This window comes from Cucumis sativus, chromosome 2, assembly GCF_000004075.3.
Source record: "Cucumis sativus cultivar 9930 chromosome 2, Cucumber_9930_V3, whole genome shotgun sequence".
Taxonomy (NCBI): domain Eukaryota; kingdom Viridiplantae; phylum Streptophyta; class Magnoliopsida; order Cucurbitales; family Cucurbitaceae; genus Cucumis; species Cucumis sativus.
This window is the reverse complement of record NC_026656.2, coordinates 7,776,423-7,838,781: the sequence shown is the minus strand read 5'-3', so window position 1 is coordinate 7,838,781 and position 62,359 is coordinate 7,776,423. Positions and strand designations below refer to the sequence as shown.

The window sequence follows — 62,359 nt, the reverse complement described above, 5'->3', positions numbered from 1 at the left end:
TGATAAAAATTACAAAAGTTAAAAGTCTAATATATCAGCCTTCAATTTATGATCGTCCTTCAATTGTTATACTTCATTTTAGGTTGATACACCTAACGAAATATATCAATGCAGTAGTCTATTGACGATATTCTGAATATCAAGTACCTTAGTTAAGTGATAACTTTGAGCACATACTATTAAGATATATACTTCATTTTAATTATATCACTTAGTTAATTAAGTGATTTGCGTACCTTTAAAAAACTATCAAATGTATGTGTTATAACGTTTATTAGAATTGAACAACAGCCGTATGAAATGGTAGTAGTTAAAGTACTCAAGACTATGATACTAACTAGTTAGGTAATTCTCATAATGCACTAATAATATACTTGAAATTTTATATTTAATGAGCATTAATGTATTGTGGATGTAGTAGTGATATATTTGAAATAAATTAAAACAATAATAACAAAACAAACCATGAAAATGGTTAACGTTGATTGAGATTGGGAATGATGGGATTGAGCCAACATAAGTTTAATAGCTTAATTGATATCACATCTTTCTTAAAAGGTCTTTTTTTTAAGGATTGGATCGAATCTCTCATGCGAAAGAATCTCTTACGCGCTGCGAAAGAGCGTAATGACTTTTGTTTTGATTCTTTGAAAGATGTAAAGTACATAACCACAAGAAAAGTTACGGACATCACACGGTGTAAAAGGTTAAGATGATTACGAATAAATTGAAGCGAAGAATGCCTCCAATGGGTCTGCCTTGCGATGTCTCTTTAGGAAGAAGATATTTGAATTGAACACTTCTAAAAATAGCAAAATAAATTAAAATATTTATAAGCTATAACAAAATTTTGGATTTTATCATTGATAGTTTTCTATCATTATAACATATCAACGACTATCACTAGTGATAGAATTTGCTATAAGTTGTAAGTGTTTTATAAAATTTACTATTTTTTAAAATTCCTCTATTTGGAAATCATATTCAAATAGTTTATTTCTTTACTAACGTATCATTTTAATAGGAAATTTATTCGTATTGATATAATCTATAGTTTTAATATAAACCATATTTATATTAATTTAATATTTAAATCACATTCAATTGCATTAACTCTAGTATAACATTTAGCTTTTGAAGGGATGAGAGTCTTTACCCAATAGAATAAATTTTATAGAGCCAAAACTCAATTTTAATTAGAAAATTGAAATATACATACATACAGAAAAGGTTAATTTTCATAAATGTAATAAAAAAACATAAAAATACTTACAACATATATAACAAAAAGGAAAAATCCATGAAGTCGGTACAATATTTTTATAATTTTCATATAATTATCAACACAATCATTTACCATGGTCAACATGATCGTTTAAATTTAAAGTCTTTTTGTCCATCGTTTAAAAGGATCTACACGCTCATGTTGATATGATCTAAACTTACTTACTATAATCAACACGAACGATTAGATTTAAAGCTTTTTTTCCATTATTTAAAAAAAAAAAAACTACACGATCATGTGGGTAAGATCTAAACAATTGTTTATCTTAGTCAACACGATCGCTTAGCATGGTTAACATGATTGTTTAGATTTGAAGACATTTTTCCTATCGTTTAAAAAGAACTACATGATAGTGGGAATATGATCTAAACGATCGTTTACCATAATCAACATGATCATTTAAAATTGAAACATTTTTTTTCCATTATTAAAAAGAGCTACACGATCATTTACCATGACATAAACAATCGCAGATCATTCGTTTAAACTATAGTACACGATCTTTTTGAAGAATATTACCCATGGTTGCGTGTGACCAATTAATCGAGTGTTAACTGAGGTATTTTTAGTATTTTTCATTATGGACTTGTGGATTTTTTCCGTTTTTAAAATTGTTATATAAAGTATAAATATTTTATCGATTTATTATATTTAAAAAAAACCTCTTGACAAAACACATAAAGAATTTATTTGTGAATTCTAAGATAAACATGCTTCTAAGAAAAATTTAGTAGAAGAAATCTTATGGAGGTTGAAGTCTCTAAATCTATAATATGTGTTTTTGGGAGTCATGAACTTCAACATCATCCATCGAAGAGCTATATGTTCTCTAAGTTGTGTGGTTTGGTTTGAATGAACCAAACTTGAATTTGAGATATTTTAGGGAGACGAGATGGAGAGAAAAACAAAGAAGAGTTTTTAGAACAAGACTTTTTTTATTATAGTTTTATCGAATCTAATTGATTCTTTTTCAAGACTTTCTTGTACACATCGTTTAGATTTGGTACACTAATCATTTAGATTTGGCTATCCAATATTCCAATAATTTTTTTCATGATCTTTTAGATTTGACACACAATCTTGAACAACCAAAGGTGTTAATGGACCTACAGAGTATTAGAAGCTATAACGATTTGAAATTAATTAACTGAACTCACTAACCACATTAATCGATATTCATTAACTGTGTACATTCTACTAAAGACTAGCAACTGAACTCTTCTCGTTGTAAATATTTTTTTGCATCCACAATTGTAGACCAATAACAAGTTAGTTCTTCACAAGTGTTTGTAACACCAGCTAGGTAAAATTATCGTTTTACCCTCAAGTTATTTCTTAGTCTTTAAATATTAGTGTTCTCAAGTTATTTCTTAGTCTTTAAATTTTAGTGTTCCTCTAATGAATAACTTGTTTATGATCCAATCAATAAACATAAACTCTTCTCGTGCTATAGAGAGGGAATGACCTTTTGTTCAAGTCCTAAAGACACTATTTAATGGAACACTCATCTACTTTCCCTAAAGTCGGAAATGAGTAAATTCTATCTTGTGTGATTATTCTCCTAACATCTTACTTGGGTTTGCCCTAAAAATAGTAGGCTTATTTAGTCGACAATTTGATAGTTTTTACCTGTACAAATCAAAGTAATACATCATAAATATAAGTTCATAATGCAATGAGGATTAAGATTAAATTGTCTAAGTCATCCTACTGAAATAGAAACTTAACTAGTTAATGAAGTTACATCTAGTGGTTACTATTTCGTGGTTCAGTCTTATGCAAAATCATTGTACGTGAAATATTTGACTTACGTGTTATCAAGACAAACACATTGGAGCATTATGTGTCACACCCTAATCCGCAAGACAACCAAAACGTAGGAAGTAGTGCGGATAGGACGTGATTTAGCTTAAACTTTACAATTGATTTTATCGCTAAGCTTATTTTTAACTCCTTTTAAACTATCAAACTAAACTCAAAACGCAACGATAGTCAATCGGAATCGTAACGATATTGATCCTTGTTCAATCGCTTTCATTAAGAACTCGTCTCTCAATTAATTAGTCGTACTACTCATTTCTTTATGATGCATGTTTGACAAGATTTAAACTCATAAAACCCTTTACTTCTAAAGAAACTTCATACCCCATTTAGTGAAAGTATGTTAGGGATATTACTCTTTCAAATTCTTTCTTAAATAAGTCGAGATTTAAATTTCACTAAACAATAAGAATCATGTCTCAAGATTAAGTCTTTAGAGTGATAACGTTATTTTCCAACCCACTGTATTTAGCTAGTCATGGCTAAAGTAAAAACAATGGATAGAGTAAAGAGATAGAAAGATTCCATGTCTTAATATATATATAAAGTGAGAAGTTCAACAAGTACAATATGAAGATTACAAATGAGTAAACTAAATCTAAGAAAGAAACAAAAACAATAAATCATGTGAAGTGAAGAACCAATGCCTGGGCAACTTTCTTAAGTTGCCAGCAAAGGGTGATGATTGGTAGTGGCCAAACACGATTGAGCTCGCTCAAGTTTGACCAGAAGTAAAGAGGTAGAGTGGCTATCTTCAAGTCTTTTTAGATGAAGTCTCAAGTGTGAGGCCCTGATCTATGAGAAAGGATGTGAACGGTGAATAGACAATGTGAAGAGAAAAGCGTAAGTCTAAGGTTCTATCGCGTAAAGGTAAGTGACGCGATAAGAATAACTGATGTGAGGGAAGCATGCATTGGGTGCCAAAAGCTAGACACTTAGCAGGATACTGCAAGAAGAAGTATCTATACCCAAGAGAATAAGGCGAGGAAGTAAATGTCTTGTCAAGGTGACTTGACAACTCATTGTAGGAAAGAAAACAACGATGATTTTTTCTAGAAGAGAAAAGGGAAGTCAAGCGATTTAAGAGTTTGACTTCCCAAGGAGATAAAATGTGTGTCTCAAGGGAAAGTCCAATTGTCACTGACGGATTAGACTACATGTCGAGTTTGAGTTGACAGCATGGTGCGATGTACTAGTAAGGTGACACGTGTAAAGCGTGGAAGTGATCCTTAGAGGCAAAAGACCACTAGAAATAGGGTTGAAAGCCAAAGGAAAAGGAGAAGTTTTGTTCGGAGGCACTAGATTTTCTTATAAAAGTGAGAAGGAAAAAATTCTGAATGTTGAACAGTCGATCAAAGGAACCATCAGACGAGAATAAAAAGTTAAAATTAAGTCGAGAAGGAAGGAGTTGAGGTTAAGTAACTTTTGTGAGTGATAAGATCTGATTTATAAATGTTCCCTGTGTTTGATTTATATGTATTGTTTAAGATTGATAAATGTGATTTATAAACGTTTCTTATGATTGATATTCTTCTGTAAGTGAGAAAAATTAGACTTAAAAAGTGGTTTCCAAATCGCTATTTGTGATAGCAAATATTTCTTATGCATGAGTTTGATTATGAGTATTCTTTTATGAATGGTTCTGAATAAATGTTTATGAATGATAAATCAGTTTTCAAACATGATTTCTAAACCATTGTTATGGTTAATCTTTTTTATGCTTGCATATAATTATCAAATAATTGTTGAGAAAGGAATACGTTTGTATTCATGATCTTTGTTTTGAAAAAATTTGTTTTATAAACGTGGTGCTGTGAGTATTCTATATAACTCTATGATTATGTTATGAGATATCTTGTATACTGTGATATTCCGTGATAGGAGTAAGTTATGAGCTTATACTCCCGTGTCGTTAGTTTGTGGATTGTGTGTTGTGGTGTGGTCGATCTATTGTAGGACACTGGTGAGGATCCTAGGAAATTCGCATGATGTTGGTTGAGTGTGAATTCTAGGTCTAAACGAGGAAAGAATCCTCAGTCAGGGCAAGCTATGATGTGTTCTTCATGTAGACGCTAGTGGAAATCTCAGGTAACACGTATGACGCTGGTTAACTGTGAATTCCAGGTCTTGGTGAGGGATGAATTCCAAGTTTAAGAAAGTTGGTGATGAGATGTTGGTGGAGTGTGACTCCCAGTCCAGGCTTGGCAAGTGGTGAATCCCAGCCTGGGTTTAAGAAAGTTGAATATGACGGGACGCTGGCAGATATCCCAAGTAACTCATGTGATGTTGGTTGAGTATGAATCTAAGTCTAGGCGAGGGAAGAATCCCAAGTCTCAGTGTTGAACTTGTTGCGAAATGACTTAAGCATACGGTGCTTGTGACGCTTGTTGTGATGACTATTTTGTTGTGGTGGTTTGATGTGTTGTGATTTATATGATGCGATTTGACCTTATTATTTGTGATTTTGTGTGCTTTCCTAAAAAAGTTGTCTCAAACTCGTCACTTACTAAGTCCATTTGACTTATGTTTTAAGTTTTCCCCTCCCTAGGTTGTCAGGCGTTGAAGCTCTGCAAAGGTTGGTTCTGAGGCATTGTAACCTAGTCAAGGAGGGAAGACAGAGTTACTTTATAGTCTTACATGACGTGCTAACGATGACTTCTCATCATACGCCTAAGGAGCTGGTTAGTAAGTAAATTGCTCCTTAGTGCGGATGACCAGACTTCGAAGAAAGGCAAGTGCAATACCCAGATTGGTGAGGCAAAACCTAGTGAGCCAAAGAGCCAAGTTAGGGAGAGGATAACCCTAAATGCGATCCACAAAAAGAAGTAGTTGGACGATCAAAGTGAAGGAGGAAATGACACCTTTAAGCCTCTAAGTATCTGCCACAATGAGCAGCGTTTAGCGACAAAGAGAAAAGAGGAAACCCGGAAGGATGCCCTTGAGTTGGATTGTTGATGACTCGAGGAATAAAGGCGGAGATCAGGGACTAATACTCCTAAGCACTGCTACAGAGAGCAGCATGAGGCGGTGGATGAAGGAAGGTCTGCAGCACCCTGATGGAAGAAGGAAGGAGTGAAAATCAAACTTGGTTTTATTTTAAGCAAAGAAAAGTTCAAGAGTTGAAAATTGTAATTTGTACTCTATAATTGTTAAGTTAATAAGAGAAGAAGTTAAGTTATTTCGCTGTTTTATTGTATTTCCTTGAGTTGTCACCTAAAAGTTGAGGTTAAATTGTCCTTGTAAAAGTGTTATGCAATGAAGCTAAGATGAAAAGTTGTTTTTCCGCTGCAAACGTTGTGAAAATCTCTAAGGTTCAATGGAAGAGCTTTGTGAAGAGACAAGAAGAAGAGTAGTTTCACTTACTAGATGTTCGACGTGCCATCTCGTGGAGAGATACGCAATGGATGTCTAGGCGGCACGCCCTCCACTTGATCGTGTGGTGTGACATTTGGGACGAGGCATGACATCAAGTCTTTCTCCTCTTCTCTTTTAGAAACTTGAATAAATGTTAAATACCATAGAACTATTATAGGTTAGGTTGAGAAAGAATCACTTTTGAAGAGCTTTCAATGTGTCACATTCTTCTTCTTTTCAAACAAATTTATTGCTAGTGTTAAGTGAAGATTAGGTGCACTATTGTTCAAAATTTGGTAGCTATAACACATTTTGTTAACTACATAAATAAACCAGATTTATTTTCTAATTTGTGCCGATCTTAATTGATTAAGATATATAATCGTAATGAAGAGATAAAAAAAAATTTAGGGCACTCAGACATATACAATTATTAAAATAGGTCTTAAACCTTGCAATTATAAACTTAAACTTTTATTTATTGTCATAATTGTTTAAATGAGCCGCACTTTTTTCAATAAATATTTTGTTTGAGTTAGAATTTATTTTATTCTTTTATATAACTAGAAAATTTTTTTATAAATGGATCATTTTTCATAAGACATTTTCAAATATAGTAAAATAAACTAAAATATTTACAAACTATAGCAAAATTTTAGATTCTATCAATGATAGAAAGTGATAAACTTCTATCACTGCGCTGTTTATCAATGCCACTAATAGAAGCATATCCATGACTATCAATATCTATCAATGTCTATTATTGATAAAATTTGAAATTTTACTATATGTAAATATTTTGTTAGATTTATTATTTTTTACAATTTCTCATTTTGATTGTTTTCCACTGCACCAATTTTAAAGATAATTTAACCATTACTACTGTTAAATGTTTATGGGTCCAATTTCTACCTCTTTTGTAAGTTTGATGGTCAAATTTTAACCGTTGTATAAGTTTGTAGGGTTAATTTTTACCATCAAAAGTTTGAGAGTGTAATTACGACCGCTATAATATCATATTGCAAATTGATAATTTTTTTATATTTAATTTCATTGTTTTGTTTTCTTTAAGAAGTAGACTCAAAAAAAGAAAAAAAAGGATAGTTGGTACAAAAAAGAACTTTTGATGAATAGATTTAGGGTGTGTTTGGGGTGGAGATTTAGGGGATTAGGGAAAGGATTTTGTTTGGGCCAAGGGTTTCCATTTTTGAGGATTAGGGTTAAATAACCCTACAAACTATCATACTTCATCTTTTCACAACCGTGCAAATTTTCCTATCATAATATTACATTAATAACTCTTACCCCAAACACATGTTATAATAACACCACAATTATAACATTTGTTTCAAACGCATATTATCATAATATTACAACAAGAATCTTTCCTATATTTCTTCTCCCAAATCCATATTAACATAACACTATCAATAATAACTCTAACTCCAAATACATATTATCATAATCATTTCCTTTCGAAACATACCATTATGGTTTAGATTTGGTCCATATTTGCAGATGAGTTGTTGTAATGAAAGTTTTTTATTTAGGTCAAATAAATTTAATGGGTAAGTGAGATGGAAGGGGCGGGTGAGAGCGAGCGAGCAGATTTTACGCGCATCGCGGAATGGTGAGTGGGGAATTCGAGTGCCTATTTATATGTAAAAAAGTGGAAACACAATCACTTTTTATTTTTAATTAATAATAGATATATATTTTTTTTTAAATAAAGAGATCTTGTTCCTCGTCTTCGTGACAGAGCATTGCCGGAGAAGAGAGCAAGACCGAGACAGAAAGGGCGATATTTTTCACCGATTGCCCTCTCCGTCTCGATCAACCCTTAATAATCACAATACAATTAATCTTCCTTCTTTTTCCGTTGCTTAATCTTTGATTTCTTGTGATGTATTTCCTTCCATTTCTCTTTCCGTTAATCCCCTGTATTTGATGCGACGGTTGAATGCCCGTAAAAGGGACGATTCTAAAATTACCAATATGGATCCGACCAAGCTGCACCTTCGACCCAGCACCAGACCCAATTTGTTCGCCAGGGCCAACTCCAAGAACTCCAAATCCAAATTCTGGGTTTCTCTTGCAGCCCTAATTGCGTTTGTTTTCTTTCTCTTTTCTCTCTTCGTTTTTGCAAGGAATTTAAGGAGCTCTTTGAAGAGAAGGTATGGAATCGTTATTGATGGAGGTAGCACCGGGTCTCGAATCCACGTCTTTGGGTATAGAGTCGAGTCTGGTTATGGGGTTTTTGATTTTGGGGAAGAGGGATTGGCGTCTATGAAGGTGAATCCTGGGCTGTCGGCCTATGCACGAGATCCTGATGGAGCTGGGAAGTCTTTGGTTAAACTATTGGAGTATGCCAAGAGTCGGGTTCCAAGGGATCAATGGGAATTCACTGAAATTCGGTTAATGGCAACAGCTGGGCTAAGATTGCTGGAATTGGATGTACAGAACCGCATACTAGAGTCTTGCCGGCAGGTGCTTCGGTCTTCTGGGTTTAAGTTCCATGATGAATGGGCGTCGGTCATCACAGGTTTCAACTTATCTTCTCCTCCTCTGCACCGTTGTTTGTTGACGCGTTACTGTTTTTTTCCAAGGCATTAAGTAGTAGCTTCTGAATTTGTTTGAAATACATATCTGCTGATGTGATGTAAGTAATGGGTGTTTTAGGCTCTGATGAAGGGACGTATGCGTGGGTTGCGGCTAACTTTGCATTGGGCACTCTTGGAGGCGATCCCCTTGAGACAACTGGAATTATCGAACTTGGTGGGGCTTCAGCTCAGGTTTGCACTGATCTTATTTACTTGTAATCAGATATATTCTATCTGTCTAGGGTCTTTCAGGCCAAGCCTAGAGTATTTTATCGTTCTTTTTCATACAGAGGGAGAAGTCTAACCTATGACTAGCTTTCTTAAAGCGTTAGAACTTCAAAGCTAAGCAGAAATGATATGTTAACGTCTGCACTAAAAGAGGGATGCTGAATTTAGCGGTTCATGTTCATGATTTGACTCTTTTTCGCGGGATAAGGAGTCAAAGAACTACATGATAGGATTTCAACCTAAAATAACGAAATTTATTTACAATTCTATGACCTAATGAAAATTTAGTGGTTCTTAATATGATGATTTGATTAGGCCTAGTCACTTGAATACTTTATATTTTATAATAAAAAGATGGAATGTGGCATCTCCTCCTCCTAAGCTCTTGGGAAGTAAATTACCCAATTTCAAAGTAACATTAAAAGGGGATGTAGAAAAGTTTCTATGTAGTTTTTTTGGCACAAGGAACCTTTATTTAGGCCTTTGGCTAAATGTTAGATGCTCAGGATGGAAGTCCTGAGTCTATCCGTGAAACTGTGATAGTGAAATGTAATCAAACTAAGTCAGTTCGAAAGTAAGTGTAGGAAAAAAGGATTTTTTATGTTAATGCAGAAAGAATTAACTCCATCCTTTGAGATAGCTCTTGAATCAAGGTCTGTCATTTGGATGACTGATACTTTGGAAGACTTACTCATACGTCTCTTAATAAGTTCTCTAGTAAGATTCATTGTGAAAATGGATTCATTTGGAACCCAAAAGTTCGAACAAAAGAGGATGGTTTCGTATGGATATCCAAGATATTTTATTCTCGATTGAAAGAAAATTTAATGAGATGTTTCGTCTCAATGGAGGAAGTTTTTAAACATGTAAACAATGTTAGGAACCAAGGTAGTATGGAATGCCTTTGTCCCATGTTGGTTTGAATGAGATGACCATTGTGATACTTACGTTGCTCGACTCTTCCACCCCAATACTTGGCTTTTGGGGTGTGGTTCTCCAAGGTGCTTAAGTACCTAACAAACAACCTTTTCAATGGTGCAAAGGAAAATAGACGTTGGGCAGAAATTGAAAGAATTCTGAAACGAACTAAATCTTATTTGGAGGAGTTAAATATGCGAGGGTAAAAAATGAAAACAAGGGTTGTCAAGACATTGGGAAAGGAGTTTGGAGAAGAAGGAAGAGTCTCAGTTATTGGCCATAAGAATGTGGGAAGATTCTGTGGGAAAAAATGTTATTAATCGTAGGAGATACTCCCCCAACAATTGGACTAAAATCTATTAGACTTCATGCAATACTTTTCAAAGGGTTTTGATTATTAATCCTTCTAATTTGAACAAGACTATCCTAAAATGTTTGGCCACCTCCCAAGCAATAGAAGACGTTTGTGGGGGTATATTCATTGCAGTGGAAAGTATTATTCAATGCGTATGATAATTGTCACTGATGTAGTAATGTTAAAGGGAACTTGTGTGGTCTTTTAACTGAGCTGAATTTGTGATAAATCAGCATGAAGGTCCTCTCATGATTGTTCGAGTGGTAACTTTTGAAGATCCTTCTTTGCTTGAAGGAAGAAGAATCGATATCCATGGAGGGATTACTAATAGTTTGTTTGAAGCTGCTGGTGTTTCTTTGAAGAACATGAGAAAAAAGAAAGGATGATGTACGATTGATCGAGGCAAGATTTCAAACTTCATTTTATCTATTGAAATCTTAAAAAATGGAAGAGTCACGAAAGAAATCTTTGCTTGATCAAAGAAAAAGAAAAGAATAAAGTAGAAAACCGTAAGTCACCAAGAGAAGAGACTTTTTCTGATAAAGCAAGCAGTCTTGGGCGAAGGCAGTGTTTTTTAAACCTAAAAGCACAACAAAGCACAATAGCCTTCTGGGCATGAGGGCAAGGTGTAAAAAAGTGCTGACTTTTTTTCCTTTTTTCTTTTTTTGTGAGGTGCACTATATATCGAAGTACTACATAAAGAAGAGAAGACAATGTTAACATGGAAATATGAAAAAAGGACCCCAAAGCAAGCACAAGAAATTTTGCATTTAGGCTTAGTAAAATTTACCTTTTTTAGTTATTAAAGAAGAAAAAACCCTAATTATTAATTTCTTAGTTATGAACTTGGAGCTTTACAAAAGGCGGGCCTTATTTTGTAAACCTTGCACCGTAAGCCTAGGCGCTCGGCCGGGAGGACTTTTTAAAACAGTAGGTGAAGGGGAGGGGCCCACAATTGTAAAGCAAATTAACGAGGCTCATGTTATAGAAATTTATTTACCAATTAGAATTACTTTGTAGGATCTATAAGTGCCCCAAAAGATCCAATATTTCTGGATAAATCTCTAGGCTATTCATGGAACGTGAGAAGTAGATGAATTATATGCTTTGGTGTTTGAAAACAATAACACGTTGATCAAGTTGCAACAAGATTTAGTATGATTGGGCAATACCATGACCGACAATTATTGCATGATGAATGTGAAGAAGTAGACCATTATCTGATTATTCAATTGTAAATAGCATTTGTGGAAAGGAGGCAAAATCTAGATGCCATTTTTCTTGCAATTGAATCTATTCATGACCATCTAATCCAAACCAAGGTGAGAAACATTATGAAGATTGACTTCAAGAAGCCATATGATAAGGAGGATCAAAACTTTTTGGCCATATTGTAAAGATAAAAAAGGCTTTGATAGTGGTTGGAGATTGTAGATTGTTGAGGATCCTACATCTAAAAGATAAAGAGACCTTCCTATGTTTATAAAATACATGAATTACTCATTCTCCATTGCTTTTGACATGAAACCTCATGTTTATCTAATATGGCACCAAAGTCCAAGAAGCCCAAATGGATATTAGGTCCAAAATTGGGATCTAATTCATCATCCCCAAGGAGATACTATTTTGAGGGGGCATTTTGAGGATCTGACATTGAAAAGATGACAAGACCTCATGTTGGATACACGGGTTACTCCTCTCGTTGTCAATTGGTTGAAAGATGAAATCTCATGTTTATCTAGTATAGATTAGGGATTGTCTTATAATCTGTTTGTAAGTTGTAAAATGGCGTCCTTAGTTATGAGGACAAGGGTCGTCTTGCTGCATGATGAATAAATGGCCAATAGGTAAAATTTGCAGTTTCCTAATAAAATTTGTTTGGGTCTCTTATTAAAAAAGGGGGTTTATCCTCAAGGAGGTGGTGTGCTGTACAATCTTCCAATAGCAACAAAAATTCCTCTAGAAATGTCAAATTTGCATCTTCATGAAAACCCCTAATTGTTTTCAGATTGTTTCATAATCTGGACTTGTTCTTGACAGCCAAAGGCTAGCAAAAAAAAAAACAAAAAGGACAGGTTTCCAGTTACTTTCTTGCTCTTATAGGTCATATATACTTGTGAAGAAGATAGATCTCAGGATTTTTCTTTTCAGCTTTGTCTTTTTGCTTTTGGTGTTTCTGCTCTTTGCCCTTTTTGTTCATAATTTGCAAGGTGTGGGAAAGAACTGTTCCCTAATTACTAATTGGATTAGATTACACATTTTGAAATTCTTGTTCTTTTTTCCAGATTTATTAGCAGTTTTTGTAAAGTTCTTTTGATTATAAAACGTTTTGAGAAACCAAGAGGTTTTCTCTCTAAGGTTATAGGCCACAAACAACTGTCTTCATAAAATTTAAATTGAACCTAACTCTCCGTCTGGATTCAAGAAAATTGAAGAAATGATTTTGAATCTTGTGATTTGAAATCTGAGAAATGATTTTAAATTAATTACTTTGTTTGAAACGAGAAAGATTTGAAATGAATGTATTTAAAATTCATGTTTGAATGGTAATTGAAAAGGAAATGAAAGTTAAGAATTTACTAATATAGGCCTTTATCTATGAATGTGTTAATTGAAAATTAGAGAATGACAAGGTCAATTGTGTAATTTACTTTTGAGTCCTATGAAATACCTGCGAAATTCAAGCATTTTGGTCAGGGAAGTATTTAAGTAAAAATATGATTTAAAATTATGTCGGATTTTAAAACCATTCTCTTTCCTGCTGTACAAACAATGGAATTCATTTGAAATCCATTATGAGTTGAAATCCCTCAAAATCTCGAGGTTTCAAATAGAGTATAAAAGATAATAATAGTTTTCTGACTTTCTTGTATGGTGTGTGTCAAGAGGTAATAAATACCCAATTTAAGAAGTAGGAATATGATCTCTGCAGCACCAATAAATGTTGGCTGCAGAAGTTAGACAAAGAATATGAAATCTAATTGAATAATGATGAGTGCACAACTAACATTGTTGACCTTGGCCAGAAAATAAAAATGAAAAAGAAAAGAATTTAAAAAGAGGAGGAAAAAAGGGAACAAATTATTGTGTATCAAACTTATGATATAAGAAAAAGGAGAACAGAAAACGAACAAGGTATAGGATTATTATACATATATTCTTTTATATCTATGAGTGTCCAGGCCGCACCTCGACTAATCTCACGGGACAACCCACGTCCCTACAACATTTGGGTGTCAAGGTTACTTTTGTCTTAATGTTTGATTTTCTCCATTTCAGGTTACTTTTGTTTCAAGCGAACCAATACCATCTGAATTCTCACGTACAGTTAAATTTGGCAATATGACATACACTCTTTACTCTCACAGCTTCCTACACTTCGGGCAGGTAATCCTTTTTATGGATCATGAGCTATTCTCTCCTGTAGTTGGGTTGTACTTGTTCATATAAAGTTCGGAATTCATGTTACTATAAAACCCTTCTGGTCCTTGTTATGTAATCAAATTATATTTCATTTTTATTTCAATTATTTTTTCCTTCTCAAAAGAAGAAAAAAGAAACTCATCTCCCTTTCATTTCCTATACACTGCTCTAATGGGATTTTCAGATGTCTGTCCTTTTTTCCTCCTATCCTTTAATTCAACTTCTAGATTAAATTGTTTGCCTACAGCTGATTTTTATAAGTCACCATGGATCATGGATTTCATGCCTTCTATGTACGAACGGCCATAACTGCTGGTAGTCTTATTTGTTTCTTTTTTCTCTCAATAATTACTTTCTTCTTGGTTTCTAGTAGAAGGTCAGGGTTTTTGGAGGTGCGTGCTTATCGATGGCGTTTCTGTGTGGTTCTTGATTAGATCTTTCCAAAGTGCTTTAGCAGCCAATATTTGTACTTTTATCCATCATCATGGCAGAATTGTTTTTTATTTAACAAAACATAAATCTTATGGACGGAGTATGGGGCAAATAACTGTGGGATTTTGAATTCAACAGACCCTTGGGGTTTGAAGAGCACTACCATTATCTTGTATGCACTCTGTTATTAGTCTCATCTTTTGAAAATGGTACTTAAACTACTCTGCAATGTTCATGATGAGCATAAATTCCTTCAACCTTAGCTGTTCCATTGTGATAATACCTCTATGTAATTGGAGGACTTACAAGAGAGAAGCTTGTGGCTTCTGATGAGACTAACTCAAATATCTTCTCAAATGCGGTGTGATATTGCTGCAAACTTTAAGAGTGAGGGGCATTCATTATTATATCCTTGATGGAAATTCGAAGTTTTAGATTGCGATACATTTTCTAAATATAGGTTGTAGGACCACAGGCCTGACTATGACTGTTGACTGCTATGTCTTGGGACCTTTTGCTGTATCTTGCTTGTTGACAAATACCTAATATTTGCTAGCAATTATGGAATTCTACAGTGAATATTCTTTGGGATTTGCCTCACTTAATTGTATGGAAAGCCAGTTTCTTTTATTATTCTTTTTTTTTAATTTTTATTATTATTAGTATTATTTATTTTCTTATGTTTGCCATTTTGTGTTGTATTTTGTTTTTAGGAATAAGAGAATCTTAGGTTTAGATGTTGTGGGATGGGGTGTGGAACTTGGACACTTTGTGCCACACTCTGGATTAATTATTAAATTTTCACTCGACGGGATGGTAATGATTAAAAAGCCACCATGGAGACTTCTAGCTTACTGGTAAACTAGTCCTTTGGCTTCCTCCTCGAGGACAAGGCGAAAATATGGGTGCGCAAGCCTCCATGTTTGGACGGAGGAAGGTTAGGGCATATTTGGGGGACATGGTATGGACTAAAAGGCCATTTGGTCATAATGACAAATTAAAGGTCTGTTAGAAGTTAGGATTATATATGGGTAGTCGTGTAACTGAGAAGCTCAGTAAATGTGTGGTCTAGAGGAAAGAGTCCTCTTGTCTTGAGTGAACCAGGCTTCTCAAATGCAAGAGTAGGTTGAAATGCTTTGTTGTCACAATAGTGTCCGTTCGTTTGTTTTTGAAATTTAAGTGAACTGACCGCACCATTGTCTCCTGCTGACCATCAATCCAGCAACAAACGAGTGGTTCTAGATAATGACAACCACTTTTTAGAGTTTTTAAGTGCTTAAGAAGTTCAGTTATAGAATTGCGACTTTTCCGACTGGTCTGTTTCTAGTTATAGATCTGCCTTTTTAATTTTACTTCTTTTTGTTTTCTCATCTTGAACATGAAGTGCCTTTTCTTTTTCGCCATGTTTCTAGAGTTTCACTTATGTGAACTTTCTTGATTTGTAATGTTTAAAACCCTTCAGAAATGTGATTGGCCTTGCCTTGCAGAACGCTGCTCATGATTCCTTAAGAGAAGGACTTATTACAGGAGAGTTCAACTCAGGAGGTAAATGTGCTGTTTTAGATTGGAAATGACATTTTCAGTTTGTCTATACAGTCGTCTCTGTTTACTGCCAAGTTTGATGTCAGGATCTGGATTGCATGGTACTTTTGTAAGGAACTATAATTTCCATTAAGTAATAACATCTTTGAATTATTTACTTAGTAATTGCGTGATCCTTCATATGTTCTTAGTCTTTGTTGTCAATGTTACCTATCTTTCATATTCTGAAGAACTTCCAAGTCTAAAACCTCAAAAAGTTCCTTCAGAACTTGTAGGTTGTAGTTTAAAAATGATGGTTGGTAAATCACCTGCACACTAGACTGATGGATTTTAATTCTTGAATTTCCAATTTCATTCATCTAGTATATTATGGTTCTATTTGGCCACTTGAATTTTTTCCACCCTCTGATATTTTTTCATGGTTTCTGCCTCCTTTGCCTTCATTTGGTGATTTGCTATCACGCTGAGGGATTGAGAAAAATGGGTTTTCTCTCTTCTTTTTACATAGATCTAAGCAGCCTCATCAAAGGGCAGCTCAAACCCTGCCTAGGTTTGACCCTAACGGCCAAGCCTATCCCAAAGTCAAATCTTGATAGCCTGACCATCTAATCGCCAACCCTTGTGAGGGTTTGTACTTCATATTGTATATTATCAATCAATCAATCACTCTCTCTCTCTCTCTCTCTCTCTCTCTCATTAAGTCAAATCTAAATATTTTTTGAAAATACATTTCTGTACTTTATATCATAGTTTATAGTAATAAGTATAAGAAACTAACAAAAAGTTTCTAAAAGAAAAAGACTTTATAATACATAAATCTTAAAACCATCATGGGTTGACCTAGTGGTATAAAAGGAGAACAATTTTAATAATCAACTAAGAGATTATGAGTACAATATATGGTGGTCATCTACCTAGGAATTAATTTTATACGAGTTTTCTTGAAACCCAAATGTTGTAGGATCATGCTGGTTGACCCTTTAAAAAAAAAACAAAAAAAGTTATAAATCTCATAATATTAACAAAAAATTCCGTTACTTTCAACTTTCAAGAGAAAATTTAATAGAAAATATTAGTCTAATGAGTAATAAATTTTGGTTTAGAAAATTTATAAAATAGTTTATTAAAAATATCGAAATAACTAATTATCTAAATGGTTAATCCAATGAGTTAACCCAATCCAACTCAAGGTTTGATCCAAGGAGCCAAGCTCAGTCCTAGATATTTGGAGGTTGAACCACCTTGGCTCTCACTCTGAGGCTAAAATAGTCATAACCAGTTAGGTCTGAGCCTAAGGTACCCTTTTTGATGTACTTCTTTGGGTTGGGCTGGCGATGATGTGTCTACATTTGATTGGATGCAAAGCATGATAAGTAATTCATTGTGGGCATTCTCAAGTTTTTAGTTCTCTTTCGTCTCTCCCTGTCTGGCAATTGTGTAGTGTTGTGCTGCCTGCCTTTCCTTTCATTTGGGAGTAGGACTATCACTTTTAGGGATTGAAAAAATTCTTTCTTTCTGCATGGAGACTGACGTTCTTTGGGAGATTATTCATTCAAATTTGCTTGTTTCTCTAGTATTATTAAGTTTTCATTCCTATTTGTTCATGCAGCTAAAACTCTTCAAAACGGATTGTCCGTGGATCCTTGTACTCCCAATGGGTACTCTCATATTTTGGAGTCGGAAGCACTATCTCCAGGTTATATGGTGGAAAGGAATAGATATTTATCAACTTTCCATTCTAAGGGAAACTTCTCTGAGTGCAGATCTGTTGCCTTAATGCTGCTGCAAAAAGGAAAAGGTTGTACAAATCTTCATATGGTTAACTTCTTAAAGCCCGTCTGATAGCTGATTTTTCTTTTAGAAATGCATAACACTTTCCTTTTCTTTGTTCCTTTGTTCTGCCCCTGCAGAGAAATGCACCAATAGAAACTGCTCTGTAGGATCCATTTACACCCCAAAACTTAGAGGGAAGTTTTTGGCTACGGAGAATTTCTTCTACACATCAAAAGTATGTTTGTATGTTTGTCTTTCCTTATTACAATTAGTATGTTTCTTAGTCAATGTGCTCTCTACTTTTTTATTCTTTTGCTCTCTGTTCTTCCTGATGAAATATACAGGCACGTGGTCTTATATCATTCATGTTTTATATGGACATTTTTCTTTTCTCTTGTTAGTTCTTTGGTCTTGGATCGAGAGCTTTTCTTTCAGATCTGATGGTGGCTGGAGAGGAGTTCTGTGGTCAGGACTGGTTGAAGTTGAAAGAAAGATACAAGCTACTTGAAGAAGAGGATTTGCTGCGTTATTGCTTCTCATCTGCATATATTGTGGCCCTACTTCATGACAGTCTTGGAATTGAATTAGAGGATCAGAGGTATGCTTCTCGTCTCATACTAGTTATATGCAAGTACATATTAAGCATTCGCAATTAGTCGGTGTTTCTTACCAGTTGAGAGCTTCTTTGTGATTAGCATCACTGCTGCAACTCAAGTACAAAACATTCCTCTCGATTGGGCATTGGGAGCTTTCATCTTGCAAAGCACGGCTGCAATAGAAGCAGAACCAGAGCAGTGGGATTGGATTGTGGCAATCTTCGGCTATGAGTTGCCCTCTAAGTTCTCACTTGTTGCGGTATCAATTCTGTTGTTGTTTATAGCATGGTCTGTATCAAAGTGGAGGAAACCTCAGTTAAAGACGATTTACGATCTAGAGAAGGGACGGTACATAGTGACCCGTGTGACTAAATCCTGATAAAAACTAGCTTACTAGTTAAAATTTCCCTGGATCGTTTGATTGCACAAGGAAAGAACACAACTACACTACACTACATAAAATTATTATACAATTCAGCCTCCATAGTGTCCCATAGACCAATTCTTCAAGTCCAAGATGTTTGATGAGATTGTATATTCTGTGATTTTCATTCACATCTCAAGTAGACGACAACTGTTGTAGAAAAAGCCTCCCTTTTAGCTTAGCAGGAGAACAGGCCGACGTTCCCATTGTCAGTTACATCACCGTTCCCATTCCCATCGCCAGTGCCGGCTTAGGGTGAAATGTGTAGGACTTACATTAGAAAATTTTTTCCTCTAAAATGTATTGACCGATTTTATGATAAAATTAAATGTGCTTCATGTGTCAAGTCTTGGTGTCTGTTAGATGTGTGCATTTTTGTTTAGAGGAAGAGATGATTTCATGGTTTGGAAAGGGCACTCTTATGTTTTTTTAGTACGGCAATTTTTAGAGATGATAAGACCCCTAACATTCAGATAAAGAAGTCGTATCATTTATCGTTGAATTGAAGAAAAAAAAATGGATCTTTTAAGCTAAAAAAATGGATCTTTTAAGCTATATAATTTGTAATTGAAACAGAATGAAACTTTGCCATACTCTTAATTTTAACTTCATTAACGTCAAAGGTTATTGTTGTTTAAATCAATGATAATACATCTCTTTTTTTTTTTCATAGGTAATAATTGATTTAACGTATACAGATTATAATTTGCGCCAACTATGGTTGTTTATTTAATTTGTGAACTTTTTATTAAAAAATAAAGAAGAATACTAATTGGTTTTGAGTTTTAAACAAGGTCATAGACGTCGAACATTGTTTTTCTTTTATTTGGTCAAAAGGTAACATGAAGGAAATTTTTTCGAAAGAAGTTTGCAAAGGAGAAAATAAAGTTGGCCAAAAGACTTGACAAAAATAGAACAATGTGAAAAAATATTTACGTTCTATAGAATAATTTTTTTTAAAAAAAAGTTAACAAATATCTTGTGATTAATCAGTCATGCGTGAAAAATGATTTTGTACCTACTCTAAATAATCTTATACCAAATCTAAACGATCTTAGCACACAATCTTGTACCATTAAACCCAGCCTAAATGTTGTTTTATTCAGTACAAACGATCTTGTACCAAATCTAAACGATCTTGCTATATGATATTGTACTTTTGTATCTAGTATAAATGATCTTGTGCTAAATCTAAACAATTTATTAGTTAGTGGTAGTGGTCTATCTCTGTCTATCTAGAATAGACAACTGGTCGTTTAGATATTGGTATATGATCTATAAATCCCAAACCTTAAGAAACTTGGATCTTCTCAAGAGTTTGAAAGGATTAGTTTTAAGTGAAGGAAGAAAGCTTGAGAAGTGTTATGGTAGGTAGAAAGAAGAAAAGTGATGGTGGAATTGTTTAACAGTTAGAGAGAGGTTAAGTTAAAAAGGAAAATTTTGGCCAAGTCCATGGGTTTGGCGTTTTGGAGTTGATGGGTTGCTAAAGGAGGAAAAAATAACCTCTAAATAGGTTATCTTGGCGTTTTGGATAGGCTACGTGACAAGCAACTTGTGTGTGTGTGGCTGAGCAGGATAAAATAATCTCTAAAGTATGCTTGTTGTTTTGGTCGTGGGCTAGGCAAGAAGGAGGTCATTAGAGGTTAGTTTGGGCGTTTTTGTTGTGGGCTAGGTGAGAAAGAGGTCATTAGAGGTTAGTTTGGCATAGGCATGTGTTTGGAAGCTCGCGACTAGGCCAAGAGAGGTTAGTAAGGCATTTCCAAGGACATAAGGCGTTTTGGTTGAGCGTCTTGAGTAAGGTTAGGCGAGATGATGAAGATGTGGAGTCGGTTAAGTGGATTCTAGGTGTCATGTGCATGCATAGATTAGATTTCGGTTGTAGGAGGTGTCAATAAAGATTCATTCAAGCTTCAGTATAAATAGGTTATTTCATATTGCAATTTCTCCCAAAGTACTCGTGTTTTTGCTAAAGTTGGTCTAAAAAATTCACAAATTGAGTCTATTTTCTAAGTTGGGGCTATCAGACGAATTTGAGAGAGGGAAGTTTGAGTTTGAGTTGAAAGAAAAGAAAAAGATCATTCTTGGGAGAAATCTGAGCAATCTTCACTTCAATGAAGTTACATAACTTTGAGAAGTTTTTGGCTGAAATTTTGAGGTAAGAACGTTAGGTTAATTTCCAGCAAATTTGTAGAAGAAAGTATTTTCATTTCACTTTTGAATTTTAAGATATTATGTTTTAAAATGGAGGTGAGGTTCTAGCTGAAAAAAGTGATTTCTGGGTAGTGTGGGTGGTTGGTCGAATGTCATGAGTTGTTGGGTGAGATGAACATGATTTGTGGTTGAAAAAGGTTAGCGAGGGCAGTGGATCATGCGTCGGATGCACAACCTGCACGCAAGGCAAGCCATGCGCATAGGCGCGTGGCCAGGCAAGCGCACAACAAGCCCTGCGCATGCGCGAAGGCTATGCGAGATGCATTGAACACGTACGAAATGGTCATGCGAGATGCGTGAGGTGCGCGTGGGTAAGGCCCCCTTGCGAGTTTAGCACACAGCTAGCCTGCCCAGGCCACACACGTGCACAACCTCTGCCGCCCACTCCTTGCGCGCTAGCCATGCCAAAAAGAATGTTTTGGGTTGTTTTTGATATTTTGAGAAATTTTAAGCAAAGTTTGATGTTTTTATGATTAAAGAGAATGAAATTGAATTATTTCTCATTATTTCAAGTCAAGAGGATATCATGCAAATTTACAGATCGGGGGTCTAAGCTATTATTCGTAAGTGACAAAATGATTTCTAAATGACTATTCTAATTATAATTTACAAGCTACCATTTAAATATTCTTTGAAATGATTATTAAGCTATACTGATTCTGATATCTTGATATGCAAGTATGCTAATGAAAAATACTTGAGTATGCTTAATTAGAAATGTTCTATCGAAGCAAGTATTTATATATGAGATTTGCAAGCAATGGTTAATTATGAGTAAACATGAGTTTAATAAGAATGGTTTTAAAGAGAAAATGTTAGTATTCTATATATCGAATTCTCGATGTTCAATATGCACAATCAGGGGTATGAGGCTTTGTTGACCACTTCGCCAACTATACCATCAAGTCCTGACAGGATAGTAAGACCAAATGTGCTATTCTATCTTGACTGAGATTATTATGAATAACATGATCAAAGGTACTCTGCTAGTTTGTTCGAGGTATGACAAAATATTAAGACTGAAGGTGCTATGCTATCTAGTCTGAGTTTCCTGGGTATAGGATGTAAAAAGATAAAAGAATATTTAAAAGACAAAAAAAGTTGAGTTTAAAGTTTTTATGCTTTTATTAAGTTATCAATTGATTTATAAAGAAAATTAAAGTATATATATGTTTTAAAGTATGTTTTAAACAAAATCGTCACTCATTGGGCTATTTAGCTCACGTTTTTTTTCCAAATGTTTTTCCACTTTTTAGATAGAGGTTGTGATTCAAAATCTCAACCGTTGTTAGCGAGTTTGCTGTGTAAGGTTATAGATATAGTCTTGTTGTGAAGGGTCAGTTTTTGTGTAATCCTTATCATATACATGTTGAGTTTTATGTCATAAAACTCGTAGATAGTAAATATAATCCATTGATCGTTATTAATAAAGTGTTATTATAATTTCAATAAATGTTATTGATTATATTATTAGTTTTGTCTTAATAACCTAAATCTAATAAACTAACATTATAAGTTGTTTGATGTGTCTTGAATAGTATGTAGAGACATACAAGGATTAATGTTCAAGATACAACTTAAATGATTTATAGTATATGGATAAAATTAGGTATTTTATTCTAGTAACATTATAGATACGACTCACTTTGTATTTGATACAAACGCAATGATTCAACACATTTGTGTAGGTGACATGTGAGTGAGGGTATCCTATGCAATGAGTTTGCATAGGATCGAACCACAAAATAGTAACCACTAATGTAACTCCGTTAACTAGTTAGGTTTATATTTCATTAGGATGACCTATGTAACTTAGTCTTAATAATCTTGAGTGTATTATGAACTCTTATTTACGAGGGATTGTCATTTGATTTGTACCAGTGAGAGTGGAAAAATTTTCAACTCAATATGTTTATCATTTTGGAGACAAGACCGAGTGGGGAGCTGAAAACATAATCACACAAGATGGAATTCACTCATCCCAACTTTAGGGTAAGTAGATGTGAGTTTCCTTAAATGGTGTCTTTGGGACTTGAACAAAGAGCCCTACCCTCTCTATGACATGAGTGGGGTTTCTGTTTAATGGTTGTACCATAAACAAGTTGTTCATTAAAGGAACACTGATATTTAAAGACTAGAAGTAACCTAGGGGTAAAACGGTAATTTGACCTAGATGATGTTACAAACACTTGTGAATGACTAACTAACTATCATTGGTGATTCATGGACACAAAAATATATCTACAGTGAGAAGAGTTTAACTGTGAGTTTTTAGTGGAGTGTACACACATTTAATGAATATATTGATTAATGAGTTTAGCCAATTAATCTCATATCGTTGTAGCTTTTGATATGCAGGTCCATTAGGTCCCCTTTCTAGCTCGTAAAGAGTAATGAGATTTATTTATATCGGTTGTAATTTGAAATTTTCAAATTTGATAATGAGATTTATTTATATCGGTTGTAATTTTAAATGTTCAATTTTATTTTGGAAATAAAGATAATGTATCAATATAATGTATGGTGATACATTATAATATAAAAGTTGATTTGAATTAAACTTTATTATATATAAATTTAATTTTGAATATGATTCAAAATTAATTATGAAAGATAAAATATTTGAAGGAGTTTAAATATCACTACAAGAAATTTGACCTTTAATGTCAGGTTAAAACCAACATTAATGGCCTTTAGTGTCTATGGTAGCGTTATTGAAGGTCTTTAATGTTGTTTTTGCTTTGATGTCGGTTTAAAAGCGACATTAAAGGGCTCATTAATGTCGATTTAAAAACGACATTATAAGTCCTCATTTTTTAATGACATCTTTAATAGTGTTATTAAAGGCTTTTAATGTTTGGTGGACTTTGATGTCATTTAAAACCGACATTAAAAAGGTCAACAATGTCGATTTTTTAGTCCATTTTTACAAATTTATTTTTATTAAATTATTGCATTATTGCCTATTTTTCTATGACGCCAAATAGTTAAAAACATACATTATGTGACCGTGCAGATAAATATTTTTTCTTACGCCAACAAATAAATAAATTTAATATTTTTTTAGATACTATAATATTTCTCTTTTACATATATAGATACAAAATAAGATCTTAATATATTAATTTAATGTGAAATAAATTTATAGTAAATCTGTAGGTTAAAATTTAATATGGATATGGTACACATTAAAAATATATGTTAGGAGCGAAATTTATATTTGAATATGATTCAAATTTGGATTTAATTAAATATAAGATATTTAATTTAGAAATTAATTAATTAAAGAATCAATTAATAGTTTGATTTAATTTGATTTAATTAAATTAAAACTATAGATTATGTGAGAGATATTCATTTAAATTAATTAATTTAATTAATAACTCAAGGTACGTGGGTGGTTTTCGTACGTATTCCAGAATCTCTCGAACTCTCTCTTCTTTACGATGAAGAATAGGGAGGTAAGGTAGGTAAGTGACACAACAATTATGACCATTTTTTTTTAGCATAATGAGAATCCATTCTCTCAAACTCTCTCTAAAAAACTTCCCTTCTCAAATTGGTTTCCACGAACTACCGACCAAAGTTTCATCTCAATGCAAAAGAATGTCTCCAAAAGTGGTGGTGTCTAAAAAAATTAGAGTTTTTAGTAGATATAGAGCCGATAACGAACGTAAGTTCTTCTTCTATATATTTCTTCTCTCTAACTTTTAAGAAGCATGCTTAACCTAGAATTTAGTTTCTTAATTAATTTTGGCAATGTATTTGGTATTTTAAAGATCCAATTAAGTTGAGTTTAAAGGTCCTGTAAAAATAGTCTGCTGTGAAGGGCTTTTATCACTTTAGTACATAGTTTTGCTTAAGGTTAAGATAGTCGATTTCAGTTATAGTTTCTGTTTGATTTAAAAAGAATAGTCTGTAAAATCAACGACCTTTAGTCATGACTTCTTTTAAGGTTATGTAATAAAGTCTGTTTAATGAATGCTTCTCATGTTTTTTCACTTGTTTTAAATTACTCAAGTCATTTAATAGGGCAAGTAATTTAGCGTAGTAAGTTTTAAATTACTCGATGAGTTTTTTTTCGCCCAAAGATTACAATATGGATTCTTACTTTGAAAGAAAGACTTTATCTACTTAAACAAAGAAAAGAAAAAAAAGAAAAAGAAAAAGAAAAGAAAAAGGCTTTATGACGTTAGATAATTCCTTTGATTTGGGATCACATCATAATAAATAAATTTATTTAATTTAGTCATTTGTGACTAAATCAATGATTAAATGTGATTAAATCTGTATTTCAAATATATACTTATTACAATGCTTTAAATTTACATTTATACGTGTCATAAAACAACATAATTTCTTTTTAAAACTTACATCTCCTTTATACATAAGTAAATGATCTTCATCATCTCTCATAATTTTGGCTCAAGATCATGTACCAAATATAAAAGATCTTGGTACACGATCTTGTGAACAATAATAATTTAGACTTTGGGTATACGATCATTCATTGAAATACATGATTTAAAGAGTAAGGAAAAAAGAAATTGTATTTTATGGTACATTAAGATTAGGGTTTAGCAAACACAGCTCAAATTTTCAAATTTTTGTAAATATGAAAAATTCCGTAAGTCATGTTCTATACATTCACGCTCTTAATTAGATGGTAAGAATAACCCAAATAACCCGACAACAACTACCCAACCCATATTTTATGGATTGGGTTGAGTTAGGTTAAAAATTTTGGTTTTTTTTGGGTTGGGTTGGGTCTCGGGTTGGAGGTTGAAAAATTCGGTTCAACCCAAACCCAACTCAAACTCGAATTAATAATAGATATAATATATATATGTGAAATTTATATCTTCTTAGCAATTTATTAATCATGGGTATCTCGTGAAATTAAGACCTAAGATTGAATAACTACGGATTGTCTTTCACTATCGAGACATCTTGTGGGGCAATGTATGTCTAAGATCGAATAAAATAAAGACATTATTTTTTCACTCCGAACCATATTGGTGCCACTAAAGCTCGAAATCCAATAACTAAGGGAAGAATTCTTTCATCCTAGGACATTTCGGTGCAATTAAAACCTGTATTATAATCTACACGATCGTTTAACTTTGAAAGTCGTTGTTTTAAAAGAAAAACAATACAACCCGACAACCCAACTTATTTACACCCATACTCTTAATCTTCCTTCTATGTTCCCATATTTAATTGTCCGAGTTTGCAAAACCTCACCCTTGGCACAAAAATGGGTTGATCTCCACATATCAACCCCCCCTTCCCGAGGGGATTTGGCCCTATATGCAGACAGATCCATTTCCATAGCCAATGAGTTCTTTTATTTTAGATTGAACGAACTTGGTCAAAGTGTAGATAGTTGTCATCTTCTGGCGTTGGGGTTTGACAAGGCAAAGAATCAGGGAGAAAGCTTGAAGAAGGTTAGGAGTATGGGGATGAGTGTATATATTGACATGATCGGAAGCTGACTACAAATTATTGTTCATTGATCTCAAACCTGAATTTCATTAAGACTCTATTAGTAAAGTCTCAATATTGGGTTTTTTTTTTTTTTTTTTTGTCATTTGATATAATTATAAGCAATTTCATCCGTTTGTTTATTTATTTTTCTTTAATTTTGTTTGTTCAGGGGACAGACAGATCATTGGTGTATTAAGTGTATTAAGAGATATTGATAGTAAAAGATTTAGAGGTGGGGAGATTATTGGATGAAAAATTTGTAAAAACAAAAACAAATTATTATTTTATTTTCAAATGCATTTCCAAGTTGATTAACTTTGAGTGTGGAAGTCCCTTCTTATACTCATTGATTCATTTAATAAAAAAGGAGATAGAAAAACGGTGATATGTCCATATCTCCACGAAACGTGTTAAAGAGTACTTGATAATATATTTTTTATTATCTCTCTTTTTAAATTGTAAGTTTCTTTTTTTTTGCAACTAATTTAAAACATGAAAGTTGAAAGTGGTAAAAACGATTTTATATCTAGTTTAAACGATCTTGTACCTTTGTACCAAATCTAAACAATCTTGTAACCTTATACTTAGTCTAAACGATCTTGTACCTAGTCTACACAATCTTACTACACGATCTTATACCCTTGTACTAGTCTAAGCGATCTTGTATCTTTGTATCTCGTCTAAACAATCTCGTACCTAGTTTAAATGATCTTGTACCCCTTTTGAACGATTTTATACCAAACCTAAACGATTTATTCATGATAGTGATCTATGTGTGTCTACCTCAAATAGACAAGTGATCGTTTAAATATTGTTACACGATCGTTTAGATCCTGTAGCAATATTGTTTAGATCTTGTATCAAGAAAAAAAAATGAAAGATGAAGAATAAGAAATAAATTTTGGAAGAGAAAATGAAGAAATTGAAAACAATAAGAAATGAGAATATGAGAAGAAGAAGTAATAATATGAAAAGGTGAATAATAAATCGTAAAGAAGAAGAAAAATAAATGAAGTGAAGAATGATCTGGACGACGTTAAAAAAAGATCTAAAATTTATGAAAAAAAGAATGAGTTTTCTTAAACAAATACACAATTGTGTAGGGGAATTAATGAAGTTAAAAATTGGTAACGTCAGGCGTAGATATTGAGTTGACGCGGAAAGAGAAAGGAATTTACGAAAATAGGGTGGAGGTGGTTGGATTGGATTGGATTGGACGCAAAGACGTGGAAGTTTCGAGCGAAGAAAACTCCACTCTGCTCCTCCATTTTCCCCATCTCTTTTTTGTGCATTCTTCTTCTACATTGACCACCACCCCCATCTCTTCCATTTTCCCATTTCCCATCTCTTCTACTCTCAAACGCGCTTTCTCTTTCTCTTCTTCCAGGTTTGTTTTCCCCTCTCTCTCCCCCCCCACCCTTCAATTTCCATCTTCTCAAATCTCTATCATCCTCTAATTCACCCGCTCCCTCTTTCTAGGGTTTCTTTCTTTTCTTGATTTCACCGCCTCTCTTGGGTTTTGAGGACAATGAGCGATCACCTCGTCCTTTACGTTGATAATTTGATTCCACCAGCTCCTCCACTTCAACCTGCATCCGACCTCCTTCATCCTCAACCCTCTGAGGCTCTTCCGGACTCCCCTGCGCCTGCGCCTGCGCCTGGTCCTTCCTGTTCTACTGCAACCGCTCATGATCGGACGGTTGAGACGGATGCTCCCAATGAGGATGACCCTCTCATTCAGGTGGCTGAGTGCCGTATTTGTCAGGAAGAAGACAGTCTCAATAATTTAGAAACTCCCTGTGCTTGTAGTGGTAGTCTTAAGGTATTTCACGCTTTACCCTCCCTTTCTACCCGTTCTTAACTTCTTCTTCTTCTTCTTTTTTTTTAATGTGAATAAACAGGACACCCTTTTTGGTTGTTCTTCATTGATTTGGCCTTCTCCTTTTCTCTGCTTTGGATTTATGTATGCTGTTGCTACTGAATTTGAAACTTTGGATATAGTTCAACGGGGTTTAGCAACTTTCTGCTTTTTTCTGGGGATGTGTTTAATTATATTTTTATTGCTTGTATTTGTTTTCTTCTTTTAAATTCTTTTGTTACTTCCAAAGTGGTTTTGTTTTCGTGGAAGCAAGATGCGAAAGGATATCAAATTATGAAGTTATTTAGTATTTTCGAAATCTTTGATGGATCAGAGTTCCGTATGAATTTTATAGTGCCTGTTGAAAAAAGATGTGCTTATATCTGGAGAAGATTTATATCATTAACGTAGCGAGGACTAGGATGAAGTGCACGAAATAACTTGCTTCATTGGTGCTCTCCTTTTATACATAATTTGGTTACTTGCTTATCGATCTATATAAAATTGTTCCCAATGCTTTGTTTGTGACCTTTTAGTGTTATCTCCCGTCCAATGTTTGGTGATAAGAATAGTTCCTTCAACTAAGTTTTTGTTTGTATCAATTTCTATGATCGATGGGAAATTTTATAAGCCAGTACGTGTGTAGTGTATCTGAGTTATAAACTGGCTTGATAAAACTTGACTAGGAGTTTGGTTATTAATCTTGCTGTCATCGTATTTTTCCTCGCCAGAATACATCTACGTCCTTTGAATTGATCAATATGAAACCTCTGGTGAAACTTTTAACGGGCTTCTTTGTTTATTAATCTTACGTGTCTGATGAATGCTTTGTGTTCAGTACGCTCATAGAAAATGCGTTCAACATTGGTGCAATGAGAAAGGAGACATAACTTGTGAGATATGTCATCAGGTATGTATGATGCTTTTGATTTGATATGTCGACTACAATATTATTAATTTTAAAATTTTTGCAATTTTTGAATTTCAAATAAATGTATAATATAATCTTTATACTTTAGCTTGCGTGCAAGTTACCCTGTTAGTATCCTCTTTTGGAACTCATAGCTCCTTGAGTTTTGAAAAATGTAGGTTTTACATTGGGAATTCAAAATTTTCATTATTCTTGGTTACATGCATAAAAGTGCGTGGATGCTTAAGAGGGGCATCTCTTCTACCTCTAAAAGGCATGCACCTGATGGGGTTTTATTTTTAATCATAAATGAGATGTATAGTGTATGCCTCCCAATTTCGTCATATTGTATATTGGAAATGTATCATTCATGTTGGGCACTTGAAAACGAAAGGGAGAAAACCATATGCTTCATAATTTGTTTTGGTTGCTGACTTGCTGGTGTAGGGGAAAACTATAAAAGTCGAGAAAGAGAATTTGCTACTCTAGAAACCCCAAGGATGAAGAGACTTTTGCCCTTTTTCTTCTCTGTAAATTTGTCTCTACTCTGGACCAATCTCTTTTGTCTAAGCTCTCCAAGCCCTGCTTTCTTTGATACATTCATCTCTGAGAAAACCATAACAGTGGTTTAGTATAATAGCTCACACAATGATCTGTTTTTTTTGGTCAATGGGGTGCATTCTTTTTTCGATAGTTTGAGTGTATCATCACAGAAGATTGTTACAACACTGGGAGGAGAAAAAGATGAGCAGCACGTGCAGAGGTGCATTCCTCCCTCCAAATGCTTTAACCAGAAGTAAATATGGGATACTGGTTTGAATGTGCTATGTTTGGTGCAAGCTTGTTTGGGATTATTGTTAGACTTGGTGGACGTAAGGGGTGGCTGCTATGAAGATGCAGGTTCTTTAATGTGACTGTGATGGTGGATGAGGCATTAGTAGCTAGAGAGGCGTTGGTGTATGCTCAGACTTCAGTCTTAGGACATTAGTAGCTATGTTTGCTCAGACTTCAGGCGTTGGTGAAACGTTGGTTCAATGAATTAATCTTACCTATCTTTTAGCATGGGACTTTTGGTTAGGATGTTGGACTCTTCTCCCCTCACGTATAATTCTTTCTATTTTATTCTTGTTATTGTAACCTTGATCCTGTAGCTCATTCCTTGTGAAGTCTGGAACTTTTTGGGATTGGATGTTTGTTGGGCTTCCCGCCTTCCTAGTTCTGGTTGGATGCCTTCTTTATTTCACACAGTGCATTGTCTATGATTGTAATGCCTTCTTTCCTCTAAAGAAATACAATTGGAAAATATTTATCTGCTGTATTCTTGGGGTATTGACTTTTTTTCTGAATAAAATGACTTGCTCTTTTGGTCTGGATGTGTTTCATGTCATGTTGAATGGTATCATGAGTTTTTTATTTACAGATTCTTTTCTGATGATATTTTTCTTGTTTTGATTCTTCAATGACGCCGGTATGTTTTATTCTATTGCCAGCCTTATCAACCTGGATATACTGCACCACCTCGTTCTGAAGAAACTGCTATTGATATGGAGTAAGTTTAACCTTTTGGCTATTTTCAATTTGAATGCTGATGGTTTTATCAGTAATCATGTCTTTGCACACCCACAAGCATTTTATTTTCATGTATGATCTGGACTTGCATTTGAAAAGTTGATTTGGATGTGGATATGCACAGGGGAAGATGGACAATTGCTGGTAATCCATTAGACCTGAGAGATACTCGGCTATTGGCCATTGCAGAGGCAGAACGACATTTCTTGGAAGCTGATTATGATGATTATGCTGCTTCAAATGACAGTGGAGCTGCATTTTGTCGATCAGCTGCTCTTATTGTAGGTTTCCTAATTTTAGTTCGTAGAGAACTCTTTTCTCCCCTTAGACGATGGAATGATCTTGCACTTTCCAGTCTTTTATTTTCCATGAAACTATATGATCATTGATGAAATATTTGATTTGACGTGGCCAGCTATTAGCCCTTCTCCTTCTTCGCCATGCATTGACCATAACAGATCCTGACGGTGATGATGATGCATCTGCCTTTTTCTCTGTAAGCAGAGTTGAAATTTGTTTTCTTAAATTTGAAAGGCTAAATAATGTGTATGATCAGATGGATTTATAATCTGGATGCGCCTTTGACAGATTTTTATGCTTCGTGCTGCTGGTTTTCTCTTACCTTGCTACATCATGGCCTGGGCCATTAGTATCTTGCAACGTCGAAGACAAAGACAGGTTGGTGGTCAAGTACTTTTGGTGTTTTTTTAAAATTTTGCTCTTAAGAACTGTTTTGCTGACTAGATTTTATAAGTTAAGAATGACGGAAACTGGAATGTGTTATTTCCACAAGAAAATTGTCAATTTTCAATATTTAAAGAACAACACCGTCTCTGAAGTCAACTCTTAAAGTAGTTTACAACAGAGACATGCCCTATAGGTATACGTTGAAATTGTTTTGTTAAAGAAAACATAATGTTATGAAATTCTTTATTCTTAAGTATAGAATGATATTTTGGCATATGTTGTCGAAATCAAGGATCTTTGTGTAGGTTGGGTAGTAGCAGCTATAAGAGAGAGTTGGAACATAATGAAGTTTATAGAATGTTATTAAGTAAACAGTTTTGAATTGAATTGTGTGGTTGTGTGAACCCAACAGGAGGCAGCAGCATTGGCTGCAACACAAGTGGCGTTTGTACTACAACATGGACAGCATAGAGGTTTACAATTTGCAATTGCATCAACAGGACCGCCGCCCCTCACCCCTCATCCTCATCCTCATTCTCACCCTCACCCTCACCCTCACCCTCCCCCTCCCCCTCACACTGCAGTTTGAACCTTAACCAATCATGTAATAATACTATAATTTCAAACATGAAAAAACCTTTCTACTTTGCACTCATTTTTCGCTGTGATTGCCAAATCTGACCAGATTTTTTGCTGCTGTTATCTGGGGATTGTTTTCCGTCTTCCATAAACCAGGTACCCTCACTAACAAACTCTCGTCAATTCTTTCTGCTTTGCGGCGAATCTATCTTGTTCATATTCTATTAAACCTATTCGGTACTTTCTTAGGAGCTACGCAGAAAACCTCAGTGCCTTGAATTATGTACATTTTGTTTTAATATGGTAAACAACGAAGATATTTACAAGGAAAAGTAGGGGATTTCCTGTTTCTTGTGCAATTTGTTGACGATCTTATGACTTTGGGTATAAAATGTTAAATAAAAAAGTAGTATGAGTTTTCTTTTAGAGCTTAATTTTTCTAGAGTTCATCAACACATTGCTGGTGAAGTTAAAATGGATGTTGATATATTAATATTATAATTGAAATGCATGTATGCAGGAGAAATTAGCATTGATAAAAATGGTCAATAAACGTGGATGCACATAAATTCATGTTAAGATTGATTCGAAATTATTTCTAGTTATTTAATTTAATTTAATATTATTGGCTTTTGGTGAAATGAATGCTATAATCGGATTGCATGACAAATGAATGCGTTCATGTTGGAGCATAAATAGGGGCGAACTTTGGACCAAACCGATTTTTTAAAATAAATATGTATACAAAACTGAACCAAACCAAATGGAACCTTTGGATTTCAAAATTGATTTTGATGGTTGAAGATCAAGAGAGATGGAGGCATGTCAGAGTTCCAATGGAGACGGAAAGAAAGAAGATGAAGAGAGATGGAAGAAGAGGTCCGAGATGGTGCTTTGAAAGAAGATAGGAGGAATTTGCGAGGGATGGAGGGAGGGGGAAGCGGCTGCTAATGGGTAAACAAAAATAGAAGCAACAAACCCCTAACCTATAATATACTTTTAATAAATAAAATTATATAATCTTGTTTATTGTAAACGTTTTTGAATTTTGCACCTAAATGAGTTCGATTCCATTTTGGCAATCGATTCGATTTCTACAATTTCACTCTCCACCCTTGGCATAAAGTTAGAAATCTATAATGGTTTCTTTTGCTATAATACACATTTTCTTAGGGCAATTAAATGTTATGTAAGATATAAAATAAATAGAAAACTATAATCTCATGATTGAACCATTTGATCTCAAGCATTTCTTTCAATATAAATTGAAAGTGGAATATTTTGATCCTCGACCTATACCAATGATAGTTTAATTAAGTTTTTATTTTTATTGGCGGTTTATAATGGATGCTTGATTTTGTAAATACCATAGTTAGTGAATAATTAATGACGATGTTATATGTATTTTTGTGGAAATATTATATTAAGGATTTTTAAAATAATAATAATAATAATATAAAAAAACTATTTAAATTTTGTAGAAAAAACCATTAAAAAGGCGAAATTAATTGGATATTTTGACTACTGATAATTTTTCTTGATATTAATTAAAATTACAAAACTTATTAAAAAGAATTAGGCAAGAATTTAGTGGTTTTAATATATGTTCCTAATATTTTGATGTTCTATTAGTTTAATTCATGAATTAATAGTTGTAACCATCTAATGAGTTGTTTGGCAAGAAATTTTTATTAAAAAAGTAGATGATTATAACTATCCTACATTGATTTACCGATAAATAAATAGTTTGGTTTGATAAAAAGCCATGGGAGTATTCGAGTATGAGTTAGATCTATATACACACCTACTTAAAACTAATATTCTATGAGTTTTTTTAATATTTAAACATAACAGTGTTAAACGATTTGACCTGTTAGATTAGTGAAAATGTATATAAGCCGATTTGGACGATCAATGATACAAAAGGATAACTAACTAGAGTTGATGTATGATCAATGATACAAAATGTTCTTCGTCTAGCTAAATTTACTATGTCTTAACATCTGTGAAAAAAATCATGAGAACGTCAATGAAGAACATGATCGTTTAGTTCGTGAAATGAAGATGAATGAAGAACGTGATCGAATTACACACCTTTTTGTCTAGTTGATATTATATTGTCTTAGAAAAATTATTGGTATTATTAATATTTTGTTGTTAAAAATCAATTATATTATTTTTATGGTTATGTATTTACATTTCACGATATTTGTGCTTCTAAAATTGAATTGTCCAAAAAACAAAAAATCAAAAAGCTGAAATTAAGGTTTAGTTTAAACTTCAATAATTTCAAGTAACTAAAAAATTAGTAATTTTAAGATAACGTGCAAATAATTTTAAAATATATATTTAAAAAATGGAAAAAGTGTATTTTTTTAGTTCATAATGTTTAATAGTCTTTTATGTTTGTTCTTCTAATGAGGTTTTCTATGCTGAAGTGTGACATTTATTAGGCTCTGCAAATGTTGTGGGAATAAATTTCACAAGTAGAAAGTGTAATCCAGTTGTTCATGAGTCGAACTAAAAAAATGTATATCTTTTTTTAGTTCATAATGTTTAATAGTCTTTTATATTTTTTTAAAAAATGCAAAATGTTTAAAATAATCTAGTGTCAAGAATAAAAGAAGATTATTTGACACTTTTTACACATCAAGTAATCTAGTGTCAAGAATAAGATGGTTTTTTGTTTGACAGTTTTTACGTGTCAAGTAAAAAAATTCTTGATCCGTTTTGCATGTCAAGTTTTTTTTTTTTCTCAAATGAAAAATTATATATTTTAAAACATCCATATAATTTATCATGCACTTGTTTTGAAGCTCAACAATGACGAACATAAGTAAAGCAAGAGAGTAAAAAATGTGCTAAACAACACATTAATTGAACAATTCAATCAATTCAAACTTTCCATCAAATAAGTAATAATATATTTTAACAAATTGTATATATATATCAATGAACCGTACATATAGTTAGCCCAAACTTCTAACAAAAGCCTAAACTTTTCATCTATGTGTAGCCTAAACTTTTCATCTATGTGTACCCTAAAGGTGTAGCTAAACTTTCCATCTATGTGTAGCTTAAAGGTGTACCATATCAAAACTTGTCTTTCTAGTATCAACAAAATATCAACAAAACTAGTTCACCTATATCCAGTGTCAACAAAATATCAACAAAACTTGTCTATCTAACCCAAAATATAATCACCATAATCACATGCATGTGGCCACCCAAAAAATCATCAATCTCCATTCGCATTTCATCCAACTCGAATTAACTATATGAACTCCTTGTATCAATCTAATATAAAATCCAAAATTTTGAAGTTAATGTTGAAGAAAAAAGTTGAACTACGATGAATAAATGTAATCAAAGTATTCTTTGAAGTATTGGGTCTAAAAGGAACGAGAGAATCTTTGAATAAAACAGAAAAAGAGCTTGAAACGGAGTGTTAGATGGGACTTTACAAAGAGTTGTGCTTCTTTTTTTGTGTTCTCCTTCAAGTCCATTTCCATTCTACAATACTAATGTAATCAATTTTTTTTCTTAAATTGATGATCCTCTTCAAGCTTTGGGTCGAGATTGTCACAATACAAGAATATTTTATTTATTTTTACAAAGGAAATATATCTGGTCTTAGTTCTCAAGTGTTTAAGGCTTATGATTGGGGTATGCATTCTAATAACAATGAAATATAAAAAAACAGAGGGGAAAGAACCCAACACTATAGTTAAAAGGAATAGTTACAAGAGATTTTTAAGCCTACACCAAGGGACATGCATTGTCCACAAAAGAAGAGAAATATATGACTTTTCAGAAAAGAAATCTTTGGTTTCTTTCAATCCAAATGCACCAAAGAAAGTCTCAAATTAAGTTGACCCAAATAACATCAGTCTTATTTTAGAACAAGCGATTTATTTATTCAGGATAGTTGATTTATAAGAAGAGAGAAGTTGCAGATTAAAGGAGCAGCTTTACAGTTGTTTGTAATGACTTTACCTATGAGGCCACAACCTCAGGTAGAAAGTGTCTCAACTTTCAATCTTTTTTGCAGTTCAGTTAGAAGACATAGATATAGAAAATGAAGATTGTCATTATTCGTTAATGAAGAAGAGAAAAGATTAACAATTAACTTTGGCAAATTTTTTCTTTTTTAGTGAAGCAAGAGTACGATGGTTGAGCTTTGTACAATGCTCTATGAGTGGCAGGCCATCCTTTTCCTGGTTTGTTTGACTTATATTGATCTCAATAGTTCTGGCAAAATGGGTTATGAGTTTTTATTGTAGGTTTTTGACTCTAGATTGGTTTGTACTTTTCTCCTTCTGGGAAGTTTGTACCTTTTCTTTTTGTTGAAAATTTTCAATTAATAAGAGAGAATTTTCTATTTTTCTTTTTCTTTATCATAGCCAAGTTACCATATGGGGTTGTTCCTTCCCCAGCATATGAAAAAATCTAAAATCTCTTTCCTAATATCACAATCAAAAGCTTCAAATTTTCTCCCAAGGTAAAAAACAATCAAATCCAAACAAGAAAAAGAAAGCATTCAATCTCCATTGATGTTATAAATCAACAAATATCACCGAAGGATGAGAACCAATCAATCAATCAATAAAACCCCCTTGAAGACGAACAGTTACTAAGAAAGTTGTAAATACAAAAAAAAATGAAAGACTAGAATAAGTAAGCAAAAGCAATACACTAGAGGAGAGAAACATGTCACACCCGCTCTAAGCACGTGTTTGCTCGTTCCAAGATGTGGCGTGATGTCAGTCGAGGTCGTTTGCCTCCGGAACAACCTTTGACACATGACATAGAATCGTGAAACGATCAACAACGAAAGTTTTTTAATTTGAAATACTTTAAACCGTAGTGTGACCCATTTGAATCTTTATAAAATATATTATGGAAAATGAACATACATGCAGATATAAGTATATGAACAATCTCATCACTATTATAAAACAACAACATCATTGTATAATGAAAACTAAGTTGGCCTGACAGTAGTATGTTCAGCACGCGGGTATCCACAATCTGTACTTAAATGGAGGAAAAACATTTTTGAAACAGTAAGACGAAAGACTTAGTGAGCAAAAGTTTTATAAAATAGGTTTGCATAAACATTTTAGTATAAAATCGAAGCTTAAATACATTTATAGTAAATAGTAATAACATGAAACAATGGAAACATTTAAATCTTTTGTATTTTCGAAAACAATCCTCCATAACCACGGGCAATATGTACCCCTTCATCCAAAGACGGGACAGCCGATGGATAGCTAACCGTCCTCCTTTAAGGCATAATAATATACCTTCCTGATGACCCATACTTAAAAATAGGTTCATCAACTGTACCATCAGTGTGAAGTTAACCACATGTATACAATAGATCTCATGTTATATTCGGGCGTGGATAAAAACATTTGAAAACATTGAAATATTTCCTTGATCATGAAATCATTCAAACATGGTATCAATTTAAAACGGTTATAAACATTTTATCATAAAACATAACTTGAAATATTCACTTGAAATCATGCTAAGTAAATCATTTCACAAGCTACTGCTTGTAAAACTTGAAAACATGTTTAATAAATCATTTAGAAATCATGGTGTTATTTATAAGCTATTGCTTATAGAGCTTGAAAACAAGTTTAATAAACAACATTTAAAACATTTTGTTACTCACTATCACTTGAATATAGCCTTGGTCTCGGAAATTCCTCCTAATCCTCCTTGTTGTGAAAATTTTATATTTTATCCTTAATTAATTCCTTGAACATGAAAATATCCAAAAGTTTCTTTAAAATTTCAAAAAATATCAAGACAGCCCAAAACAGCCCATCAGAGCTCATTGACATAGCAAAGGGGTTGGCCGCGCGCGCATGGCCTAGAGGCCTTGCACGTGCTAACCTCATTGAGGTGAGACACGTGCCACGTGCTAACCTTGCAAGGGAGGTTCCCTGCACGTGCTTGCCGCCTACCCAATGCCCTTCACATGCATGGGGCGCGTGGTGCTTCGCGCACACCATGTGTCGCGCTAACCTCTTAAAGCAGGGTCATATGCGCGCAACTTGAGTGCGTGTAACCTAACACAAAATAATCTTTAATGACCAAAATGCACGCCCATCTCGCATGTACATTAATGACTCACAACTATTACCTAGACATTGTTTTACTTCTAGAATCATGACCCATGTTTGAAAAATTATAACTTAAAATTTTGACCAATATTGAAGTTGGTCTATTTGTAGAAGTCCTTGCATGAAGTTATCTTGACACCTCGACCTTGCTTAATCCACCCTTAAACCTCCTTAAGACACCTCAAACTTCCTTTCCATCTTAAAATGCATGTTAACATGGTTAAGACACTTGGATTATTCCTTAAATTGATTGTTTAAAACATGCCACATACATGTCCAAAACGCATGCCAACCTTCATGGTCATCTCGCATAGCCCTTCCTTGTCGCCTAGCTAAAACACCTAACATTTATGATCCTTCTTTCTTGCTAACCTTAAATGCCCAAAACCTCTTACTAACATCTATGTCTTTCTTGCATAACACCCTTCTCGCCCAATGACACCCGCTTGGAGATCCTTCTCACCTAGCCACAAGCCAAAAATAACCTCCAAATGCATGATAACCTCTAAAGTCATTTCATCCCAAAAGTCCTAGACACACCTCCAAGACGCCAAATAACCTCTTTAAAGGTTCTTTCCTTTCCTTGGCCGTCCAATGGTAATCTCTAAACGCCCAATGTGTCATTCTTTGACACTTTAGCCAATCTTTTTTCCAATTTTTCTTAACCTTGACTTAAACTTAAACTTTGATCTTTCCAAGATTTTAACTTCCTTATTCCCTTAAATCTCATTTTCTCTTTTCCTAAACAAAACATTAACAACTTCCAAAGATGATCAAAATTTTCGAGTTTCATAAAACATTCCAACCATAGGAAAATCTTAGAACTTAAAATGAAAGGACAAAGAAAGTAATATAAATGGGAAGAGGGACTTGCCAGAAATGGAGGTGGGTAGTTCCTATGCCTGATTAATTGGAGATGAAACTGATCTTCTGGAAGAGAACCTCTTAAGGGCACAAAGAGCAATCGCGGAGATAGATCTCATCACAGCCATAACACTTTTGATTGAAGCGTTGCATGTGCATGAGACGATGGTTGTCCTTAGCTATGTGCGGTGTTTGTAGAGGAAACAAATGGTTGTCGTATGTCTGAAATCGAGGAAGATAGGATGCACGAATGAATGTTGATGAATGGAAGCCGAACTAATAATTGGACGATGAAGTAAACTGATTGGACGTTGACGAACTAACGAACTGAGTTTAAGCCAAATTGAAGATTAGACGCTGACGAATGGGGAGGTGGTGGCACACGAATGAACGCTGAAAAATGAGGAAGACGAACGTATGCACGAACCTGGCGTTGGGTGATGGGAGAAAATCGGAGAAGAGGAAAAATTTAGGGAAAAACTTAAGGTTTTTTTAGAAACTGAGGGGAAAAGGAAAATTTTGGAAAATCAAAAGTGGGAATTTTTTTCTTAGAAAATAGTGAAAATATATATTAGTTGACATTTAAAAAATGTCAAGTAATTACAACTAATCTTGGCGTTAACCTGTCATGTATTTAAAATAAAAAATAAAAAATGTCTTTTTTCACTCTTTTTTATTATTGACGTTTTTTATGTTACGTGACAGTTTTTATTAGAAGTGTCAAATATTTCAAATTTACAAGCGTCAAGTATTGTTAATTTTGTAGTAGTAATAGAGTCAATGGTTTGCTATGTTGCCTTGTGCAACCAAACATAAAAGACCTCCATCAATATGCATTCAAGTATGCCATGATGGGGGCATGCTCTCACCAATCTCTTATACCTACTCCATGCATCGTGCAGGTTCTCTTATTCGTCTATTGGAAGTTCATGATGTCCCTCATTCGCCTTGAATTCTCGTGAAGTTGGAAGAACTTTTTCATAAATTTCTCAATCAGTTGTTCCCAAGTTCTCACCTCTCTAGTTTCCAAGGAGTTAGCCCATATCTTTGCCTCATCCCTCATAGTCAATGGAAAGAGGGTAAAGTTGTTCTTGCGATTTGCCTGGTATGTGAAATTAATCACATATAGAGTAGAAGCTTTTGATGTACTCGTCGGGTCTTTGCCTGGGTATCCATCAAATTGGCCAGTGTTCTGGATCTGTTATCTGACTAGCTTAATCTCAAATTGTGCATTTTCACCAAATACATGATAGACGATACTAGAGTCAAAGTCATATAAGTTTGGTGAAGCATAAACCTTAATGGGTCTATTTAGGTCATGGACTATTAGGGCGAAGATTTCTTGTCCAGGGGCAACATTGTTTAGAAGGACTTTATTCTTGTTAGACATTATGTCTAGTTATTGTCTCCTCTATCTTCTATTCCTTCTGCTTTTTTGAAAACTTCATTCAATTTTAGGGTCAAGTATGAATTTTGGTTGCTCATATTCACTCATAAACTTGTTCAGTGCTCTTCAATTAAGCGATTAAGGCAAAATTGAACTTTCTGCATGAGATTAGTACACATATTAAATCCACAATATAAAAATCAACTAATTCTCCGACAATGACGTCAAAAACTTGCTTGTTTTACTTCGTGAATGCATTCTACTTAGGATCTAAGTATGCTACTAAAGTAGACGTCTGGGATAGATTCATGCGATAAAATGTGTTCAATCCTACATATGCGTTGTTAAATTCAAAGGTTCATCGTTTACATACAAGTTTTCCTCTCTCTTGTCCAAGTGTAAGAGAAGAGAAAGGTTTCTCAGATAAACCAAGGTCGAACTCAGGGAATTAATAATCTTAAGGAATTCATCATGTGTTTTAAAATCGCGCGGTGTCTATATAGTATAATTATATGAACAATATTATCTATTATATGTATTTACACTATGTGCGTTGGAGTAGCAAGATGGATGTGATGTTAAGGAGTTATGGATTATGAACTCTAGTATATATTGATGATGGTAGTGCACGAATATCTAAATAAGTAGGTGTAAAGTAAGGGCAACTAATGCATTAAGGTGATACAAGCATTTGTTAACTTCAGATTTAAGGCAAGCAACCTCTCGTACTTTTGCCATAATTGATCGCCTTTCAGAGTCTAAATTAAAATTAAATTTTATTTTGCTTGCCAACTTTAAGTTAGATTTAACTTAAATGAATAATCAAACAATTTACCACTATGTAAAATGAAAACAAAGCTCGAGTTTACAAAAGCAATATTTAGAAAATATTGTCTAGGTTTGGTATGTTATTAGCTAAGCCTATAGATACTTCCAGTGTTGCAAATGGTTGTTTTTCATTAGTGTTTTCTCCTCAGCCGAAGTTGAGGAGTATATGTCTCGAGTTCCTTATGCCAGTGTAGTAGGATGTTGGATGTATGTTAAGGTTTGTATTAGGCCTGATCTTACCCATGTTATTAGTGTTGTTTATAGGTCCATGTGTCAACATGGGAAGGAGCATTGACAAGTTGTGAAGAGAAACTTTTGTTATCTTAGAGAAAAATATGATGTTGGTCTAGTTTATGAGAATGACATAAAATGTCTTGTGACCAGTTATTCTGATTCTAACTATTCTGAACATGTTGATAGTAGGAGGTCTATGACTGGATATGTATTCACAATGGGTGGTTTTGTTGTTAGTTGGAAGCCAACCTTACAGCCTATAGCTACGTTATCTACTATTGAAGAAGAGTACATGGCCTTGACAAAAGTTGCTAAAGAAGGAATATCTCTAAGAGAGCTATTTGATGACCTTGGTTTGCATCATGATCAAGCTATAGTATATTATGATAGTTTGAGTGCAATATGTCTTGCCAAGAATCAAGTTCATCATGAGAGAACTAAATACATTGACGTGAGATATCACTTTTTAAGAGGTGAACAAAGAGTAAAGGTGACGAAAATTGGTATTGGTGATAATAATCCTACTGATATGTTCACAAAATCCATTCTACAAGGTAAGTTCTAACATTGTCTGGACTTGCTTGTTTTGAATTGTTAGTGGCCCCTTATGGGACACTTATGAGGCATGAGGAAGAAGTCTACATAAATATGGTTAATGTTGCATTTAGTACTTTCTAGTACAATTTGGTACAACTATTATTTGGGAGAAAATTAAAGTCAAGGTGGAGATTTGTTGGAACGCCTTGAATTCATTATGTGGCACTATGAACAACCCAATACAAGAGTCTCGCTAGCACTGTATTATTGTGCATATGTAGTTATTTACGATTTTGACTCTAGAGTTTAGAGAAGTTCATATATAAATTTTCAAATTTAGTGGCATTGTATTGTATTAAAGAAACATTCTCTTTGATAATATTTAGTAGATGTAGCTAACACATTATTACTGAGACACATATATGTACATCGATCTTTACATTCTTCTATTGTTTAATTGTTGATTCCGTAACATGTAGTATATTACTTCTAAGTTCAAACGGAGATGAATTTAGTGATGTTCAAGTCGTTGGTTGTACTTTATTTAGTTATTTCCTTGTTTTTATGGATATTATGTAATTTTAATTTAACTTGATATATGTTTTAAGTAGCTTTTGTTATTTTACTTTATTATTATTTTTTGTTATATTGAAATAAATTAAAGAGATATTTTTAAATATAATAAAATGAATTAAATTATTTTAAAAATATATATAATAAAGTTCTACATTCTATAGATTATAGATGACACAGTATAGCATTAAGTCTATTCGTGTGTATCACGGTTTAAATTTGAAATTTTGTTATATCATGTGAGTACGGTTAGACTACTAGAAAAACCACTTTTAAGTTGATCGGCCATAAAATCTTGGTCGTGAATAGTTATAGTAACATTCTACATGCAAGACTAAAACCTCACTTTTAGGGACGCGTGTGCGTTACTAAAACTACACCTAAGAGTACTCTAACTGCGATCTGTTTATTGAGAACTAACAAGTGGAAAGTAAATATACAGCGATTGGGTAAAATTAATACCTTTAAAAGGGGTAGGGGTTGACACCTAAAAGTGAAGCAGGCATTATTCTTAATCAGTAGTGAAATAAGCGTTCAGGTCAGTGAAATCGTACTGAAGCAGTGGGGTGGCCGGCGTTGGGAGTAGAGGTACGCGAGTAGGAGCAAGGTTGAGCAGTGGAGTCGCCGGCGTCGGAGCAGAGACTGACGTTGGGAGCAGCCGACGTTCCAAAATTTTCGAGCAGGGAGTCATCCAGTCACCGACGTTTCAAAATTTCAGAGCGGGGGGGTTTCGTCTGGGGAGTTCATGGAGCCTGGAGGGAAAGATCGAAAAGTAAAAGGGGAAAGAGAAACTAAAAGCAAATTACTTTTTTTCATGAGAAATGTAAGAGGGAAAGTGAAATTTAGGGGGTGGGAAAGTTGGGGAGAAAGAATTTGATCATATATTTTAGGAACATCTTAATTTGTTTGTTAAACCTATTTTCATGCTTAATTAGTGGCACTTGGTGAGGTGCTACAAATTTTTTTGCACCACTTGTTAGAGATGCCATGATAACAATAATATTTTGGGACATATTTTTTACCCTATAAATTAGCTTTTAGCAACAAATTTAAAATTCATTCTCAAAGCTAAATGGTATAGCGTCTAAAAAAGAAGTTACATAATATATAACTTTTGGAACTAAATGTGAATACCATATATATCAATTTGAAGTGAGGTGAGGTTTTTTATTTGAACATTTTTTTAGGGGTTTTTAGCTTTAAAAGAAAAGTGTAATTTCTTATAGTGTGAACTAGTTTTGCACCAAACACCCTTTATTGTGATCATTTCTCTATAACAAAATCATTGAGTGACTAACAATAATATTCCATTCTTTAGAGAGTCCAATTTAAACTTTCTGTACACTCATACCCTTTTTTCCTCATCTTTCTCTTTGACTATCTTACCTATGTTCTCTTTTTCTTACAACCCTTTAATTGTAAATTTTGAACACAAAAGGTGAAAGAAAAACGAAAGTAAGGAAATATGGAGTACTCTGCTTTCCTCTCTCTTTTTCCATTATATTGAATTCCCACATCACATCTCTAAAACCTCAATATCAATTCAACAAATTCTCTTTACCTAACCACACAAATAAATGTAAAGTTTTTTTTTTTCCTTTTTTGAAAAAAAATTAATTTGAATTAATTAAGCTCTGTTCAATTTGAATTTAATTAGTTTGGTTTAGTTCATATCTGTTTTTTTTAAAAGAAAAAATGCTCGATTAGTTAATGATCAATTTTCATAAATGTAACAAAACACCCAAATATTTATGATTTGCGTAATAAAAATAAAAAGTCCATGAAATCAATAAAATATCCTCAAAAATTTCAGATTTGATCTTAATATAAATTGATTCGTCACTTCCCTTTCCTATTTGTCTTTGCGATTTGTTGATTTTCTCTTCTAGATTTCTTCACCTCCTATTCCATATTTTTTTTATTTCTTTCTTCCAACTCTTCTTCTATAATATCAAGATTGTTGAAATTAACTTTGATTTATCTAAATGATTGCTTACCTAATCAACACGATCATTTAGATTTGAAGTCATTTTTCCATTGTTTAAAAAGAACTACATGATCGTGTGGATATGATCTAAACGATTGTTTACCTAGTCAACACAATTATTTAGGTATAGTCAACACGATCGTTTAGATTTGAAACTCTTTTTCCATTGTTTAAAAAGAATTACACAATTGTATGGATATGGTCTAAACGATCAATTAACACAGTCAACACAATAATTTAGATTTGAAACATTTTTCCCATCGTTAGAGAAAACTACACAATGATGTTGATACTACCTACACGATCGTGTATAATTTCCTACACAATAGTTCAAAAGTAAAATTACGTGTGCGGTGTGGGTGATTCATCGTAGGTTGATTGAGACATTTTGTGTATTTTCTATTGTAGGCCTGTGAGTTTTAATCAATTTTCAAAATTGTTATATATAGTGTAAATATTTTGTCGGTTTATTATAGTTTTTAAAGAACCCCTTAATTCATGGTTAACTTTCATAAACAAAACAAACAGATAAATATTTATGGCCTACATCATAAATTGAAAAAGCCCGTGAAATTTACCATTTAAAAAAAAATCAGGTTTGCCCTTCATTAACATCATCTTTCTTCTCTTCTCTTCTATGATTTTTTTCCCTCTTCTGCCATAGTTTTTCTTTCCATCGCTTTTTTTCTTCTAATGCAATTTTTCTAAATATTTCCATTTGCCCTACCTTTTCATATTCTTTCTTCTGCAATTTTTCTTTTCCTTCCCATTGTCTTTTTTCTTTTCTTCTGTAATTTTTTCTTTTCAATTTTTTTTATATTTTTTTCAAACTGTTATTTGGTTCAAGATCATGCGCCAAATATAAAAGATCGTGAAAATAATCTTTTAGATTTGGCTACCGAAATTTAAATGATCAAATTTAAACGATTAAATTAAATGATCGTGTGAAATCTCAACTATCGCGTACTCAAAAAATGTTGAAAAAATCGTTTAGATTTGGCTACCAATCTAAACGACATACAGGAAAGAATAGCTCTAAATCGGCTTTTAAATTTATTACTTTTACAATTTAGAAAATACAGTGACATAGACTCTATTATCATAAATTTTTTTTTTGCTATTTTTGTAAGGCCTAATTAATTTATAAAAATAGAATTTTAGATATCTACATTTGTGTCATAGATTTTTAGAGCTTTAAAGAAATATAAACTAAATCACCGACCTCCCGAATTTGTGTGTTTAATTTATAGTATCAAACACTTTTTTCAAAAATAATGTAACCTTGACAATAAAATTGAAAATTTGAGGTTCAATTTCTTCTTTGTTTTCCTATTTTGGTTCAATTATAAAATCAACATTCCTGTTAGTTGTTAGGTATTTATTTTAAGAGACTTTTAGAGTTTAAGGTTTAAAGTCTAAAGTTTATATAATGAGACTCATTCAAGCTAAAATTATAAGTTTAGATATTTATTAGTTATAGTTTTAGATGCTAAGAACTAGCATTATACTGACTTAAATGTGGTTCTCTAAAAAAACAAACAAAGAAAGAAAAAACTTGAATGTAGTTTTAAAATAGAGAGAATTGCGTCAAATGACAAAAAAAAAAAAAAACAAAACAAAACAATTTATAATACATCTTTTTGCATATTGCAAATATGACAAATATAATAAGTAAATAGATATATCAAAGAGCTATTAGATGGTTATAGATGGTTATTCGCTTTTAAATTTGCTATTTTTGTAATTTAGAACACATAGTTGGATAGACCCTATTATCATAATTTTTTTTTTTTTTGCTATTTTTTTGCAAAAGTTTCGTTAAAATAATCAAAAAGAAAATAACAAAGTAAAACAATTTATATAAATGATATTTAAATACTTTAATTTTCAATGACTAAAATTCAATAACCACATAGCTAAAATTTTAAAAATATTTATACTAACATAAACACACATGTGAGAAAAAGAAAAAGTGGAATTAAGTTTTCTAAATCTTCTCACTATAATAAATAATAATTGTGTTGGATCTAAAAATAAAAAAAAATAAAAAATATAACAAACCTGTAAATATTGTCCACAATAATAGAAAAAATAAAAATTGTTCGAAGTCAATACGCAATTAATAAGCCACATGCACGTGCAAGCAATCTCTTTTTCTAAACGATTGAGTACTACAATTTAAACGATAAATGAATTATCTACTATATATCGTTTAAGTTTATGATACACGATCATGCAGTCCTTTTTTAATGATGGAGAAAATTGTTTTGAATTTAAACGGTCATATAGACCATGCTACACGATCGTGTTGACCATGCTAAAATGATGGTGTTAAATATGGTAAGTCGTCGTTTAGATCATGTCAAAACAATCATGTAGTTCATTTTAAACAATGGAAAAAAGACTTTAAATATAAATGATTATGTTGACCATAATAAACGACCATGTTGACAATGATAAACAATAAGAAATTTGAAAGAAAAGATGAATAAATCGCAAAAACGAAGAAAAAGAAGTAACAAATTATCTGCAATATATGTTAAAGGAAAATTTTGGAAATTATGAAAATATTTTACCGATTTTATGGACTTTCGTTTTTTATTTTTTTTGTTATACGGATCGTAAATATTTTTAGATAGATTCGGTTAGATTTATGTAAATTTTACTTTAAAAAACTTATTTTTATTTAAACTTATTTTTTATAAAAATGATTTGAAATGCACTCCAATAAACTTATTTTTTTAAATTGAACATTCATGTTATAAAAGTAAAAAATAATAAACTGATTTAATGAAGTATGACTGAGGAAGTAATTTTTGTATAAAGTGATTGAATGTGGAATCACCTTCAATTCCTTCTTTACCTACTGCCTTTAACAATTTTATTTTAACTCATCTTCAAAAAATTTAACCCTAATTTCTTCATTCATTCCTTTTTCTTTTTCTTTTTTGCTTTGAATACCACTCTCTAGATTATTAGGAAGCAAAATAATTAAGTTTAATAATAATATATAGTATATATAAAAGCGCTTCTATATCGAGAAATTTTTTTAGTCCATTTTTTACCCCTTTGATTATAAGTATGTTTACTATTCATTTGATGACAATTTTGTCATTTAACTTCAATGCATGAATAGTGAGTGAATTTTAACTCTTCCTTTCCATTTCTCTAACCATTTCAATATTTGATTCAAAAATATTTATTACCCTAATTAACTTTATGGGTAGTGGAAGAATTTTTATAGGCATGATAATAAATTCAAAGAAATCCTTTTGGAATTATGTAATCCATACTTTCTACCAATTTATTCAATATAAATGTATGGTATCCATTGCTTCAATGAGTAACAAATCGTTATTAAGTGGAGAGGGAAGTGCAGGAAGACAAGAAAGATGAGAAAATAAAGATCAATAGTTGATCTAGAAAATAACATTATCAATTAGAAGGAGAGAAAAATGCAAGAAGACAAGATTTATTTCTTCAGTGTTAGAGATATATATAAATATTTTCTTTCGTTTCTATGTAAATATTATCTACTTTTATATTTTCTTGAAACTATTTTTCTTTTTGTTATTTTTTTAGTTATATAAATGAGTAGAATGATTTTTTCTTTTTGTTATCTTTTTTAGGTTTCTCTCGAATACACAATACAAGTTGGAAAAACTTGAACCACCAACTTCGTGGTTGATATGTACATATGTCTATGCTCTTTTATGTTTAAATCATGTAATATTGTGAATTCTTTTCTAATGTAACTATGGAAATCTTACTCATTTTTTCTTCGTTTCATTTTTTACCTAAAGCTATTTTATTAATAAAATGATTGACTGACTTACACTTTGATTTTGTTAAAACAATGTAAATATTGTTGAAATTTATTAAGTATAAATGAAGGTAATAAAATGTGTAAAACAAGAAATATTAAAGTCTTTTCTTTAATTTTTTACCTACAAAATCACTAAAAAAAATTATGATTTCACATTTATAATTTCATAATTTCAAAAGAAATATGATTCTCGTGGATGTTTTACCATTTTATTATAACTTTTTTAGTCTTGCTTTAGTGGATATTTTATCATTCACATAGATTTAATGTTTATGGTCATTTTCACATTCAACAAGGTAGAAGTTAAACTTCGTTAACTTTTCATCTTCTTTTTAAGAAAAAAGTTTTGATCTCATAACTGATATTAGTAAATGCTCTATGTTATTAGGGCCATAATATAACTTTTCGATCTTCCATAATTGATATTACATAATGCTATATAACTTACACAACTAACCACCTTTCTATCTTCCACTTATAAGTTCAAGATGTTAGGAAATGAAATTTGAATTGTGCAAACAAATCAAATTCAAAGATACATTTAAAATATGACACCATTATCTTTTTATCAAATAAATTCATTTTTCATATTTATATATAAATATAAATATATTGAAATGATTGTTCTAATTTGATAGAGTTAAGTTAAAATTATAAATTTTTGTTGTGGGATTTTGTGTGTTGTTTAGTAGTAATAATAAAAAAAAAAAGAGTTTACCAAATTTGAATGTAAAAGTGTAGGGAAGCATTTGATTGAGGTGTGAATAAGTGATGATCTTCTTAATCATCCTGACAAGTTGCTTGCGTCATTATTTGTAACAACTCTTCTTTCCTTCATGATCATTAACTTTAAATAATAATCTTTCTTTTGTTTTGTTTATTGAAAGAATCTTGATCATCTGATCTCTTTTAGAACATGTATAAACAAACAAAAAAAGTATTTATTTAAATAATGTGAAATTGAGATGAGCAATAATAATATAAGTAAGCTTTTTTGACATATTTTTGTTGCTCTTTTGATTGTGATCACTATGCATGATTCCCAAGAGAGACCATATAAAATCTACTTTCTCCTCATCTAAACTTTAAGATTTCAAGACTTCTCTCCCACTAAAACAAGGGCCCCTCATCTTCTCAAAACAGTAATAATAATTGATGAATGAATCACATTAATTGATTTATTATTATATAAAAACTATGAGGGTAAAATTAGTGGGAGCATTTGGCATCATACTAGAATCTCCTTTACTTGTTATGGAATATATTAAAGTAAAGATAAAGGTGAAAGATGGGATTGAAGAGAGAGAGAAGTTGAAGCAAAGTACACCATTAAGCCTATTCTTCTTAAAGAGAAAGTTAAGGTACTTGAATAACTCAACTCATCTTTTCTCTTCTTCCTTTTTCTTCTCTTTCTTCTATTTTTTTTCTTCGTTTTTTTTACCTTTTTTTCACTTGTTTTTCAAACATATTGCTCTACTTTTTCCCCATTAAAATCCTCCCAATAATTAATATTCATTTCCTTCCTTGTGAAACAACCATGTTCTTACATCAATTTTTATTTTAAAACAGTATCATCATCCCTATCTACACTGCTCTACTCTTAAATTTGTATCCAATTCAATCATTTATGTCAAGCCTAAAATTTTGTTAATTAAACTTCAAATCATATATTGAAAATTTGTCGGTGCATGGATTGGAATCGTGTCAATTAATCTAACATTTGAGTAAGTATAGATACCATTAGTTGAATGTAATATTAAAGAAAAGGTGTAAATTAAATTTAAATTGAATAGGGTATAAGAATATAGAGTTTAATACAATGTTTTGTAGAGAAAGAATATAGATATATTATTGATATAGGGTAGGATATGTAAATGAAGTAAAAGAAGTGTGGGGTTTTGAAGATGGTGGGGGAAAGAAAGAAAAAGAAAAGGCAAAATATTGGTTTGTAAAATGAAATGATTGGATTTTGATTCCAAGTGATGAATGGATCTGACTTTGATCTCTCTCATTTTAATCTCCTTTTGGGATTTCAGATTTTGCCCATTCTCCTTTGTCTTTCACTTTTATATTTCATTTCTTAGCATTGCAATATTGGCATGCGCCTTTCTCTAAATCTTTTCCTTGTTTTTTTTTTTTCTTTCTTTTTACTTCTTTATTCTGCCCCCCATCATTGCTTTCCTCCCTCCCTCCCTCCCTATATTATTTGCACCCCTTCTTTTCATTCATTTCTCCCTCTAATAATGAGAACTTCCAATTTTCAAATAACAAAACATGTTACATTAATCTGTTTTTGTGATAATTTAATTCTAATTCATTAAACCATTTACTGTTTAAGTTGAAATTAGTACTAATATATGTTGTCCATACTTCATGTTCTTTACAAGTTGCTTAACTTTCAATACAAAACTATCCTTTTTCTTCTCTTTTCTTCAAATTCTAAATTTACTCCGATTGTCCCATGAAAATAATTACGTAATAAAGAAACATTTAATTTATATCATTTCATAAATGCTCTGTTTAGTTAAGTAGTTTTTTTAATATTAGAAGGAGCTTAATTAGCTAAATAGTAATTAACATGTACTACTCATCTAAGAGGTAGAGGGATCAATTATTTTTTCTACAATATTGTACTAGCTTAATTCTATTTTGATCAATTTCGCTCCTATGGTTTCAAAACTTAGAATAGTTTATATGGTTTGATAAGACATGATTTGCCACGTTTGTTAGTTTGATAAATGTTTCGTACAAAAATCCTTATCGTTAGAAAAAATTTATAAATGTTTGATGAAAAACATGAAGACTAATCTTTAACTTTATTTTTTCACTTAAACTAGGGACCAAATATATTCTAATGTGTGTGTATATATATATGATATACAGTAGGGTTACAATGGTTGTAAAGATCCGCTTTAATTAATTTAATTAATAATTTAATACAAAGATGAACTATGGCTTTAAACAAATGAGAACGTTGAAGAATTAAGAATAAAATGTAGAAGTATGAAGAAAATAGGAAAAGATTAATTAATTAATTAGGGTTTAGTATGGTATCACCATATAGTGTTTTTCATTTTTAATACCGTATTGGTTTTCTATTAAAAAAGTATCAACAAATAACAAATATTGTGGGAATGCCAAATAACCAAAAAATGTAATTGAGAGGGAAAATTGATGGTTTATTATGAAGAAGAAATTAAAAGATATGAAATTAGAATGGTAACTTAATGCTGTATCAATTTCCACACTAACTTTATTTTTACTCAATTTTATATCTATTTCTACATTTATAATTCCCTCACCACATTCATAATACTTTTCTTCACGATCTTTTTGACCAAACTAATCTAAACAATAAATATATATTGTCAATACTTTTTAAAGTTTAAGGTGAAATTTTTCAACATTTTTTATATATATATGGATAATTTTATAAAATTATTTAATAAAACTGAAAGTTTGCTTTAAATTAAAAATTGATACATTCAAATTAAAAGGTTTGATTTTTCCTTACTTTCCAAATTACTAATGTCATCCAAAACAAACATCCTAAAGCTAAAGAAACACCTCTTTCTTATTTTAACTCAATAAAATCCTACCATTGAACTAGAGGGAAAAAAAATGTAAATGTACTTTAAATTAGGTAGGAATTCCAATATTTCAATAAGATTTAACTCGGTTTTTATAATGGTTAAAAGAAAATATATTGTAGTGATATCATGGAATTGTTTTGTAAGTAAATAATTTATTCATATAACAATAAAAGATTTGTAAGTTGAAGTATGTATGTGCATAATAATGGTGAGTTTTAGAAACCAACTAATTGCAATTCTACTTTTATATATAAGATTTAAGGATGGAAAGATTCAAACATTTAAATCCTGTTGATGTAAAGTATATACTATAAGTATATGAAGAAAGATAAAAGAGATGGAAGGAAGATAATAGGAAAATGAAGAAAAGGAGGAGAGAATCAAATTGAATTTTGGTAGGAAGGAGTATAGATTAGTTAGTATATTTCTCTTTATGCTTGAATATGGAAAAGAAAAGGATAAGTTTCTCTTTAGTGTAGATGGATGGCTTTTGAAATCTAAGGGTTAGATTCTTTGATTCCTTCATCCTTTGGAAAGAACAAAAAGAATCTGCCAACCACACCATACACTCAAGAAAGCAAAAAAAGAGAGAGAGAAAGAAAAGAAAAGGAAAAAGACACATTTGGGTTTCCCCTTTCAATAACCATAATGACAAATCAAATTATTTATATATAAAAAAAAAAGCTTCATCATCCTCTCAAAGGAGCATTAACAAAGTGATTTCATGATTTGGTTTATTATTATTATGGTGGGTCTTAGTAAAAGCCCAAATGGGAATCAATGGAGAGGAAAACAGCAAGATAAAAACAAACCTTACACTTTTTCTTTGCTCTGCTTTTAAGACTCTTCTCTTCTTCCATCTTTTTATTTTTCTTTTGTTAATGAGATTCTCTCATCCTTTGAAGTCAAAGAAGAAAAAAATAAAATAAAAGTTGGTATGAACGTAATATAATTAGGAAGTAATAGAATATAAAGTGTCACAGCTCATGAGCATATATTCCCTTCCAACATAACATTGCCCCACTGTGTTTCCTTCAGATATGGAGTGAGAACATCGGACATTACAACAACCAAAAACCTCCTTCTTCTTCTTCTTCTTTTTTTATTTTTTTATTTTGCTTTTATCATCATATAAAGAGGACTGCTACAATTCAACCACACCCTTCCTTGCAAAATTATTCAAACAAAATTATCTTCAATTTTAATTATTATCATTCTTTTTCTTTTTTCCTTTTTTTTAAATAAAACCCACAAAATCCCCAGCTTGTTCTTCTTCTATTATCTAACACACACACACACACACACACACACAAATAAAAAAGGAATATCAATTATGCAGAATCATCATCAGCAGCACATGAACTTGGTTTTGTCTACTGATGCAAAACCAAGGCTAAAATGGACTCATGACCTTCATCAAAGATTTGTTGAAGCTGTCAATCATCTTGGTGGAGCAGATAGTTCAGTTTTCCTCTTTTTTTTTTTCTCTCTTTTATTTAATTAACACCATTTTTATTTTTCTTTCTCTATTTTTAATTAATTATATTTGTTATTGTTTTTTTTTTTTTTTTTTTTGCAGAAGCTACACCTAAGAGTTTGATGAGAGTTATGGGAATCACTGGCCTTAGTCTTTACCATCTCAAAAGCCATTTACAGGTTTTTCCATTCTCTTTGATTGCAAAATCAATTTCTATTCAATACCATTTCATATAAAATCCTCATTTTACAAATTACTATTGTTGTTGTTTATTTTGAATCAGAAATACAGATTGGGGAAAAGCCAGCAAGCCGAAACCAATGCTCAACTCAAACTAGAAGGTGAGGATTCCCAATAAAATTAATCCGTTACAGTACTTTAGTTTTCCCTTCTGATTATTAATCTCTCTCTTATTGAGTTTCGTTTTGTTTTCTTTGATATTGACTTCAAAGAGATGCAGAAAAAAGGTGGGCATATTGATGGTGAGGAAAACAAGGATAGAACTCAAAACCAAAACAAAACAGAGTAAATTTCCATTTCAAATTCATTAGACTTTCCTGTCCGTTTCACCCAAAAGAAAAATGGGGCTTTGAAAATAACCTTTTTAATACTCACTAGTTTGGTTTAATAATCAAAGGAACATGAAGATATCAGAAGCTCTTGAAATGCAATTACAAGTACAGAAGAGACTACAAGAACAAATAGAGGTACAAAAACATTTGCAGCTGAAAATCGAAGCACAAGGGAAGTATTTAAAGATAGTATTAAGAAAAGCACAAGAGACAATTGCAGGGTACGGATGTTGTTCTGAAGCACTTGAAGAAGCCAAAGCAGAGCTTTCTCAATTGGCTTCAATGGTGAGCTCTGGCTGTCAGAGCTCTTGTTTATCAGAATTGACTGACTCAACAGAACTTAATTTTAAAGGGATTGAAAGAGTTGGAAGAAGAATGTGTTCCATTGAAAGCTCTTTAACATCTTCAGAAACCTCAGAGGAAGCCCCAATCACGAAGAAGAGAAAAGGAAAAGAAAAAGAAGAGAGTAGCTCTGTTTGTGAGGAGGACAAGGAATTAAGAATGATGGACTTGAATGATACAGCAATTGGATTTGAATCAAAGTTGATTCAGTTTCTTTAAAGAAAGGGGGATTTTTGAATGAATGGTGAATTTATTTTGAGATGATGAATATGTGAAGTTTGGAGCAGAAAAGTTGGCAAATGCTTGTAAAATGTGTAAATGGGGGGTATTGTACTATTGTATATAATGCATGTTTTCATTAAGTAAAATTTCAAGCAACCCTAATGTTAGACTAAATTATGTATTAATTAGCTACCTAAACCATTCAAAGTTTCTGAAAAATGAACTCGGCTGTTAAAATCTTTCCTAACAATTGGGCCAAATTTTGTTGCCCATATAATGTGTTAAAGTTAGAGGTCATAAAAGGTATACAATAATGTCACACAAACCACAAACGCAAAAGTACATGTTAAAATAGAAGGCAACATAATTATTCTTATGATATAAGGAATTCTTGATAAATTTTTAGAAAAAAAATAGATCTCATCAAAATATTTTAAATGGTTCAAATCTTAGAAGAGTCTCCTTTTTTTTACTTTAAAATAGTTCAAATATAACTAAAGGTTTAGAAGTTAATGAGTGTTTGCTTGTTGTTCGTTTTTATTTCGTAAATATTTATCATGTTGGGTTCTACTAATGCGATATATGTGTTGCTTTATGCATGATTACCTATTAGTACAAGTTTTCCTCACGCTTGTCCATGCGAAGCGAGAGATTTCTTGGGTAAGCCATGGTCGAACACACAAGGAATTTCATATTTTTTGCTTTGTTTTAACTTATGTTAAAATGCCTTATTTTAAATGTCTTTTAAGGTTTTCAAAAGGTTTCAAATGTTTTAGCTCGGACCTCGCATACCCCTAAATTTATAGTGCAACAATATCCTCACCACTAAAAGAATAATGATAAGATTTATCGTAGAAAAATCTTACAAAAGAGGTTTGAGGTAAAACTTGTTACGCCTAATGAACTATCTCGAAATATTTTCTAAATATGTTTTCATAACAAGTTAAAACGCCTAAACAACAAATGAAACTTACTTGTGCATAGATTATCTCGTTGAAGTTAACATTGAGATGTGAAGAAAAATTGGAATACTTAAATGTGGAGAGTCAAGCTTGTAACAAGGAAAATTGAACGCGTAGTTGTAACACCTCAAAATTCTAAGGAACTTATTATTGGTGTTACATTAATTTAAAATTGGAAGTTACCGAATTTATTTTGTGTAATGTGTTGCATTAATTAAATATATGTACATGAAAATGTATATTTAATTAAAGATTTTGAAATTCAGTAGATACTGTTATTAATTATGACGTGAAAGCCTGGTATCTCGAGTTATTCGAGAATTAGAACTTTCGAAGACGAAAGTTTCTTAAAGGAGGGATGATTTTAACGCCTTGAAAATGAAGATAATTTTTTTGAGTTAATTATCTTAGTTTTGTTTCATTACGTTTAATTTATTGAACGTTTATTTTGAAGATTCATTGATTTTGTGGAAATTGAAATTAATTAAATAATTTGGATGTTATTCAATTAAATTGAAGAGTAGAAATTTTGTTGAAGATTTGATAATTATATGCATATATATATATATATATATACATATATAATTATGGAAAGAGAAAAGGTAATTATATTTGTTAAAATATAATTATTTAAGAGAAAGATATTGTATTTTATAGAGAAGACAAAATAAATTATTTGTGGAAGGATAATTATTTGGAGAGAGAATATTTGTTTAGAAAGAAAAAGAAAATAATTATATTTTGAAAAATTATAATTATTTGTAAAAGTATAATTATTTTGGTAAAAGAATAAAGATGATTGGATTAGATTAGATTTACTCAAGATATAGAAGATTTGATATTTGAAAATGATAAAAATTTGTCGATGATAAAAGTTGATTTGATGGAATATTTATTGAGAAAAAAGAAGATAATTTTATTTTGTTGAAAAAGTAAAGTTAATTTTATGATGAAATATAATTGTTAAGAAAATAAGATAATTAACGAGGAGAGGGATGATTGATTTAATTTGACGAAAAAAATGATGAATTTAATTAAGAGATAATAATGATTTAAATAAATATATATGTTTATTATATATTTTGGTGAGAGAATAACAACAATAATAATTAATGCCTAAAATTTTGTGTATTTAAGAAATTTATTAAGAAAATATAATGTGAATAAAAATATATGTATATATTGGTATTATATATATATATCCTATTAGGAAAAGGAAAATATATAACAATGATAAATATTATTATTATTTGGGTCTATAGATAGCAAAGATAACAATCATAAATATTATTATTATTTGGGTCTATAAATAGCAAAGAAAAAGAAAAAGGTTCTTCACCTTGGAATTGATTTTGGTTTGCACGCATTTCGGAAAGTCCTTTTCGCAAACCTTGAAGATTTAAATGATACAAAATTTCTATTAAGGTTGAATTGGTTTAAACTTCAATTTTGGTAAATTAATTTGAAAGAATTTTTGAATTAAAGTCAATTCTTAATTTTATTAATTAAGACAATGAAATTTTCTTTTATGATTGAGATTGAATTAATTGAGAATTTTTACTGTCAGCAAAAGAAATTTTTTAGCTAATCTCAGGTAAGAAATTCTACTATTTGACATTCGAAAATAAATTAAGAACTTGCATGTATTTTTCATTATACATAATGTATTTTTCATTCGTTTTGTTCTTGTGGAGGTTGATAATGCGATTGAGACCTGTCATTATATTATGCAAATAACATCAATCACACTCATCTTCATATAATTTTTTAGTGTTGGGATAACTTTCAAGCACAACTCTTAAATTAGGTAATGAAACAATCTTGCACTACGTGGATGTTTCACCCATGCATGAATGTATTCATAGATTATTTCGCCAACATTTACTAGGATCTCTTGCATTATGCAGCATAGTAGCATTGCCTTGTCTAAAGAGATCGTGCTATCATGGCGTGTTGGCATCAATTTCTTCTTAATGAAAAATAGCCATATATTGGCTTACGTGTTGAGATTGTGCCGAAAGAGTTGGTACTTCCCAGTTGGTGTCATGTCCCAGCTTGCTCCTTCCCATGCAATAGTTTCCGGTTTGTCTTTCATGACCTCTCGCGTTGGGTTCTTCAAATTGACTTGTCCCGTCGCATTTTCATCCCATCCAAGGTATGTGTTGATGTGCTTTGCCCCAAAGTGCACTCTTTCCTATTTTCCCACCATGTAGTCTTCTTTATCTCTTGTACCTATCTAAAATGAAATCTTGGGTTGAATTTCAATAAAGTATTTGTTATTCCAAAATAAGTTATCTCATTTCGCATTTAGAATTCATGATTGTTGTTGTCTTATTCTGCTTACTAGGTATTTATTGTGTTGTCTCGTGGAGAGATGTATTGAATGTCTAGGCGGTCACGCCTCCACATGGATGCATAGAGTGACGACTATGGGACAAAGTGTGACACAATAGCTTTAATTTTGAAGGGATAAAGAGTCCAAACACATCACAAGAATTACAAAACCATACACTCAATTTAATTGGGATCATAAAAATGATAAATACATTGGCAAAAAAATATAATAAGAAATTAATTTCTAAGCTAAGCATGCTTCTTAAAAAATAGGGAGAAGAAATACATAGAAGAATAACTTACGTTCGTTGACGATTCTGGATCTGCAAATCACCAAATTTGAAGACACTGCCACTTGAAAACCTCCCTATTCTCTGAACTAGATTTTGGTGGGTGAAAACCAAATTTGGAATAAAAAATTTTCTTAGAGAATAATACAATACACAAAGTTTTTCAAGAACCTTTATGTAACCAATATCTTACCTCCCTCTTCATCATCCTAAAGAGGAGGGAGTTAGAGAGACTATGGGATACGTGGGAAAACCACCCATATTCCCTACATAACTCGGTTACTCAAGGGAGTTATTAATTTAAGGTTAATTTTCATAAATATAACAAATGAAAGAAATATTTACGACTCGTGTAACAAAATTAAACATTAAGCTGACAATTTTTTAAAATATTCCAGGTTTGTCTTTCCTTTTCATCGTCTTTCTTCTCCTCTTCCTTTATGCGATTTTTTCTTCTTTCCATCTCATTTTTCTCTTCTTTTGAATTTTATCTCACATGAATTAATTTTGAATCATATCCAAAATTAAATTTATATAATAAAGTTTAATTAAAATATAAACTTCATATTATAATTTATCCCATTCATTATATTAATTTATAAAGTAAATTTGAACATTTCAAATTACAACCAATACAAATAAATCTCATTAACCTTTTATGAACTGGGAAAGAGACCTAATGGATTTACAGATCAGAAGCTACAACAATATGAGATTAATTCACTAAACTCATTAACCACATTAATCAATATTCATTAAGTGTCTGTACACTCCACTAAAGACTCACAGTTGAACTCTTCTCACTGTAAATATATTTATGTATCCATGGATATAGACAAATAACAGTAAGTTAGTCCTTCATTAATGTTCGTAAAACCAGTTGGATCAAATTACCGTTTTACCCCTGCGTTACTTCTAGTCCTTAAATACCACTTATCTTCTAATGAACAACTTGTTTATGGTCCAACCACTAAACAAAAACACTCTCATGTCAGAGAGAGGGTAGGGCTCTTTGTTCAAGTCTTAGAGACATTATTTAAGGAAATACTCATCTATTACCCTAAAGTCGAAAAAGGAGTAAATTTCATCTTGTGTAATTATATTTTTAACTTCCCATTCGGGCTTGTCCCCAAAATGATAAGCATATTGAGTTGACAATTTGGTCACTCTCACCCATACGAATCAAATAATAATCTCTCGTAAACAAAAGTTTATAATACACTCATGATTAAGACTAAGTTACATAGACATTTTAGTGAAATAGAAACCTAACTAGACGTTAACTGAGTTACATCTAATGGTTACTATTTTGTGGTTCGATCTTATGCAAACTCATTGCATAAGATACCCTCACTTAGATATCAGCTACACGAACGTGTTGGATCATTGTGTTTGTATCAAATATAAAGTGAGTCATATTCTTAGTGTTACAAGGATAATGTATCCAGTTTTATCCCTATACTATAGACCATTTAAGTTGTATCTCAAACATTGATTCCTATATTTCTCTACATGTTGTTCAAAACTCATCAAATAACTTAGGATATTAGTTTATTGAAATTATAATAATAACACTTTGTTTATAACGATCAACTAATTATATTTACTATCTACAAGTTTTAGGACATCAAATTGAACAAATTTAATGTTATAAGAATGTCTAATAGCATTAGAAAAAAATGCTATAAAAATTTCTTGTTTTAACAAGAGAATGTTAAAACTTTCTTTAGCGTATATATGTTGACACGTTATTTAAAGTTTTGAATTTTTTAATATCACCTTTTTACGAATAATATAAACTATAAATACTTCATTTTTTATGGCATAATTTAAATGTTATTGATATTTCTATAGAAGTAAAAACAAATGTTTTAAAATTGGTTTAAAACATCACTTAAAATCAAGCACACATACTATATGTAACCAAATCACATTTCATCCACATCTATAATCATAATTATAAACAACAAAACATTCAAATTACTATTTACTAACTTGCAAAGTTTAACTAAGTCATCTTACGTAATAGAATAGGTTGTGGATGGATTTTTGAAGTGTTTAATTTTTAAAATAATTCATTTTAAGATATTTAAGGTAATTTAAAATAATTTTTAGAAAAATGAGATTCTCAAATAAATCATTTTAAAGAAAATATATTCAACCAAATTTTAGAATAAACATTTATTATTTAGTGTTTAATGAGAATTCATTCAACTTTTTTATTGGATTGAATTGGGTTTCATTCATTATGGTTCAATCATCACCTACCTCCACTCTTGTGATATTTTATCCCATTTCCTTAATTTTGCATTTCTCTCATTTCTGACCTCAATGTTCACCCATGGCTTCCCTCAAACTTTCTCTCTTTACATTCTTTTGATTCCATTAAGTTCCATTTTTCAGTCAAAATCTTAACTAATCTAGGGTTGAAGAAGAGAAGAATGGTGAAAAAGAAAAACGGAATTGATCCAAAAAAACAATTTTACGAGTTTAGAAAAACTAAGAGTGTCACACTTTAATTTTGCCAATTTCCAATTTAGAATCCAAGTGATTGAAACCAAAATCAAAGAACTAAACTCATGGCTAGATTTGGACTGCCTCTGTACCTCCCCACCACTGTTTATAGAGGAGTGAGACGAGAGGGGAATAAATGGCTGTGTTGAAAATGAGAGTGAGAGAGGGGAAGAAAGGGAAATAAAAAAAACTAAAGCTGGCACTCAAAATTTTCATTTCCGGCCTAAAATTTAAATGCTCAATCTCCGGTTATATATTTCACTTTCTTTCATAGCAGTATTTTTAAAATGTTATAATAAAAACTCTTGCACTTCTTTACATATTCTGAATGCATGAGAATTCAGTAATGTAAATAAACGACACAGGCTCTCACTTTGAAATAAATATTCCTCTACGAAACAAAGTAAAATGCATCATCCATTTCAAGAACTAACTTATGAGCATCAAAGTCACCAAATACAATGTTAGAGACCAATATTATGGATCTTTTGATATAATTTGTTAAGATTGCAGAGTTAAGAACAACCGATCACTTTCATGTTGCTTCACAACATTTCTTTATCATAGCAGAAGATAATTAGGAAGTCTCAAAATCAATTAACTATACCCTATAATATGAATCCTAAGTTCATGAATTTGGGCCAACAAGAATTCAAAGTTAAAGGAAACGAAATATTAAACATGAGATATCAACTATCTTGGCCAATAATGAACTATTCATACTCTTCCATTGGTGTCCTAATTCACTCCTTAGTTCAAATAGAATCTTCATCAACAGCCTATAATTGATCAATGAAAAATATAAAAGTTATTTGTCTTTAATCCTTTCTGTAACACAATTATTCTTTCCAAGTCTTTAGTTAAGTTTTTGAAATAAAAAGAACAAAAATCATTCGGGAGATCTTGGCGAACAGATGGAAACAAAGATCTAAACTCTACATGTTCTTGGTCGTTAGATCTGAGAGTTTTAGATTGGTAGTTGAAAATCATTCAGCGCGACCATATAGCTGTTGTTGTTCACTAGAGAAGAAAAGGGAAGGCTATATGATGAAGAAAAAAAAAAAGTAACACACGTATCTGCTGCAATAATCAGAGGAGATAGGTTGAGAAATGATTTCAGAAACAAGAAAGTATGCATTTATCGCCAACTTCGAAAACCCCAATCAACTCCAAGTATCTTTTAATGGTGATTTTCATGTACAACATTTCTAAAACGTTCATAAGAGAAACTTTAACTCTTGTAACAACCTAAAAAGTGTCCAAGTGTTATTTGACTCTCAAAACCTTCTAAAAGATGTGTAAATAACACTTATACCCTCAAAACTTTCTAAAATGTATGTGTCTAAGTACTATTTTTAATATTAAAACTAAATAAAAATGTTTTCTAGGAATTGCAAAGTGTATTCATTAATCTGAAACAAAGGACCAATTGCCCATACAATTTACAAAATTCTTTCCTATGTATCAGTAGACAACACCAGAGAGTGAACCCTTATGAGAAGACATGTCATTTCATATGTCAAAATAAAATAAATACAAAAGACTCTACCCTAATTGTTTAGAGATGATCATCCAAGAAAAGGAACACAATACATTGTAATAATAGACAATGTCAGAATGAAAGT

General features: G+C 32.0%; 3 protein-coding genes across 10 annotated transcripts; all 3 read left to right on the top strand.

Moving 5' to 3' along the window:
* Positions 1 to 8,162: 8,162 nt before the first annotated feature.
* Positions 8,163 to 19,108, top strand: LOC101203551 (probable apyrase 6). Its single transcript, XM_004138869.3, has 8 exons — positions 8,163 to 9,002; positions 9,140 to 9,252; positions 13,841 to 13,948; positions 15,904 to 15,961; positions 17,568 to 17,756; positions 17,869 to 17,966; positions 18,133 to 18,329; positions 18,427 to 19,108. The coding sequence occupies exons 1-8, from the start codon at positions 8,408 to 8,410 to the stop codon at positions 18,704 to 18,706; spliced, it is 1,638 nt and encodes a 545-aa protein (XP_004138917.1). The 5' UTR covers positions 8,163 to 8,407; the 3' UTR covers positions 18,707 to 19,108.
* An 8,565-nt stretch (positions 19,109 to 27,673) lies between these two features.
* Positions 27,674 to 33,287, top strand: LOC101203306. 8 transcript variants are annotated; one of them, XR_004214525.1, is made up of 9 exons: positions 27,674 to 28,271; positions 29,146 to 29,217; positions 30,708 to 30,766; positions 30,911 to 31,067; positions 31,202 to 31,282; positions 31,375 to 31,464; positions 31,886 to 32,077; positions 32,159 to 32,208; positions 32,857 to 33,287. XR_004214525.1 is itself a non-coding variant. In XM_031881042.1 (8 exons), the coding sequence occupies exons 1-7, from the start codon at positions 27,978 to 27,980 to the stop codon at positions 32,060 to 32,062; spliced, it is 930 nt and encodes a 309-aa protein (XP_031736902.1). In that variant the 5' UTR covers positions 27,674 to 27,977; the 3' UTR covers positions 32,063 to 32,077; positions 32,857 to 33,287. The 8 variants fall into 8 exon arrangements, 4 of the variants coding, with proteins under 4 accessions (XP_031736902.1, XP_011649047.1, XP_004138916.1 ...); XR_968666.2 differs by having other exon boundaries at positions 32,302 to 33,152; XM_031881042.1 differs by lacking the exon at positions 32,159 to 32,208.
* A 19,729-nt stretch (positions 33,288 to 53,016) lies between these two features.
* LOC101203068 (myb family transcription factor PHL8) lies at positions 53,017 to 54,853 on the top strand. The gene is made up of 5 exons (XM_004138867.3): positions 53,017 to 53,481; positions 53,601 to 53,677; positions 53,782 to 53,839; positions 53,951 to 54,023; positions 54,136 to 54,853. Exons 1-5 carry the CDS (start codon positions 53,355 to 53,357, stop codon positions 54,629 to 54,631), a joined length of 831 nt encoding a protein of 276 aa, XP_004138915.1. The 5' UTR covers positions 53,017 to 53,354; the 3' UTR covers positions 54,632 to 54,853.
* Positions 54,854 to 62,359: the final 7,506 nt, after the last annotated feature.

Excerpts from the sequence above, each read along its gene's own strand:
- LOC101203068 (XM_004138867.3), top strand. The coding sequence starts at position 53,355 with ATGCAGAATCATCATCAGCAGCACATGAACTTGGTTTTGTCTACTGAT. Across the intron at positions 53,678-53,781 it reads ATCTCAAAAGCCATTTACAG|AAATACAGATTGGGGAAAAG; the intron begins GTTTTTCCATTC and ends ATTTTGAATCAG. Across the intron at positions 53,840-53,950 it reads TGCTCAACTCAAACTAGAAG|AGATGCAGAAAAAAGGTGGG; the intron begins GTGAGGATTCCC and ends TTGACTTCAAAG.
- LOC101203306 (XM_031881042.1), top strand. The coding sequence starts at position 27,978 with ATGAGCGATCACCTCGTCCTTTACGTTGATAATTTGATTCCACCAGCT. Across the intron at positions 29,218-30,707 it reads CTTGTGAGATATGTCATCAG|CCTTATCAACCTGGATATAC; the intron begins GTATGTATGATG and ends TTCTATTGCCAG. Across the intron at positions 31,283-31,374 it reads ATGCATCTGCCTTTTTCTCT|ATTTTTATGCTTCGTGCTGC; the intron begins GTAAGCAGAGTT and ends CGCCTTTGACAG.
- LOC101203551 (XM_004138869.3), top strand. The coding sequence starts at position 8,408 with ATGCGACGGTTGAATGCCCGTAAAAGGGACGATTCTAAAATTACCAAT. Across the intron at positions 9,003-9,139 it reads ATGGGCGTCGGTCATCACAG|GCTCTGATGAAGGGACGTAT; the intron begins GTTTCAACTTAT and ends TGGGTGTTTTAG. Across the intron at positions 9,253-13,840 it reads TTGGTGGGGCTTCAGCTCAG|GTTACTTTTGTTTCAAGCGA; the intron begins GTTTGCACTGAT and ends TCTCCATTTCAG.